This window comes from Lipophrys pholis, assembly GCF_963383615.2.
Source record: "Lipophrys pholis genome assembly, chromosome: 16".
Classification (NCBI taxonomy): Eukaryota; Metazoa; Chordata; class Actinopteri; order Blenniiformes; family Blenniidae; genus Lipophrys; species Lipophrys pholis.
In genome coordinates, this window is record NC_137634.1 from 20,457,474 (window position 1) to 20,527,393 (window position 69,920).

At 41.3% G+C, this 69,920-nt stretch overlaps 3 protein-coding genes across 9 annotated transcripts; all 3 read right to left on the bottom strand.

The window, feature by feature from the left end:
* Positions 1 to 2,409: 2,409 nt before the first annotated feature.
* On the bottom strand, positions 2,410 to 12,431 carry LOC308122258 (septin-5-like). 2 transcript variants are annotated; one of them, XM_080483981.1, is made up of 13 exons: positions 12,319 to 12,431; positions 11,795 to 11,817; positions 9,981 to 10,343; positions 7,091 to 7,187; positions 6,880 to 6,966; positions 6,675 to 6,798; positions 6,425 to 6,559; positions 6,230 to 6,347; positions 6,036 to 6,137; positions 4,819 to 4,915; positions 3,399 to 3,561; positions 3,218 to 3,320; positions 2,410 to 3,146 (listed from the first exon to the last, which is right to left on the bottom strand). In XM_080483981.1, the coding sequence occupies exons 1-13, from the start codon at positions 12,362 to 12,364 to the stop codon at positions 3,075 to 3,077; spliced, it is 1,530 nt and encodes a 509-aa protein (XP_080340107.1). In that variant the 5' UTR covers positions 12,365 to 12,431; the 3' UTR covers positions 2,410 to 3,074. The 2 variants fall into 2 exon arrangements, with proteins under 2 accessions (XP_080340107.1, XP_080340108.1); XM_080483982.1 differs by lacking the exon at positions 11,795 to 11,817 and having other exon boundaries at positions 12,319 to 12,413.
* Positions 12,432 to 13,167: 736 nt separating this feature from the next.
* Positions 13,168 to 20,799, bottom strand: LOC308121389 (LIM domain kinase 1-like). The gene is made up of 15 exons (XM_080482598.1): positions 20,516 to 20,799; positions 18,225 to 18,363; positions 17,207 to 17,316; positions 16,922 to 17,095; positions 16,696 to 16,801; positions 16,348 to 16,619; positions 16,083 to 16,272; positions 15,907 to 15,993; positions 15,647 to 15,778; positions 15,500 to 15,559; positions 15,352 to 15,417; positions 15,041 to 15,227; positions 14,882 to 14,937; positions 14,635 to 14,792; positions 13,168 to 14,268 (listed from the first exon to the last, which is right to left on the bottom strand). Exons 1-15 carry the CDS (start codon positions 20,557 to 20,559, stop codon positions 13,749 to 13,751), a joined length of 2,301 nt encoding a protein of 766 aa, XP_080338724.1. The 5' UTR covers positions 20,560 to 20,799; the 3' UTR covers positions 13,168 to 13,748.
* Positions 20,800 to 23,099: 2,300 nt separating this feature from the next.
* On the bottom strand, positions 23,100 to 45,064 carry LOC308121402 (uncharacterized protein). Of its 6 annotated transcripts, none has more exons than XM_080482619.1 (50): positions 44,958 to 45,064; positions 40,892 to 40,972; positions 40,185 to 40,280; positions 40,039 to 40,059; positions 39,665 to 39,808; positions 38,466 to 38,540; positions 38,207 to 38,278; positions 37,571 to 38,119; positions 37,267 to 37,341; positions 37,140 to 37,187; positions 36,969 to 37,031; positions 36,842 to 36,889; positions 36,668 to 36,727; positions 36,533 to 36,577; positions 36,042 to 36,449; positions 35,881 to 35,916; positions 35,293 to 35,778; positions 35,145 to 35,177; positions 34,605 to 35,051; positions 34,470 to 34,499; positions 34,218 to 34,373; positions 33,772 to 33,804; positions 33,275 to 33,475; positions 33,149 to 33,181; positions 32,999 to 33,052; positions 32,861 to 32,902; positions 32,241 to 32,273; positions 31,963 to 32,136; positions 31,818 to 31,862; positions 31,580 to 31,633; positions 31,260 to 31,334; positions 30,862 to 30,885; positions 30,018 to 30,032; positions 29,740 to 29,799; positions 29,311 to 29,535; positions 28,909 to 29,112; positions 28,778 to 28,816; positions 28,639 to 28,689; positions 28,240 to 28,533; positions 28,095 to 28,151; positions 27,709 to 28,011; positions 27,202 to 27,624; positions 27,033 to 27,059; positions 26,536 to 26,958; positions 26,097 to 26,156; positions 25,864 to 25,938; positions 25,650 to 25,700; positions 25,351 to 25,374; positions 25,014 to 25,079; positions 23,100 to 24,539 (listed from the first exon to the last, which is right to left on the bottom strand). In XM_080482619.1, exons 1-50 carry the CDS (start codon positions 45,031 to 45,033, stop codon positions 24,496 to 24,498), a joined length of 6,258 nt encoding a protein of 2,085 aa, XP_080338745.1. In that variant the 5' UTR covers positions 45,034 to 45,064; the 3' UTR covers positions 23,100 to 24,495. The 6 variants fall into 6 exon arrangements, with proteins under 6 accessions (XP_080338745.1, XP_080338743.1, XP_080338741.1 ...); XM_080482617.1 differs by having other exon boundaries at positions 25,650 to 25,697; positions 26,536 to 26,955; positions 40,185 to 40,346; positions 40,778 to 40,972; XM_080482615.1 differs by having other exon boundaries at positions 25,650 to 25,697; positions 40,185 to 40,346; positions 40,778 to 40,972.
* Between the last annotated feature and the right edge of the window lie 24,856 nt (positions 45,065 to 69,920).

The following is a 69,920-nucleotide window of genomic DNA, read 5'->3' on the forward strand; positions in this document are numbered from 1 at the left end:
ACCGGAGTTCAGGAGGAAACAAACAAGAATTTTTTTGTAATGTTTTATTTTTATTTTTTTTTAATGTTTTTTGTCACTGACTTTCACAAATTGTCACATGAGGTTTTTGCACTCTTTGGGATTAAGTGTGGTAGGTGGTTGGTCGGCCATTTCCAGTGCCGACTGGGTTTGAGTGGGGACTCCGGCTCTGGCCACGACACTCGCAGAGTTCAGCGTTTTTCCAAAGTCCACTCGCACCGTGTCACGGCTGCAGGTTTAAGGCCACTGGTAAACCTTTGTATGAGTCTGAGTCTGGTTTTCATTCAGGACATCGCTGCTCTTTGCTCTGTTCAACTCGCATCCCAACTGCATGATGCTCCCACCACCATGCTTCATGGAAATGGGTGAAGAAGCCAAGCCTGTCTTCAATCAGTTTTTTTTTTATAGTTTATATATATATATATATATATATATATATATATTGAGAAGCTTTGAGAGGATGACTTGTAACTTCATAGTGGGCTTTTCTATGTTAGCCCCTCTGTCGTCATGTCCAAAACTATTTCTTTACTTTTCGACACAGTCCTCTATCAATTCTCTGCACTGATTGGATCGTTGAAGCACTCAGTAAGTCTGCTGTGACTATTCAACAACATCCGCTTTGTTTGCATCACATTGGCTTGTGTAGTGATTTTACATCAACTGGGATCGGCTCCAGCCTCCTCAGTCCTGATCAAAGATGGACATTTCAAACAGCAACCTCTGGACACGCGATGCTGATCGAGACCCGTCTGCACCTCGCAGCCCTTCTGAAACCTGCTCTCAGTCACCCAGCGACGGCTTGGTTTGGCTCCCGATGTTCCCTCCACAGACTTCCGAGAAATAAAACAGGTTTTCATCTTCCTCAGTCTAATGCAACAGCTCCCTCTGCTGCCTCACCCCGGACCTCGTACTGAAGCGCTTCACACACACACACACACACACACACACACACACACACACACACACACACACACACACACACACACACACACACACACACACACACACACACACACACACACACACACACACACACACACACACACACACACACACACACAGATGAAACACTCCAGTGCACAACACACACTTCCTGCAAGGCTTTAGAAATCTGAGAAAACAAACATTCACATACACACACATCAGTTCTGACAAGTTTAGCTGGAGAGAGCTCGGGTGAATAATGTCTAACAAGCAGAGTGAAGTCTTCTGTTTCAGGACAGTGTGTTGTGATACACTCTGTGTGTTTTGTGTGCACATGCTCTCAGCCTTCTTGCCAGCCTACACACACACACACACACACACACACACACACACACACACACACACACACACTGCACCATGAAATATCCCATCAGTCTGTAGTCCGCTCCTCCTCTGCTGTTCCTCTCTTTTCTGTCTGTATATGTGACTGTATTCTGTATGTTTTTTTTATATTCTGTACTATAGTTAATCCTCTTGTACCTGTAGCATGGCTCTGATTTAGTTCTCTTTCTTTGGTTGTACACTTAGCCCTGTGCATGACTGACTGATGGTGTGTGTATGTGTGTGTGTATGAGAGTGTGTGTTTGTGTAGCTTAGCGACAGTATTTTTTTACACAGAGGTGATCTATGGTATGAGCCTGTCTGGGTGCTATCGTGTGTGCCTCTTCTACTCAGTTTTCCTGAACACTGTGACAACTCTGGCAAAACACGTACGCATGGAGCGAATGAGAAGACTCACTGTTCGTTTTTTGTTTCTTTCTTCAGTTTTCCATTTTGTGAGTTGGACTGAAACATGAAGTGGGAAAAGTAAAAAAAAAAAAAACAACAAAAAAAAGCTGTTGCTCTTTTTTTTTTTTTCTTGATAACACAATAATGTCTAATATTAAATTTTGAGTTTTGTAATATTTGTACGTATGAAAGTTTTGTAAATTTGTGATTGTATGCACGTTTTGGCATATGAGTGTATGTATCTTAAAAATTGACAATGCTTGTTTCTTTATCTTTTTTTTTTTTTTTTTGGATTTTGTTTTGCATGTAGATTGCCGTTTTAGTTTGTTTTGTTCAATTTGTTTTATTGTTTATTATTTTGGGACCATGTACAATACTGTATAACGTGGGCAGAATCTTGGACCTCATGCGACATTGATATTATATATGAATATGAAAACATGTTTTCCCTATGGAGAAAGTTTTAAGTTATATATCGCCTGTACACTTTGGGCTGCCTTTTAGATCTAACTGTCCACTGTTTAAGATAACCATGATGATAATGGATTAAAAAAAACATATTAATGATGAAGAATTATGCTGATGAAATAATAAAGATTCTTAATAAATCTTATTACATTTACAGCACGCCTTGGTTCCGTCTTTGAGTACTAATAGAAATGCACGCACTGACAACTGTGTTTCAAAAGTTTTATTTGAGTTTCATTCTTACAAAACTGAAAATTGAGATCAAAAATACAAAATGTAAAAATATTTACAACTTGAAACCACTAGATGGCAGTATTACATTGTCATGGTACTATCAAAGGAAACGACACTATGTTTTAATAATTTTAATGAAGGGATGAATTAGCAGCAAGATCACACTTGACAACATGATCTGATGTCATAAAGGTAAAGATAAATTGTGAGCCTTTAATTGATAATGAGTTTTGTAAAAAAACAAAAAAAATTACATTGTGTTATGCAGATGAATGAAAATGATAAAATAACCACAGTTGCGAACTTGAAAAAAATCTATTTGAAAGCATCTAACTAGCATTAGAAGAGCTTTATATTTTATGTGGAGTTCAACCACTGATAATAAAAATAAACAAAAGCAATACTCAGAAACAGCATGTGAGAGTTGTGAGTGAGGTTCGGGGCACAATGTGGCTGAAGCTCTGTGATTAAAGGGTTCATCCTCACACTGAAAGCCTGTCGTAAACCAGAGGTCGTCAGTCAATCAGCTGCTTGCCGAAAAACCTCCAGCTGACTCCGTAACCATAGCAACGGGTTCATGTTCAATATGGCTGCTGTGGGTCTGACAGAGTCTGTGGTCCTCCGTTACCAAGGAGTCGTCAACATCCGCCTTTCTGACTCTGCTGCATCTGCTCCTGAATCCTCTCCAGCACCTCCTGCATCCGCTTCAGCTGCAAAGGATGAGTGAGTGAGTGAGTGAGTGAGTGAGAGAGAGAGAGTGAGCGAGGGAGGTTAAAGTCACCTCTTCGTCCTTTTCAAAGATGAGTCTTTCCTTCTCGGTGTCGACGGCGGCCAGCGGCAGAGGAAAATCCGCCTCGCTGCCTTCTCTGTGTTTCTCACGTAAACTAAAACACAGAAAAAAATATGTATTTTCAGAATTTTTCTTCTCTCATCATCCTCAGATCAGCTCGTCCTCCACCCACCTGCGTTTCCTCTCCTGCACCACCATGCGAGTCATGTTCTGGATGCACTGCGCCCGGTAGTTCTCGTAGTGAGTTTCCCGCGTCACGTCCTTCAGATCCTGCATGTGAGTCCTCACCAGCATGTTCCTCAGCAGCAGGAAGTCCGAGTGAGTCGGGTTCTCCACTGAACCAGACGGGAGGAACACAATGAAACTCACACAATCACCTGCTCCAACAACATAAAAGTCAACCGAGGCCTTGTGAGTTTAAGGGGTACGACGTTTGTTTTATGTCTTAAAAATAAAGGTGACTCAGCATTTAATCCACTTACGCCACAAAAGTACTAAACTTGAGTGTTAGCATCAAACGTGTCATTTGTTTAGTTACATAAAATATGGCTTCATAGTAGCAACAACTTTTTTTTTGTAAAAATGTGGGTCCTTCACAAAAAGGGCTGGGAGCCTCTGTCCTCGAGGCTAAAGAAGTGGACTTTCTATTGAGAGGTCGCTGGTTCAATTCCCACCGCAGACAGACCACCCTCATTGGTTTGTTAAGGCAAAACAAAGAAGATGCAAAAATAGGAATAAATGCATGTAAAAAGTGATGAATTATGTAACAATAACATTAGGAAAATAAAGATAATAGCAATAATTAAGTGAAAATTATCAAAGATAATTAAAGTTAGAAAACAATAAAATACTAATATGGTAAGATACTGAGAAAGAATAAGCTTTTAATCACGGCATTTGCTGTCTCTGCTCTGTGTCAAAAGTCAAATGTTTACCGTACTTGTCTCTGAAGCCGTGAAATGTTTTCTGGGCCTAAATACAGATCAGATTTACTTTTACAATATGAAACATTATTGGGATTAATATCATATAAGAGGTTTTTAAGATGGAAAGAATAACATTTGCCATAAAACTGCAACAAAATGTGTTCTTGAAAAGAAGGATCAGGTTTGTTAAACCAGTGAGGCCATCTTTTGTATAATGTTAACGAGAACGGTCCCTTTTACATTTCATGTTCAAAGTTTTTTATTTTATTTTTTTTAACAACACCATGGTGCACCCATGTTTCCCTGTTCTCGGGAGATAAGTTATTCAGTGGTAAGAATTTAGTTAGAGTGTGTATTATAATATAGTGGAAAGACCAATCATTCATCTCTGTACTATTTATATGGGTTTGGATGTTTTGTGGAGATTTAACTGTAATGTAGAGATGAATGCCAAAGGCAAAATGTTATGTGGAGAATTTTATGAACCATGAAAATACCAATAAAAAAATAATTGGAAAAAAAAAAAGAGAAAAGGAACATTATTGTGTGCCTTGTAAACCAAAGTGAATGGAGCTATTTAAATAAACTTGCCTTGTCTTTAAATCAAAGAAAAGCTTTCAAACGACACAGGAGTGTGAAAGTCACTGAGCCAGAACATGGACCGACCTTCCACCGCTCCCCACGGATAAACTCGCCCTCTGAACTTGTGGCCTTTACTCTCCAACTGAGCGTTACTCCCGATCACCGCAAACGGGATGCTGTCCTGCAACAACAACAACAAAAATAATTCAAAACAATGAACTGTCTGCCTGCGCAGTAAAGGTAAGATAGATATTTTTTTTTAAATATACAGTATATTTATTCCTTTTCACCAAAAAAAATAGAAAAATGCAAAAACACAAGCCAACCCCTCCTCAAGTAGAACAAAGCACATCAAAGAACCAACAGTACCACAGTCCAGACAGCAATGAAATCAGATACTACGAATCAGTAATCATACATCATTTAAGAGAGAAAAAAAAGGTTAGTCATTCACATCAGTTATTTTGTTGAAGAAATTTAACCACAGGGTCCCATATCCGGTCAAAAACACTGTCTCTGTCGTCTTTAACGCACGTTAGTCTTTCCAATTACAGTGTCTTTGCAAATTCACCCAGCCATAGGTCAAACGTAGGCAACGAATGCTTTTTCCACAATCTCAAGATGAGCCTTTTGGCAATCACCGTACCAAACAGAAGAGCAACTTTCTCATTTTTATTGGCTGATGGTAAAGCACTCGAAGCTCCTATGATGGCGATAAGTGGCTCTGGATCCCAGCGCTTCCCAAAAAGCCTGTGAAAAGCAATTTAAAATACTCTTCCAAAATGAGTTAAGTTTACTGCATGATCAGAAGGAGTGAGTCAAAGTTGCCGATCGCAGATTTGCAGCGATTGCAACTGTGGTAAAAATACTACTTAGCTTCTTCTTTGACTAATACAGTCTGTGTCATGTAATGAACTGTATAAGAGTGTGCCTGACATTGACTGAACCACCATGTACTGTATACTCTCCAGACATTCACCCCAGACCTCATCAGTCAGTTTTACCCACAGCTCCTCCTCCCATGCCCCCCTAATTCCAGTCATGTCCAACACAGTCCCGTCATACAGGATCTTAAAAAAATATGACACTGCCCCCCGATTGACGGGATCAAATTTATTTATTGCCTCCAGGGTCTCATGTCTAGTAAGGACATTAAAGTCAGACACCTTTTTCCTAACGTAGTCCCGGATCTGTAAATATCGAAAAAAAAAAAAAACCCGATGAAGAGCTATTGCAAACAGAAGTTAACTAAGATAGTTTTTTTTTTAACCAAAACAAGTGAACGGATGAGCTGAGCTCACCTTGAGAATCTGCTCCTGCATCTTGTAGTCCTCGTCCTCGTCCGAGTCGCAGTCAGGAAACTGGTAGATGTTTATGCCAAACTGCTTGATTTCCTCTCTGATCTGAGAAAAAAAAAAAAAAGAGGAATTCAAATTCTATTCAGGAGTTTCATTTAACTATGTCATTTTATTCTTATCTGTGTTTAATCTCCCACCCTCATCTTCTTTCTGCAGACTTCTGCTTGCGTCAGGCTGTCGGCTTTGGCCAGCACGGGAATGATGTTGACTTTTTCATGCAGAGCCCTCATGCACTCCACGTCCAGAGGCCGGAGGCTGGAGGGAGAAACCACAGCGACGCTTGAACGAAGCCCAGTTACTCTGCCGAGGAGACGAGTGTTTTCTGAGCGTACCCGTGACCGAACGGAGAGATGAAGTAGAGGCAGCAGTGGACTCGGTTGTCCTGGATGTTTCTTCTGTTCAAGCCGCTCTCGTCCCTGAAGTACTGCTCGAACTGCTGGTCGATGTAGTCCTCTATGTGCTTCCAGCTGAGGAAGAGAACACACACGTCCTCTATCGTTGAGTAACGATAAGGAGGAAACCACATGTTCGCAAATCTCTAAAAAGCAGCGAGGATTTGTCTGACTTGAGCTTTCTGTCAACCTTTCTGTGTTGTTGATGGCGTCTCCGAAACCCGGCGTGTCGACGATGGTGAGCCTCAGTCTGATTCCTTTCTCCTCGATGCCGATGCTGTGTTTGACGATGTCGACTGTTTGACAGATCCGTTCTGCAAACGCGTGCAAAGTTTTACGTCAAGCACGTACGGCTACAACAACACGCTCCATCTGCACACAGGAAGTAGCCTCACCTTCAGCGTTGGGAACTTTTCTGTCCTTGTAGAGGTCCGTGAGGAACAAACTGTTGATCAGTGTTGATTTGCCCAGGCCAGACTCTCCTACAGACACACAAATCACAATCCGGCTGTTTCTAATGCAACTCACTTCACAAAGTTACAAACTGCTTGCACAAGAAAAAAAAATAAAATCCCCTTCCTGAGTGAAAAACGAGCTGAAACTGACCTGCCACCATGAGTGTGAACGTGAAGCCTTTCTTCACTGTCTTCCTGTGAACCTGGTTGGGCAGTGTGGCAAAACCTACATACTCCTTGTCCTGATCCTGCAGAGGGAAAACACAAACAACATAACGTGAACGTCCCTGTTGGAGTCCATGTTTGTGTGACGTTTCTTCTGTTTCCTCCTAAAGTCAGAACACATGCTTTTTTAGGTTACTTAATTACCAAATTTCCCTTTGGTGTGGATGGATGGATGAATGGATGGATGGATGGATGGATGGATGGATTCTTTTGTTTTTTAAACCTGAAAAACATGTTTTTATGTATTTTGTACTTCTGCCTCAACCAGTCATGTTGAAATCAGTCTTGTTGGAAAAGTAGTGTTCTATCTATCATAGATCTTTTATCCTTCTCGCTGTGAGCGCTAACCACTGCTCCACCGCCTCTTTCCTTTCCTGTTTCATTCATTTTGTAGTCCTTTCGTCTGTTGTCCCTTTGGTTTTCACTCCCTGTTTGGGTTTTCCGTCGCCACCATATCTTCAGTCTGTAATCAGCTTGTCTCAGTACCGTGGTTGTGAAGCTTTTTCAGGATCTCTTTTCCTCTAGTTTTTTCCTCGTGTGAGACCTTGATACGGGGCATGTGGGTTTTGACGATCCCTTAACTATTTTCTTCATCCGTTGTACTGTTCTTTTATGTGTTATGTGCATTTTAAGCGTGACTAATGATCTGTCACGGCTCTTTGCAACACTCAGAAGTGTTCACCAATTCACACACACAGTAACAAAGTACTCTATTTTGGAGAAGTTGTGGGTACCTTGCATGTTGACTTGCAAAATTGAGGAGATAAGAAATAAAAATAAGTACTGATAATATCTCTTGTTTTCTCTGTCAGAGAAATACATGTTGAGCTGCTGCTTCATATATCTGACCAAAAGGAAAAACTTTTTCCATAATTTCAGGTTGGGGATATCGGATCCAATCGACCAATCAGTTATCAGGAGTGCTTAATAACACTGTCACACTAACTCAGAAAAAACTTTGCTTTAAGTTACATTAAAGGGGACATATCATGCTAAATCCACTTTTTTAGCCCTTAAATGCATTTTGGTGTATATTTAGAGTGTTTAGAAGTACAGAAAAGTTCAAAGTAGTCTCTTCAGGTGCTCCGTTGATATCTTTATATTCTGTTTTGGTCATATTTTGCGATCGGTTTCGATTTTTCTATTCTCTATTACGTTTTTTGAACAATGACGTCACAGTATTCTCAGCGGAACTGCCAAATTAGGACATCGACGTTTCGAGCAATCCGCCATTTTTGTTTCTCGCTGCGATTTTGTAGTCCAACCGAAGTTACGAGAGGATAAGTCGAAATGTTCGGTTGTTGGATGTAGTAACCCACAAGCTTCGTTACACCGTCTCCCAGCATCAGAACCTTTTCGAAGTGCCTGGTTGAGTTTTATTTTTCACAGAAATGTACCCACATCTGTGGGTAAGGTCATTTTTGTGTGCGCGAATCACTTTAAGGACGACTGCTTCAGCAACCTCCGCCAGTATAAAGAAGGATTTGCCGAAAGACTTCGTCTGATTGAGCGGTCAGTTCCTTCTATCTATGGAGACGACGAACAGAGCACTTCTGTAAGCTGTATATAACGCTAAAAAGTGTGATGATAAGACGTCCCTGTCATTGTTTTGTTAGCATTAGCAGTTGCACCGTCTTCATATGTTAGCGCTGTGTGCTCGTTTTAGATTATAATGTAACTTCTGTGTTAAATAGTCGTTGTAATACAGGCAGTATTGTAGTAGTGGGCATGGATGGAGAAGTTAGTGTAAATATAGTAACACACCATTGCGTTACATCCATATGAAGACGTTGTTCTGAAGGTGCATCATCGTCATTTTCATCTCGCTCCGCCGGGTCCGACTCTGGCTCCAACATGTATGGCTGGATGGACAAATCTTCCGTTGTTGACATTTTGTAAATAATGTGTGAATATAAAGTTTCTGCGCCGCTAGATAATTGTATCTGTTCTATCAAACTACAAAGATGGCCGAACAGGGTGACGTTGAACCGAGTGTGACCTCTGCAACCTGGAGAGGAGGAGGGGTATGAAGTGTGTCATTTGCATTTGAAGAGACCGCCCCAAAACGAGTTGCTCTCAGAAGCGCATCAGAAAAGGGGTTGAAAAGGGGCCTGTGGAGCTCTAATAATGAGGAATTCAGACCCAAGCATTGCAGTTTCGCGTTGTATAGACCACAACTGTATGATTTATATGTAAAAAGGAAGGATTTAAAAGCATGATATGTCTCCTTTAAACCAAATGACAGTCACAGTAACATCCATGATTGTTGATACATTTTAACCTGACGGTCAACTTTATCTTCACCCACATGTGGAATTCAGTGTTTAACTTTGCAAAACTGATTTTAGTCACCCAAATATATCATTTGATATAACAAAACATCCAATTCAAAACTGTATGAAAGCATTTGTGCCACAAACATTATGAAGTTATAAAGCTCTAAAACGATACGGGTCAGGAGTCTGGTGATCTGTTGATTAGTCCCTCATAAAAGAAATGATATTCCTCATCTTTCCATCCTCGTTTGCGCCCTCGGTCCCTGACTGACCTCTCCCTGAACCAAAGGCATCGAGGAAAAGACGGAGCGAGCGGAGGAAAGAGGAAACAATTGTCTCCCTGCTCTACAGACTGAGTGCCAGCCAGTAGCGATAAGATTTCTTCAAAATGACCCGAAGCTCTGCTTGGCGCTTTGTGAGGTCAGAGTCGTTGTCTGAAGTTAAAGACACTGGCAGTGCGTGTAAGGCTCCAGAGATATATGGAGAGTAAAAAAGGACGAGCTTATGGCTTTACGAAGTTGTAACTCTTTAAAAACGCACCTCTGGAGAGTCATAGGGGTCGAAGCGTCCCCAGGGGCTGCGTGGACGCGAGGCCGGGCTGAGCGGAGAGTCCAGAGACACCTGGGAGGCCAGCTGCCTCCTCAGCGGCAGGGGGTGGAACTCTGTGTCTACCTGGGCGTGGTTCCGTCTGGGAGGGACCACAGGTGAACCGGCGGGGTGTGAGGACATGGGAAGGGACGGAGGAGGGGTCGCGGGAAGGCTGTGAAACCTCCCGTTGGTTCCCTCGGGATCACAGTAGCCCGGCGCTGAGTGGTGTTCACCAGGCTGAGAGAGGGGGGGCAGATCCCTCATGGCGTAAGGAATCTGAATGTCCTCCTGGTCATCAATGGACAAGCTGGACAGCTGGGAGAGGACAAAGTATAATTAACACATTATATGCATTAATTGTAATTATTTGCTGCTCTGCTCCTACTTCCTGGAACTCTCTCCCAAAACCCAGCACACAATAATAATCTGACAACGTTCATCTATGTTGAAGTGTCTATCCTGGATTTGCCTGAGGTCCTTCAGTTGAACCGAGTTCACGGACAAGCAGCTTCAGCACTTGTATTTTCTGTAGCTGCTCTGTTCTGCTGTTATCACAAGACTGTCTATAAACTGGAAGTGTGTTATGCAAGGCAGAAAGTCATTGCAACTTCCCCTCCTGCAACCTGGATTCACCAAAACTTAACCTGATGCCCCAGATTAGATGCTGTACTCGCTGTATATTATCCTTGCACTTTATCGTGCTATACTCCATGTGCATATTTTTGCCTGAACAACTGATTGCAAATACAATACAATTAACATAGATTATCTGAATCAGAGGCTGTATGGTGGAGTTGTGTAGCTCATAGACAGAAGGAAGTGGGTTTTATATACAGTTAATTTCTATTGCTACTCTGATTTCCTCTCTCACTAAAAATACCTGCATTTGAGCTTACTGGTGGCCCTAAATTTCCCGTAGGTGGGTATGTGAGTGAGCAACTCTCTGTTTTTGTACTGTGACGGACTGCTGACCACCCAGGGTGTAACCTGCCTTCGCCTAATGTGACCTCGGATCAGCTCCAGCGCCACGCAGCCCTGATTGGATGAAGCAACATAGGCCAGTGATGGATGGTTAAAAATGCTTGTGGGAGGCAGTCAAAAATAACTTAATATCACTTCAAGTATCCAAGCAAACTGCCTGACTGTCTGCTGCTTCTTTCAGCTCTCTGCCCTTTAAAACATCGCCTGATGAGTGCGTCTTCTCCCACAGTTGGTGACTTCACCCTTTCTTCAGTGATTATCTGACTTGTGATCCCATTATGCCATTACAAAGGCCCTCATCCATCTGTTCGGTCAGGATGGAGAGATGGGCAATTGTTTGAAAATGAAGGGACGTACAATCTCAGGTGGAAACGGAAGTGGGATGTCTTATTTTCAAGGAGCTTATCCGACTGTTAAAGCTACAATTAGGCATTAAAATCCATGAGATTACTGAGTGTTTGTGTGTTTGCTCTGGTTCCAGGACTTGCTCTGATAAATTCTCCACACACCTATTTCTCCTCTCTAAGAAACAAACAGAAGGCTCTGTTTACCTGCAGACAGCAGAGCAGAGCGACCCAACCCACTGCTGACCTGTTCACAGTTCATTTGGCATCCTTCTACCTGTCAGCCCTTATTACCCACAAAGCTTTGCAACAGGCTTAACCCAGCTCCTAATGCTCGGGACATGGTGGGGGGTTGGAGATTTAACTGTTAATGACACACACACACACACACAAACTCTAACAAGCACTATGTGTGAAGACTATTCTACCAATGTGCCATACCTCCTTTTCTGAGAGAGTTGCAGCTTTTTAAGCAAAAGGGGCAGCATATAAAAATGATGGGGAGAAAAGGATTTGTTGAAAAATGTTAATATATTAACAGGCTGCCTGCATAATTACCAGAACCGCTCATTGCAACTGGAACAATATATTGGGGAAAAAGAAGTGATAAATCAATAGTTCATTAGTAGAGATTGAGTTGACTGATAAACAATAGATTTAGAATGACACAACATGTAGTTATAAAGTTTAAAGTGGTCAAATTTAAACAAGCAAATGTGAATAAAACACATGTGATATCCTAGTTATTACAAGTGGGTAAAAACACAGTAAATAACATGCAAACACTTGAATCCAAACAAGAATACAAGATGGCACATTCCTGCAAGTAAATGGCACCGAGACGGGATTTTCAATCGGCTGGTGTCTTTTCTTTTCTTTTTTCTTAAACTGTCGACAGTGTCAAACAGTTAAAACCAAGACCCAGTTTTCTATTGCAATGCAGGTGTCTGGTGTCATTAACTTACCTTTTTTATTGTAACGGAATCTGACCGGAGAAGACATGTGCTCCATGGTGCTGCAGGTTTGTAAACTCCCCACCGATCACAGGAAGACACTGTGTGTGTGTGTGTGTGTGTGTGTGTGTGTGTGTGGGTGTGTTTGCGCATTAAGTCTGAGCTCCAGCTCGGCTGCAGTCTGCTCCATGTGGCAACTCTATGTTGGCTTGTTAATAATAATAATAATAATAATAATAATAATAATAATAATAATAATAATAATAATAATAATAATAATAATAATAATAATAATAATAATAATAAATACGTATCATTAGTGTTAATAATTTATAAAACAATTTATTACGTTATAACCAATCACTTGAAGGCTAAACGTGTAACCATGGCCACCAAAGTCCCACCACCTGATAATGGACACCTGTTTTTAACAGCCCTGGTAAGGATGTTTTTCCAATTGTTTTCCCCCACAAAATGCTTATTTTTCTTACATGAGGACAACACAAATTAAGGTTGAGACGATGGTGCTGGAGCTGTTTTGAATTTTTAACATAAGCTCACAAACTTTTACTGATATTGAGCGCGTGCTGCTAGTTAACTGGCAGCTAGCAGCAGGCTAAGCTAATCCATGCAACAGGTGTGTAATCATCAAAAGTTAAGTTAAATTGAGCTCAATTCAGTTAAACATGCATGATAATTAGTGAGTGAGTTTGCAGCATGTGTTAACAGTTGAATGCAGTGGTGCAGTGGTTAGCGCTGTAGCCTCACAACCTTAATGTTATGGGTTGAAACACCTCCTGAGTCTTTGCTTGTCCCCCCCATGTGTGTAGGTTTTTCTATAAAGAATGATTGAAGCATACTCAAATTCATTTTTTTTTTATTACCTACAATTAGGTAGCAGTATTATTGGGGCTCAGTGTATTTGACACGGTTTGAAATTCGACAAAAGAAAAATACATAAGGCAGCCTGATAAATAATGCAATATACTGTAGCTTAAAGTATAAAGTGACATGTGTTTCACAGCTTCTGGACAAAGTTGTAACTAGGGCCCAAGTTGCCAAGCAAATCAGACATGCCTGACTTGTATCTGTTAAAAATGAATACTGATGGACGTAAAACTCACATGCAATTTGCAAGTTTTGCAGAATTGACTGTTTTGCATGTCTTAAACACACTGTGGCACCTTCATTAGGTACACATAAAAGATAAAATTGATATGATCCAGTTTAAGCAAATATTCTGCCTTGACAATGGTTCAGTTTTATTCCAAATATACAGAATTAGCAAATTAAAGTTTGACTGACATTTTTTTTTTGAAGGTGAGTCCTCCACAAACAGATTTGCGACTTGTTTTGTGTCTCCCAGTTCGAAAAGGCACAGATGGCTTCTTAAAATGTCTTTATCCCGCAAATCTCAGCTTTGTGGTCATCATGGTAAGAAGTCAGAGAATTGAGGCGTCCTCTGAAGATCCATTCCACGTTGCTCTGCATATGTTTCTGGGCTTGTTTGACCGGCCTAATAATAAGCTCTTGACCCTCAGTGTTGGCGAGGACTCTTCTTTCACCTTCAGTGGTCTGGTGGGGCTGTTGTGTTCGTAGGTTTCAGATCCTTTCTCGCACATGTCTGTTGTGCATGTAGCCCTGCAACACGACTGGCTTTGTGAGCCAGTCTCCTCTTCACAGTTGTCCTGCATGTGCTGCTCCCCATTCGAATGCTTTGCTGGTGTGCTCTCAGTAAGTTGATCACATTGTGTGTGGTTGGTTGTACTGTCTGAACACTGTTTGGGGCTCTGTCTGTCACGTGAAATGGGAGTCTCATCCTTGCTGCGAATGGGACTTTGGTGATTGTTGTTTTGCCAGAAGGCTCTGCAGAGCTGCTCCAACTCAGAGAGCAGAGGCAAGCCAATGTCCAGGTGCATCAGGAGGTTCTCCAGCCACTCCTCAAGCTTGGAGAATGACGGACTGAAAGGCAAAGAGTTCCAGTCATGAGATGTTGGCGCTTGCTGGATTCTGAAGTTTAGTTGGTTTAAAACATCCTATATAGAGCCTCTGAGTTTTGAATGAATAATTAATGATATTAAGCTTGGTATGTAACAGTAAATGATAACATTGTCACAACATTGTCATCCAGATCACTGATGTTAATGGACTCAGTGTGTACTTTACACCAGTGGGATGCCAAATACTTGACATGACATTTGATTGCTCCGTTTTATGAAACTATAATCTGATGAGCATCATTGCAAAACAATAAACTTACTGTTATTTTTGTTTTATTTTTTTATAAGAAGCCGTTTGAAAATATTGCTCCTGCTGACATAAATTTACCGTTTATCAGCGTCCAGGTCACAGCAGAGTCCAGCCAAGGGCATGAAGGCGGAGGGGCAGTGCAGAGGGTGGTACTGCTGCAGGAAACCAGCTATGTTTAGCCCAAAGTCATTACTCCGAGGAAGGTAGTCCGGGTCGGCACTCACTCTCCCAATTATCTATACAGAAAACAGAGAATGACGACGCCTTAACCTTTGCATTCTTTGAAGTCAAGCTCTCGTCAATACAAGTTTCTGCACGTTCTTACCTCACAGATCATGATGCCAAAGGAAAAGATATCCACCCGTTCATCATAGCTTTTCGCTGGGAGAAGCAGAAAAAATATTGAATGTGATGCAGCCAATATGTTGATTGTTAATCGAAAGCTGGCAAATGTAATACGATTGCCTCCATGTTGTGCCCTTACCATGAATCATCTCTGGGGCCATCCAGTAGGGGTTTCCCACCACGGTATATCGCTTCCTCCGGTCGAGCTTGCGGAGCTCTGACAGCGTCCCCTTCGCAGGCCGTTCTAGTGAAGTTGTTTTGTTCTGGTCCTTCTTCTCCATCACCAGCCTGGCCAGGCCAAAATCTGCCACCACCACTGATTGGTTCTTGACAAAGACAGAGACAGACAAAGCCATGTTAACAAAGGTGCTGTGAACAGTATTAAGTTATTTTATATCAGAGTTTGAGTTAAAATAAGAATTCATTGAAATGATCAAATCTCTTACTTACCTCTTTGACCAGGCAGTTGTGTGAGTTCAAATCTCGATGGATAACATTCATAGAGTGCAGATATGCCTTGGAAGAAGAGTTGTTGCATGCATAAGGCAAAGTTTTAAGATCTCACAAGAAATTTGCAGTGATAATCACAAGTACTCACCATTCCTGCTGCAATGTCTTTGGCGTAGCCAACTCTTATATTCCAGGGAAAATCCTCATCCTATAGCAACAAGATTGTGACATAAAATACTGTTTGTGTATTCTGAGTATTTGTAAAACACTAATGCTTTATAATGATTTAACTCACCATTTTTATGATAGTCTCTCGCAAAGTTCCTCCCTGGATGTATTCAGAGACAAAATGTATCCTCTTGTCTTTATAAAACAATCCAATGAACTTGAGAACGTTGGGATGGTCCAGACAGCGCATCACTTTCACCTGTGCAATGTAAAATTTGAAAACACTTGTTTTTGTAGTGTCTCTGAAACATTTTGTGACCCTCTGATGCTGAATTGATTTAAATGTTCTTTTCTGCCTTTCTTTCTTTAATTAAAGCTTTAGCTTACCTCCTTTAAAAATGTCTTCTGTGTCTCTTCATCAAAACGTATCAACTCCTTCATCACCATCACCTCCCCTGTCTCCTGATGGGTTACCTTAAATGTAACCGTAGTGATTAAAATCAGTCTTCAACAGTACAGGAGTCAATCAGAATGAATAGCAAAGTGATGGCAAACTGCTGCACCTTGACCGCCTGTCCAAAGCAGCCTTTGCCAAGCACCTCTCCATGGATAAGGTCTGAAGGCCTGAAGATGCGATGGGTTCGATCTCCGGGCTCAACACGTAGAGACTCCGATCGGACCATGTCTCGTCTTTGCGATAAGAGCGACAGCGCTCCAGGGGACGCAGGACATTTGTCTATGCTACAGCTACGCCTGAGAACAAAAAGCAAAACTTATCAGAAAGACAGACAGGGCAGTAGTGACTGAACAAAAGCTCGCAGCACTTACAAAATGTTTCTCGATCGCATTCCCGTGGTTGCTTGATGTTGAGGTGGTGAAAGGCTCATCCTGTTTTGCTCGTCCGTCTCCTCCCGAGAACTTGGCTCTTCCTCCAGGCTGGGGAGTTTATGGGTTGAGGAAAGTTTGTCATGACTGCATGATTCTGGACAGCTTATATTATCTGGGGAACCTTCAGAGGGAAGGTGGTCCTGAGGAGATTTGGGGTTGTGTTCGATGGTCAGCTGCAGGGGTCCACTTGTGTCCTTGATCATACGAGTCACCTAGAAAAATCAATATTGTGTTAAATTTGGACTCTCTGTCTTTAGCTAACGAATGTCTGGAAGATTTGAGGTTCACCTCTTCTGAAGAGATATTTCGGATTGGGATCCCATTGACCTCCAGCACTCTGTCTCCAGCGTGGACAGAAGACAGCAAGTCAGGGCTGAGGACAGCTGAGTCTAACCTGAGACAGAGTGATTGAATGAGCTTTTGAAAGATGGAACAAGACATGACAGGAATAGTTCAGGGGTGATGCCCCAGTGAAATCCTCACTCTTGTTCATGCTTTAAGTTCAGAGACTCACTCTGTCACTGTGACAATGGGGCTTTTGTCTTTGCTAAGGTCAGTGGTCAAAGTCAGACCTTGTCGGCCAACTGGCAGCGGGGGGAAGGACACCAGCGCCACCATATGGGGGCTCTTGGTGAGAGGAGAGGTCGGCCTCACTGCTGATGCAGTATCCTGGGAGAAGCAGTGGCCGCTGCAAAGACAAGAAGCAGAAAAGGTGCAATATGTCAACTGAGAGAGAGACTCCTCCTTTTTATCACACTGTCAACCACAAAGCTTCTAATGTGCAAAACTTCTCACTCACCAGTAGAGTTTGGAGCGTTCAATCAGTGTGTATGTATCTCCATATCCAATGACCATTTCACAGTTCATGCAGCTGAAACACTCGGGGTGGTACTTTTGCTCCCCAGCAACCTGTTCGGGCAGGGAGGAAGTGTGGTCAAACACAATGCAGACGTTTTCGACAAGAGGACGTTGGGTCACGTCAGCTTGAGCAGCTCTGAATTAAAGGTGTATTTTCAGTTCATCGCAAAGGATGTTTTCAGAGGATATCCTCTAGTTTGAGAGTAGAAAGGAAGAAAAGTATTTATTTTCATATCAGGACAAGACTGAAGGGCGGGGAGGCTTTGAACAGCGACAGTATACTGCTGAAAAAAATTGGTATTCCTTGTTGCTTCTTTTAACTATGGCCACTTTTTATATCTGTAAATATTATATGATAAATATTTACTGACTACTTGCCATCTGGGACAGTGGATGGGTCTAAATGATCAAGGCAGCTCTTTTAAAATGCACTCGCCATCTATCAATTAGGTATTTTGTGGCAGAAGAGAAAACTGTGAAAACTACTGATGTGTCAAAATTCCTCTTCAATTATATTATATATTTATACTGAAATGTCAGTTAGCTTCATAAAATAAAGACAGAGGAGGGAAACTGGTCAGGAAATGAGGATTTCCTTGTATGTAGGAAAGGGAGCAGTTTTGCTCTACTGGCAGCGTGACGTAGAGGTGGCCAGAGTACATATAAAAGTCACTTATAAATACTGATAGAGGACGGCTGAATAAACTCTTTCACAAAGTACCAATACTGGTTTTGAAATTTAAACAGAGCATATTTACTACAATATATATATATATATATTTAAATTTTTTTTATTTCTTGAAGCGGAAACCTCAAAGATTTTTCTAAATAGAGAAGTCGATGTGGCATGTGCGGTTTCTCACTTTAAAATTTCAATGCATGAACAATGCAAACCTTTGCTTTAAGCTAAAAAGACAGCAAGGAAAAAGCTAAGTTTATTTTTCTTCATATTTCGTCACCATGATGAGTCCTGTTGCAATGGCCTCCCTGCAGCCGTGGCAGTGCTCTCCATACCGGGACCAATAGTGCTTCTTACAGTAGAGCTGTCCCTCTCGTTCATAGTACCAATGAGACAGGATACAGCCGCATTCACAACACCTGCAGAAGAGAGGAAAGCAGAGGGAGGGGGAGGGTTGTATGTGATAGTAAAACAGAGAGAGGAAACAGGAGAAATGCAGATTTAGAGTGGATGTAAGACAATGGACACCAAAGTAACGTGAGCTCGAACACTTGAGACTGCCCAAGAAAGTCGACCCTTTACAGCGTCACAGTCAGCATCACAAACCCAGGTCAGCAGGACCACAAATCATTGTCTCCAGTTTAGTCTATTTTTTTTAACCCTGGGTGTACTATTTCACTGATACCGAGGTCCTGTCCTCTTTTGTGATGGCTGCCATTGAGTTGCTTTCAGCAGATGTGGCGATTAACAGCTGTGGTTTCTCCAACACACACCCAGACGAAATACAGTTTTCTGCTCTCCAGCGGGGTAGTGAAATGATGCATTGAAGAAGTCAAATAACTGGTGTCACTGTGACAGAGACCGCATTCAGCCGGAAGCCAAAATATCAACCGCTGATGACAAAAAGACTACTAATACGGGGTCACTGGTCAGTCACATGTCTTCAACGAAAGCAGTGCAATTTAATGTTGGATCCCTGTGGACACACCCACTCTGGATTTCTCAAGAACAGTACAAATTGTGCAAACCTTACTATCACTGCTGGAACATCTCTTCTTCTTTAGATGCCCATACAAGAAAGAAATAGATCTTGTCCATATTTGTGTGTTTTATTAGTTTCATATCATCATAGACTTCAATTTTGCATTTTCCTGTTGTGTATATTGTGTTTTTTGAAGCTCCCAAGTTTCATATTGGAAAACTTCAGATCAGTAACCATTTTCAGAAAGGATATATAGAAACTGTATAGAATGTGTCTATTTTGCCAATATCTTTCATATATGGGTTGTGCATTTAGTTTGGATTGCAGCCCTTTAAAATCTGCAAACTGAAACTTTCCAGTGAATCTTGCTCAAACAGAATAATACCTGCTTTATGTACAATGAAATAATCCTGCTTCCTTATCTGTTCAGCCTGCCGGCTGCAGTGGGAGGTGACTTCCTGAGCTGAATACTTGCCCATGTTTCCTCTCGCCAATCCTTAACTGTAAATGCCACACTGTTCCTGCTATAGGGGAGAAAAAGGTTAGCATAAATTTAGATTAAAGTAGTTAGGAAAGAAATTGAGTCTGCCTTTGCTGTCCCTGATGTCCCTGATAAAGTGAGAGCAGTAAAAGCAAAGCAGGATTACTATTGCAACAAAACATCATCAGTTGGGTAAAGCTAACCTGTCTCACTCCACTACTTCTCAAGGTCTGTAGAGGCCTGATGCTCATTTTCTGCAGAGGAACTAATTAAGTAATGAAGACCATTAGACAGCTGTATGTTAATTTTTAACCTCATGTCTTTGCTATTGTGCTGCGAGGGACGGATGTGGAAGCTTCCAGCTTCACATCTGCGATTCCTCTTAAACAGCTGCTCATGAGAAAATCCCTGGATCAGCCCCGACATGTGTTTGAAAAGAATCTATACTTCCTATATCTATCTTTCAATCTGGGATCAGCCCTGACAAGTATCACAACAGATTTTAAAGCTACTCCACTTCACCTTCCTTCTGCCATCCGTCTCCTCAGTGGGCATGTGCAGTCTTGACTCTTTCACAACTTTTCTTTTTTTGAGTTGCATTAAGAGCTGAGGACACAACATCACCTGGTGTGCATCCTACAAACACTTTATGATGTCTGGAGCGTAGCCGAGGTCAAATGTTAAGAATCTAATGACGTAATCGTGTGCCGCGGTTTGCTCTCTGTTCTGTCTTTGTCGCCCTATGACACTTCCCTTTTAAAAAAAACCACTTTTTTAAGGACGCACTTGTTTTCAATTGGTTTCTTCTCACGTATGTGTTTTTTAATGTAATCTATTTTGTAGATGAGTGTCAGAGGATAAACAATTGTTGAAGTGCTTAAATGAAATGTGTTGTGCTGCAGGTCTATGTTTCTTGTTGATTTGAAGGTGAAAGCAGTGTTGTGCATCTGTTTTTCATTGTAATTGAGGAAGTACAAATATGCTGATGTTTAGCCTGTGCTGTGTTTTCTTTTGCTTTCACTCCCTCTGTCATACTTTAACTGCTCTCGTTTCTCGTTCCCACAGTTGGACATACATATCTAATTATTTGACAAGTAAAGTGTCTTACCGTCCTTTCATTCCTCTCCGGAACCGCTGATCCCGCCGTGACATTCTGCCTTGTCCGCTGAGCGACAGACGATCACACACACAATCCACCCAGTTTCGGTAATGAGGCTTGGGAGCTGCATGTGTTCACAAGCAGATTGTAAGTGTGCTGGGCTCTGCCCCACAGCAGGCGTTGTCTTGTGTTTTTCTTTTTTTTTTTACTCTCTCTCTCCATGCGTTCAAAGGCTTCCTGTACATACGAGTTCCTCATCTAACATGCAGAAAAGCTGTGTGAGAAAAAAGTCTGACCCACTGACACCAGCCTCCTGGTTTCCCCCTGCTGGCTGCTGAGAAACAGGCCTATCCCAGTATAGATGTTCTGCTCCACCCTCCACCTCTCGTTTCTTCCACTATGTGGATCTCTGCGAGATATAGTTACACTCCTGCACGGTTTACCAAGTGAAGGCTAATGAACGTGAGCCTGGATGAGTGTTGATACATATTTTTTTCCAGAGGCCATGCAGTTGCGAATGGGTTTGTGTATCTAAAAGAAAGAAAGAAAGAAAAAAAAAAAAGAAGAAAACTTGTTCCCATCAGTGCAGTCATAATCTCTTTATGAATGCCCCAATTACCGCACTGTCCGGATCCAACAGTGAAGCAGTCTATTCATTACACATAACGAACAAAGAAGCAGAGCTCAGTTACGGGACAGAAATAGGGAACAGCTCAGACGTGGAAGAACAAAACCATTGATTCTGGAGTTTAGACCCTCAATGTATCTGTGTGGGTGTGACTCCGACACCAGAGTTATGACCAGTCACCTGACAGCACTGCAGATTCCTAATACAGCGTGTTTGGCAGTGCATTTTCTACAATTAGCCCAGCCTCTACATTTATATCTTCAGACTGTAAACCATATCAGCGGTGCTCTATGTCAGCCGATGCATTTTTTTTTAAATTGCAACCCTGCTCTGCAGGCTGAAAGACAGAAAGCAGCAGGTGTGTGTCCTTCTGTCATCAAACCGATGATGCATTAAGATTCAAATCTCTATTGTGACAAACTGTAACGTTACGTGTTTTTTGTGGTTTAGTTGATACTTTGTCCATTATTTTGTTCATATTTATGCCATATTTATGAATTGAGAACTTATCATTATTTTGAGTTTGCAAACACAATTATTTATAAATAAAATGTTCCCTGCGTTGTTCATGTGATGCTCAGACCTTTCGAACGGCACTGTACGGGAGTCTTAGGCTCCTCTGTCAAAAATGTGCTGGACACCATTCTCCAGCCTTGACCTAATGCTCATTTGACCTGACCCAAGATACCTTCAGATCACCTTTAACTCCACATGCAGCGGCTTCACTCAGCCTTGTAGCGATACCATATTTGCTTTGGAAAAAAAATTGTTGCGGCTGGAATAAATAGTTTCGTCTTAGGGTGAGTTTTTGCTAAAAAAAAAAAAAAAACAACAACAACAAAATGACCAGCCTGTCAGCTTCAGGGAAATCTGCAGATGAATGGCAAACGACACTGCCATCTGGCACACAGAAGAAATTATGCTTGCAAAGTGAATACAATCTGTAGCCTTCACCTGTCAGGTCTCTGTGTCTGCCTCTGTGTGTCTCACCTCGTGATTCCAATTTACCAATGTACCACTTGTATCCACCCCTTCCTTGTGTATTTAAACCCCTCTCCCGCTGTTGTCCTTGTTGGATCGTCTCGTCAACATGTCTTGCCTGTTGTTGCGCTGCACATCATTGCCCTTGTGTCTCCTCGTGTTCCCTGGACTTTGTTGCAATAATGTCCCTAATTCTTACTAATGGGTCAAGTGACATTAGAAAGCAGAATTTCTTAGTCTTCTGCTCCATTCAAAAATTTTACTTTTCTAATCGAACATGTTTGCATGTTTATTGCTGCATCACCCATCCACTGTGTTTTTAAGAACTTCAATAAGTAACCTAATTTTAGGACCAAGCCTATTTTGTTGTCCTGACATTCTCCGTGTTAGTAAGGAGGGTCATTTTCTAACCACAAGGTTGGTGGTTTGATCCCTCCCATTTCAATCAAGTGTTCTTTGGCAAGACATTGAGACTACAGGTGCTACAGATGGAGGTTGAGCATCTTTGCATGGCAGCCATTAACGTGGGTGTGTGTGGGTGTTTGTGTGAGTGTGACTAATAGTGTAAAAGGCTTTGAGAGTATTAAAGTGCAGAAAATGTAAGTGAGGTCCTTTTACTATCCATTTCTGATATATACTTATAAGACTCGCGCTATTAAAATGACCATGACTTTCACTAACCACTGTCTCAAAACCACAAGACCTTCCTTGTCTTTGTTTGGTCACGATGCTACATTAATGTTTTCATGCATCGATTTATACGCAGTTTTGAAATGGGTCATTGTGAAGACAGCTCTGTTGTTTCCTTATTCCCTCAGTCGCAACATTTTGGTGTGTCTGTGTGATGTTTCTTTTCACAGTCAATGTTACCGCTGACCTTGCCACTAAATATAACTTCCCTTTCTGATGATGTGGTGGCTTCTCACATGCCATGTGTTCTATAGAAGAGGGTCATTGAAACTCTAAAATGAAAATTCAAAAGAAGACAGCTGTCAATGGTCATCTCTTTACTTTGGAGAGCATTGTCAAAGTGTACAAAAGTGCATACTTCTCTTCATAGGCCACATCAAAAACACAGATGTTTAAAACAGTTTTGAGCCACACGATAAGACACAAAGCTCAATGCAAGATGAGATTCATTTACATTTTTTTTTTAAATCCTAATAAATTCAAGGACATTGTCGAAAACAAAGCACTCATATTTATCATGGTACAAAAGTTTAAAAACTGTTAAAACACCCACACTCATAATAACTGAATCAAACATTTAATACTGCATTGATGCATTGACTTTGTAAATTGAGACTAAATATATTTCTCAGCATAATTTAAAAAGTCTAGTAAACGTGAACAGATTTCCAACAGTGTTGAAGGAGGTACAAAAGAAGAAAAACACAGTAATCAGTGCTCCCCGGATACCATTTCCCATCCTCACATTCAGTTTGAAAGCTTCCCTAAACAGCAAATCTAAAAGTTAGACAGAAGCCAGATACTGGTTCAACAAATACATCCTCTTAATAACTGTCAACTAAAATTGTACACTAAAACTACAAAGTGTTCTGTAGTGATAAAACATTGTCTTTAATGTAATGGAAGCAAATGGCTCTCAAAAAAACCCTCCTCTGCTATGATAGTTGCAACTGAATACAGTTCTAATAATGATCCTTCAAACCAGAGAAAATAACTCCCTGTTGTTGCAGTTGTTCTCTTTCTTAATGTGTGTATACATGCTTAGACGAATAATCCAAATGTTTTAAGTAAATGTCAAAAACAGTGAATTAAAAGCGGACAAGATCATAAAACTCTACAGACGTATGGCAAATCCAGTCTGACTGGGTACAAGTGCTGAATTGGAGATGTGTTTTTCGTGTCGTGTCAGCATGCAGACAGGTCTGAAGGAGCTGCCCTGAGGGAGTCCTCGGTATCAGTCCAAACCCGGAGGATTCATGGCGATACTTGCACAGGAACGCAAATGATCAGCGACAACAAACACAAGCTGTAGTATAGTGCAGCTTTTCCTTGACGATAAAAACAAACTCTGTTCCGTCATTTTAGTGGTTCTCAGCCTCTTGGTCAGGATCCCCAGAGAGTTACAAGGTGATTCATTGAGGACATCAATCAGTGTAATTGCAAATGTGCAAAACAATTACGTACGAGAGCGGCCTATATTTAACCTCTAAATTCAGGATTCTATAGATTTCACCTTGTTTGAAAAAAATCTGCATCCTAACAGGCTGAGAAGCACTTCAGCAAAACTAAATGAAAACATGCGATGTGTGTCGAAGCTTCAGTTTCTTTGGCAGAAGAGACATTTACAATCTGGGATCACGTGATAGCACCACTGTTGTTTTAATGAGGTCATTTCCTTTGTCTTCCTTTTTTACTTCCTTCGCCGGCCACAGTATTTTCCCTGACAGCCTGCACCTAAAGAACCACAACGAAGCACAACATTAATAGTTTGACCACATGCTGTATATGTTAATCATAGCCTATCAAAACTGTTATCAACTGTTGTCGTTGGTCTAACACAAACACACAAATTCTATTATTGCTGAAAATCTACAACCGTTGCGTCATACTTCTCTCAAGCCATCTTTTTTCTTTATGGTGACATTACAGTAGTCAGATGGGACTGTTTTGTCAGTTCCCACACAGCTACACAGTTCATGTAATAGTAGTTGTGAGGCTGTTCTTGCAAGATTTTACCAGTTCTTTCCAGAAAAAAAAATAAAAGTCAAGCTTTGCTTATGTTGATTGTATAATGTTGGCAACGATCTTCAGGAAAGGGTTCTCCTGTTACGTGCTTTGAAAGAGGTCTGAATGCTGATGACAATTAGGGTCATGCTGAATTGTAGTGCTGTGTAAGATTGAGGTTATAGATGTGTGTTTGATTTGTACCTCTGTAGCCTCCAGTGCCAAGCAGGGCTTGCATGGCAGCATATTTGGCTGCTTTCTGTGCCTTGGCTGAAAAACATTCAACAAGACAAAAAGATCATCCATTTCTATATAGTCACTTAACACCTCTGTTTATAAAAGCATACATGATTTCACTTTTTCACAACCTTTTCCAGTTATATTTCTGTTTTTTCTTTGCAATGAAGAGTAGAAAACAATACATCAGAAAAGTGCTTGTTGTCTGAATTGTGTTCATAGATTGTTTTTGAGTGAATGCAGGGTTTTTTTGCTTTAATGGATTGAGGGAACAAGAGCATGCACATTACAGAGGTTTTCTTACATTTTTGTCCAGCCCCTGTGTATCCTAGAGGACAATGACAGGAAAAACAAATGATTATAAACAACTGATAGTCTTCACAAAGGTTTCTGAGCATGAGTGAAAATAAGCCAACACAAATACTCTTTGTGACTCTTGGGATGAAAGCATTCTTTTGGTTTCTTTTCTCATGCGTGAGTCAAGACACGATCAGCTTAGAGGAAACAACAGGGGAACCAACAGCTACTCCATATTTGGGATTTTTGTTTTAGACAGATGCTGTTGAGCAGAAGAGAAACTGCTAAATGTTTCGTCTGTCTTACCTGGATAGCCTCCACCAGCCACCCCTCCAAAGCCAGGGCCTGCACCCCCTGCTGGAACAATGAACATATTACAGCCTGCAGAGAAGTTTTAATCTGACTCCTCGAGGAGGAAATGTACAGTGCAGCACAATGACTTTGGTGCGTTTGGTCATTCGTCCAGTTTAATTTATTTAATGTATTTTAAATGTGTGATTAAACTGATCTGGTAAACCACCTCCTGCTGCTCCTCCTACTCCCTGGCCTGCTCCTCCAGGGCCCCCTACACCTCCCGTTCCTCCTGCTGCACCACCTGAGCAGATGAGTGAGCGTCAACGAGAAATCAGGCAGTGTGAGTGTACAAATTTATTGACACAAACTCACTCGCACTTTGCCACATTCGCATTCATGTGGTGTGTTACATTTTCCACTTTCTGTTTGCTCTATTTGCTATTTCACTAGAAAACTTACCTGGGCCACCTCCGATGATGCCGCCTGCTCCAGAACTGGGAAGCACTCCTACGCCACCTCCTGGAGGACACAGGTGTGATTAGGTTTTATTTGATCACAGTAATGACAAATAGCACATTGTTTCCTGTCGGCTCATAAAGCAATGAGACACAACAAATTAACTAAAGAACAAATCTTTAGTAGTGGTTTATCATGGGGATAAGAAGAGGACAAATTGCAGAGCTGGACTTTACTGCGAGAGCTTAACTTGACTTAACTTCATCTTCTATCTACAAATAAATATATAAAAAAACCAATTCTTTATGAAGAGTGTCCTAGTTTACCTCCATACACAATGTAGATAGAACTCACACTACAGTTTTGAAGCCTATCTGCATTGTCATGACACTGAAGAAGACACAAGGAGGGGCGTTATTATGAAGGTGCGTCAGCGAGTTACCTGGTCCATAGCCAGTTCCACCCAGCGAGGAGCCGTAACCTGATTTAGGCGGCTTCCTTGTTTGGATTCCAGGTCCAAATCCACCAGCCCCACCTGGTCCAAAGCCACCGGGTCCAGCACCACCTGGTCCAAAGCCACCAGCACCACCTGGTCCAAAGCCACCGGGTCCAGCACCACCTGGTCCAAAGCCACCAGCACCACCTGGGCCAAATCCACCAGTACCAGCACCACCTGGACCAAATCCACCAGTACCAGCACCACCTGGTCCAAAGCCACCAGGTCCAGCACCACCTGGTCCAAAACCACCAGGACCAGCACCACCTGGACCAAAGCCACTAGTACCAGCACCACTTGGTCCATAACCACCAGGTCTTGCTCCAGTTCCACCAGGACCAGCTCCTGTTCCACCTCCTAATACTCCTGCTGGAAAACAGATGGTTAGTTGTAGACATGTTTGGAAAAAAGTGACATAATTCTGATCCTAATCTAAACCTTACCTGATCCATAGCCGGTGCCACCATATCCTAGAAATGAGTACAAAACAAGTTTTGTGGATCTGCTACTGCATTACTTATAACAAAATATATCCATTTGGTATTTCAATTGGTGGCTTCAATATATGCATTATTGAATCATCACTATTGTTATAGATTGTAGAGTTCTAACCAGATTTCGAAGGTTTTCGTTTTCCCAGTCCTTGGCCTCCTAGTCCATATGCTGATCCTGTGCCAGCCCCACCCGGTCCAAATCCGGTTCCTGTGCCAGCAGCACCTGGTCCAGATCCGGTTCCTATGCCAGCACCACCTGGTCCAAATCGTCCTGTTCCTGTTCCTGTGCCAGCACTACCCGGTCCAAATCCTGTTCCCCTGCCAGCACCACCCGGTCCAAATCCGGTTCCTGTGCCAGCACCACCCGGTCCAAATCCTGGTCCTGTGCCAGCACCACCCGGTCCAAATCCAGTTCCTGTGGCAGCAGCACCTGGTCCAAATCCGATTCCTGTGCCAGCACCACCTGGTCCAAATCCTCCTGCTCCCGTACCAGCACCGGCTGGTCCATAGCCAGCTCCACCCAAAGAGGAGGATCCATAACCTGTTAGCAGCGTTTCACAGATTGATGCAACTATAAATCACAAAAATTTGGGGGGTTATTTTTTTTAGCATATGATTATTATACCTGATTTCGGAGGTTTTCTCGTGCCCAGTCCTTGACCTCCAGCAGTATAAACACCAGGTACAGCCCCGGCTCCACCAGGTCCATAGCTGCCTGCTCCTGTGCCAGTACCACTCGGTCCAAAGCCTCCTGGCCTAATTCCGGCAGTACCCAGTCCTACACCACTCTGTCCATAAGTGCCAGCACCGGGCCCACCAGGCCCAAAGCCGCTCTGCCCAAAACCCCCAGGACCAAAACCAACACCGCCTCGACCAGTTCCATAGCCCCCAGGCCCCAGTCCGGTTCCAGCAGCTCCAGCTCCATAACCTAAAAACAACAATGTTTCAGTTTCAGTTTGCTCCACAAATTTCTGTATGCTTACTTTGCCTCAGTCTCTATTCTGATCATACTTTTTGGTGGTTTTCCAATGCCAGTACCCAGACCTGGACCCGTGCCATATCTAGAACCTATTTACAAATTGAAATGTTAACTAATTACATACATTAATATTAGTTGTGCGTTGTTTTGTTTTTTGTTTTTTTTCATGCAACTTACCATCAGGCTGTGTGCCACCACCATATCCCCCAAGTCCACCACCAAGTCCACCAGAACCTGCTCCCGTTGTTCCTCCTGCTCCAATTCCACTTCTTGGGATAGTTCCAACTCCGAGGGTCCCAGTTCCCCCAGGACCAAAACCTGTACCTCTGTTTCCATATCCACCCGGGCCGGTACCGTAACCTCCAGGTCCTGTACCATAGCCACCAGGACCAGTACCATAACCACCAGGACCAGCTCCATAACTGCCAGGCCCAAACAGGCCTGGTCCTCCTGCTCCAAATGTCCCATATGCTGATGGAAAAATGATGGCATTGAATGTATTATGTAATTTTCCTGATGGAAGCCAAATTTAGCATAAATGAATATACAGAGACTCAAATCCTCAAAATATTGAACCTTTGCCTGGTTTAGCTGCTCCTACTCCAGCTCCAGTCGGGTAACGTATCCCTGAAAAGAAAAAAAGAAAACGTATGTAGATTGTTTACCCAATTGGCTTGCTTTAAGTCAAATGTTCAGAATACTGTGGTCGTAATACCTCCACCTGGTAACACTCCAGCACCTCCAGCACCATAACCTGTGAAGTGGTTCAAAACATACAAGGTAAAGATTTATTCATCAATGAATTATAAGTCTGTAAAATTAAGTTTAAATGTAGCTTCAGCTCACTTTTTCCAGGTTTGGAGAGTCCTGTTGCTACTCCACCAGGTCCACCAGCCCCAGGTACCAAGGCTCCTCCACCAGGACCTCCACCGACTGCTCCTGGACCTCTTCCGGCTCCTCCGGGACCTATTCCCACCGAACCAGGACCAGTTCCAACACCTCCAGGTCCACCACTTACACCTCCTACTACAGTTCCACCAGGTCCATAGTCTACATTAAAACAATAGATAAAAAATGTTTTAATCTAATTTCCTTTCATTGGCCTTTTTTCCCTACTCAGTCTACATGAGGTTTCGGTGTTAGTATGAAAGAGAAATATAATCTCTTCAGGAGGTCCTGACCAACCCAATACATAAGATGCAAGATTTATAGTTAAATTGGTAGTAAATTCAATTTGCTCACAAGTACCTTTGGGTGGCTTCGGTGTTCCTACTCCACCAGCTGCACCTCCTGGTCCTATTTCAGTTCCGCTGGTGGGACTGTCTCCCCTTCCTCCCGTCACCCCACCTGCAACACTTCCTGCACTTGTAGGACCCCCTGCCACTCCTCCAGGCCCTCCGGCTGTGCCTGCTCTCTCTCCGTCAGGGCCATATTCTCCATCTCCCTCTCCTGGTGTGTCACCTCTGGGGACCCCTGCAGGCAGAGGCCAGAAGATAATTCCATCTGTTCTCAGTTAAGTTTAGAAAATATGCTCTGAATGTAGTGCTTTATTCAGCTTTGACAGTAATAGACCCAATTTTTGTTTTTCTCATTGGAAATCTCGTTTGGTAACATTTTACCACTAAATTAAACTGTAATTTAATTTCTAAATGTAAAATGTTATTGTATTTTATGCACCTGGGGATTTTATTGGTTTGGCTCCAGGCAGAGTTCCACTTGAGAGATCGCCTCCAGACCCTGCAAAAATAGAAAGTGAACGTAATGAATACAAATAGTATATTCCAGCAATAGGATCCCTGCAAAGAAAGAGCTGAAGAAACACAGTGGGGCATTGTAAAGGCATGAGGTAAAACCTTTACAAACTTTATGCCAGCTCAGCAGCTGCTGCTGTGACTCCAGCAATGTTGAACATGTCATGCAAATGTTAAGTGTGTGAGCCACAAAGAGCTACTCACCAACACCGGTCCCAGCTGTTTAAAACAAGAGCAAAACATTGATGAGATAAATCCTCATTGTTATGGATGCTTTACTTAGTTTCCGAATCATTTGAGCAGGTAAATATGTTCAAAATGTGTCCATTACTTTGTATTGTTTAGTTGTTACATTTCTTGGCTCAGAATCATCCAATCCTGGTCTATTGTCCAACACTCCAGGATCTATTGTGTCGTCATCAGTTTGATCACTCCTCACTATCAAACTTGAAGGACAGTGGCCCTTCTGAAGTAAGATTTAGTGAGACTATCTTGTATCATGCTACACTATCCTATGGAGTCCTGGCTGTAATGTGTATGTAAGAACCATATAAATATATACTGAAATTACAAAAGTGATGTCTGAGCGAACTGCACTAATAATACAATAGTATTGTGACGTAAAGAACCCCCACCCAAAAATATGCTATATTCCAAATGTATCGAGAGAGAGTTGTTTTCAGTTGGATGTGGGATGTGAAAAATCATAGAGAGATTTGAGAATGTTCAGTTATATTCTTAACCAAGAATCTTAACAGAATTTTCACAACCCACTTGTAGGAGGATGGAATATGTTACAATTTATTCAGAAACGCCGAATTGTGTTGTGATTTTCTTCAGTGACCACATGATGGCACTGTCTACAATCAAACCCCCCTCCCCAGAGAACTAGTGCAGCTTCTTCCCATTTACATCAAATCTTAAACAGAAAATACAATCATGATTTTGAAGTTTGTTCAGCTGACAAACTGACCAAAGAAGGAGAAAAAAAATCACTTGATGTTTCCTGTTTTCAGATAGAAATTAACAACAGTGCAGGATCCCTTACCTGGAACTGTGGTCCCATTGAGTCCTGTGTAAAATAAACAATCATTGTTTTAATAATGAAGAGGAAGACAAAAGGTTTATTCCAACTTAACACATTTTGCTAATGTTAGTCGTCCTATAACATCCCTAATTTCAAAGGTCTTAAGTCCTGCATGTTTTCAGCATCTCTCTGCTTCTGTACACCTGCTTGTAATAAGAGGCTCAATATCAGGCCATCTGCAGGGGTTGTTAGTGACACAGTCATAAGATTCAGGTGTGTTGGAGCAGCAGGAATACATTAAAAACATACAGAACCTTGCCCGTCAAGGACCAGGGCCTCTCCTGTTGGCAACTTAAGCTGCCTAAATTAGTCCTCATAGATAACGTATATTTCTTTGAATCTGTAGTGAAAAACATTACCTGGCTTTGCACCGATGATGGGGATTCCCGTTCCACTCACGCCATCTCCTGCACCACCTGGTCTGCCAGTGCCACCTGTTTTAATTCACCAGTCACATGTTGACAATTTATAAAGGAGATCCAGCTGGTTTTAATCTTTTGTTCTCTGGTTTTCCTATATGTTTTTCACTGAGTTGGTGTGCTGCTTCTTGGAACAGTCACATTATTACATTACGTCTCCCAAATATTGGTGATAATTGATTTATAAACAGTTAGTGGATTACACTTTGGGTTAAAAAAAAAATTCGGGGGCGGGGGGTCTTCCAGATAGTTTGACTCACCTTCCCCTCCAGAACTGCCAGAACCTTCGATCACACTGCCAGCCCCACCAACACCTGAAATATTGACCAAATATTAAAGAAACTAAGGTTAGAAAGTAGTATGATTGATAAAGTGGAACTATTGTTGCAATTACATCTATTACCAGATAGAATACTCACATAACATAGATTTAAAAATGTTTGAAAAACAACTAAATAAATCAGCTTTCAGTTTTTTACTGTAACTCTGCGAACATACCCTCAGCAGCTGGTGTTGGGGTGCCACCTGTGCCTCCAAGTCCTCCTGGTCCAGCAGACATAGATTATCACAAATATTGAATTAATGATTGTTTGATTGACTAACATATACTGTATATCCTTGATATTCTAAACCAGATGCTCACCACTCGTTCCAGCTGTTGTACCTGCACCTGCTCCGCCCCGTGTGCCATTCACTGAGGTTCCAGTGCTCGTCCCGGTGCCGGTCCCAGCACCTGCTCCTGTAGTGCCCGTCCCGGTTCCTGCTCCTGTAGTACCAGTCCCAGTACCTGCTCCGGGTAGTACTCCACCAGGTTGGCCTTTAAATTGTACACAACAGAATATGTGGTAAGTTCACTTAAAGTTCCTAATCAAAAGTGCACTTGATTACGTTTCTGACAGGTTTTGCAAAACAGCACCTTACCATATTTAGCAGCTTTGGATGCAGGTGTATGGCCTGAGAATGACATTAATGAACATGTGTGGAAAAGATAGTAAAAATAAAATATCTTTAAAAAATGTAGTTACTTTCAGGCTGGCATTTCTTACCTAAAAAAACATATTACATCTACCATAATACAACAGTTTGCAACAGTAAGAATTTAATGTTTGTTCATTTCTACCCATCATTACCTTAAAGTAAAAAGATTGTGATGAAAATTTCTTTGGTGTGTACCAGTTTCACAAATAAACTCAAATAAAAAAATGTCTTGACCGTTTTGGTAGTTTTTCATGAAACAATATGCTTATGGGATATTAGATATTTCTCCTGTTCTCTCACTTCTGTACATTTAGGTTCAAAGATAGAAAATGGTTCTTTAACACTCTTATAAAATAAATTATTACACGGTCAAGTAAATGTTTTGCTATATTCTTGTTGGATATTCAGCTGCACAGCATATCATCTGCTCCCATCTCACACAATCATCTGTCTCCTTTATTATTACACCAACCCACACGTCAATAGAGAAGAATAAATGAATACGTCAAATATAGAAAGTGACATTGGCAAAACTTCGCAATGCTCCATTGTTGAAAACTAACCTGGACCAATGCCAGTTCCGTAGCCTCCAGGTCCATAGGTACCTATAAAATTACATATGGGGGAAAGAGGTTTGAACTACATGTCTATCAGTTCGGGCAATCAGAAAAGCAGCACTGCTGTCAGCGTGTAATACTCACCACCTCGTCCTGCTCCACCCCCAAGAACCCCACCAGCACCTGCTCCACCCGGACCTTTACAAAAATCACATGCAAATAATTTTGGTTTTACGGAACATTAGTTCAAACATGCATCTTGTTTAAAAAAAAAATAAATAAAAAAGTTCATACCATATTTATTAGGCTTCAAACCAGCTCCATAACCTGGATATTACAGAAATATTTTAGGGATCAATGCAAGTTACTGTTAGCTTTGGGTGAATGGGATTTGCACATAATTGAAATGAATCCCTGAACCTGTTCCATATCCAGCCCCAGGTCCTGTACCATAACCTCCACCCGGTCCATAACCCGTCCCAGCCCCTGGTCCATATCCACCAGGTCCATATCCACCAGGTCCATATCCTCCTCCGGTCCCTGGGCCGTAGCTCCCTCCTCCTGGGACTCCAAATCTTCCATCCAGACCAGATCCAGGAGCTCCACCACCACCAGGAAGCCCTGAGGAGGAGAAGGTGAGTGAGTGGTTTATTTTCAACCAAAACTCAAAATACACCCTAAAAAAAGTCTTAAGATCTTTTTTTTTTAAAGTCTGTCTAAAAAAAACTATGAACTCATATTTATTTGCATTATAATTCCAATGTCACTTTGCATTATGATACATTTTATTATTTTATTTACATATTTTGACACAGTCCCAGCTCTCCTTATCATTCATATTGATTCTTCTTGGTATTTTTGACCAAAATTTTGGCAATTTCGCATTTTTTATTCAGGAAGTAATGTGTAATTCGCACCATATTTGAGAGACTTGGGTCCCCCAGGATATCCTGTGGGAGAAACACCGGAGAATTAATTGATGTGCGCACATTGCGCAACACAGAAGAATTCAATATGAATATGAGTTCACTGATTAATTTTATTTGTACAAATCCAGCTTATTTGTCACATTGGAAAGTATGTGGTGATCTGATCTTATATTGAAAATCAAATCGTCACATTGTGAGAAAGAGGAGAGAAGTATAAGCGGCAAACTTGTGTTGGCTTGCAGAGTGCAACTGTTTTGAAACACACCGTATGTACATCCTTTTTGTAAGGCACAGTGCTGTACATATGCACTACGACTGGGGTCAAGATTTTATGTTGTCAAGTATTACATTAATCAAACACAGGAAAAACAGTCATTAAGTAAGACATTTAGAGTTTCAAGGGAACTGTGACAATAGAATGTTTTTGTTTGTACCTCCAGCACCGCCTGGTCCTCCTCCTGTTACGACACCAGAACCAGAAGTCCCAGCAATGCCCAGTCCTGCTCCAGGTCCACCACCAGTAGTTAGCCCAACACCTCGTCCAGGTCCAGAGCCAGGCCCAGCTCCAACCCCCAGCACTCCTCCAACTCCTGCAGGCAGCAGCAGCAATTAATAAAGCAATCCAACCTCACTACGTGACCCTCCACTGACCCTCTACTGGTGTTCTCTTTAGGAATGTGGCTCACCATATTTACGGGCTTTAGCACCAGCATACCCTGCAAAGACACAGACAGTTCTTGTAAGAGGCCACATTTAATGATAAAGTAATGTAAATTCTGACTAACCTCATTCATTTAATGTGGGGTTGTTTTTAATCTTACCTCCTGGTCCATAGCCAGCACCTCCGGGTCCAACACCACCAGGTCCATAGCCAATCCCAGCACCGCCAGGTCCAGCACCTCCAGGTCCATAGCCAGTACCAGCACCACCAGGTCCATAGCCAGTCCCAGCACCACCAGGTCCAGCACCTCCAGGTCCATAGCCAGTACCAGCACCACCAGGTCCATAGCCAGTCCCAGCACCACCAGGTCCAGCACCTCCAGGTCCATAGCCCGTACCAGCACCACCAGGTCCGTACCCAGTCCCAGCACCACCAGGTCCATAGCCAGTCCCAGCACCACCAGGTCCAGCACCTCCAGGTCCATAGCCAGTACCAGCACCACCAGGTCCAAAGCCAGTACCAGCACCACCAGGTCCATAGCCAGCACTGCCGGGCCTTACTCCTCCAGTACCTGCTCCTGTGCCGCCAAGTGCCCCACTTAACATTCCTGAGAGCAGAAAACCAGATTTGGTGATTCAGAAATAAATAATTAAATACAAAATAGTTTTCTACAGTTGTTTAATTATCTAATTAGCCTTACCATATTTACGAGCTTTGGCATTGGCATCATATCCTGAAACACAAATATCGCAATTATGCACTTGCCAATCTCAGGTAATATTGGGGTATTGTTTACATTTTTGGGAAAGTTAATAATAAATATATTATTTTATTTGCTGATTGATTACCACCAGGGGCTGTTCCAGCTCCTCCGGATCCAGTGCCAGCACCACCGGGACCAAGACCACCCATTCCAGTTCCAGCACCACCAGGGCCATATCTAAGACTAAGACCACCTGTCCCAGTGCCAGCACCACCGGGACCATATCCAAGGCCACCTGTCCCAGTGCCAGCACCACCAGGGCCGTATCCAAGACCACCTGCCCCAGTGCCAGCACCACCAGGACCGTATCCAAGACCACCTGCCCCAGTGCCAGCACCACCAGGACCGTATCCAAGACCACCTGTCCCAGTGCCAGCACCACCAGGACCATATCCAAGACCACCGGTTCCAGTGCCAGCACCACCAGGACCGAATCCAAGACCACCGGTTCCCGTCCCAGCACCACCAGGACCGTATCCAAGACCACCGGTTCCAGTGCCAGCACCACCAGGACCATAGCCTCCTGGTCCTCTCCCTCCAAGGCCTCCAGCTGCACCTGCCCCTCCACTGCCTGGTGAGATTAAATGCATTTGGAGAGTGTTATTGAGAGTTAATTACTACGTGTTCACCATGTTATTTCTGGAATTCACTAAAATGTAGAAACATGGCTCACCATATTTGCGTGCTTTTGCTGAACCGGGACCATATCCTAGTACAGAATGTTAAGTAGTTAACAACATTGTATGATGACAAAACTGTATTTGTCAATGAGTGCATGTTTGAGTACGATTTTTCTGCAAAGTAGCAGAAAAGGGAATGTTTATCAAGATTTACCGAGCCCAGATGTGCCGGTGCCTGGTCCAACTCCCCCTCCGGTTCCAGTTCCACCGCCAAATCCTGGACCACCTCCGGTTCCAACTCCACCACCAAATCCTGGACCACCTCCAGTTCCAACTCCACCACCAAATCCTGGACCACCTCCAGTTCCGACTCCACCACCAAATCCTGGACCACCTCCAGTTCCAACTCCACCACCAAATCCTGGACCACCTCCAGTTCCAACTCCACCACCAAATCCTGGACCACCTCCAGTTCCAACTCCACCACCAAATCCTGGGCCACCGCCGGTTCCGAATCCAAGTCCTGTTCCACTTCCTGGTCCGAGTCCGCCTCCAAATCCTGGGCCACCGCCGGTTCCGACTCCACCTGATGTGCCTCCTTGGCCAAGTGCTCCTCCTCCAGCTTCAAAACATCAAATGATTAAGATATAATAAATTAGCCAAGGCATTTTGATGATGTTTATGTTGGTATTGGAGATTCTCTACCGTATTTTGCAGCAGCTTTGGCAGGATTCTTTGATTTTCCTGACCCTTAAAAAAAAAAAAAAAAAATGCAATTTTTATATATATATATATATATATATATATATATATGATTATTGGTTATTGGTTATTATGTACCTGATTTTGGTGTGATGAGAGGATAACCACGAAAAACCCCAGGTAGCGTTTGTCCACGACCTAAAACCAGGAATACCTTTTATACTATGGTACTGATGTCAAAATTACTATTTTGCACTTCTATTTACTCCAAGGTGATATTCTAATTCTAATGATACACACTGTGATACTCACCACCTGCCCCTCCTTGTCCAACACCCCCCTGACCCAGTACTCCAGCCCCTGTAAGAAATAAGGCAACACTTTTTATAACTCTGCCAATTGAAATCCTAGATTCATTAACATTATTGCATTTACATACCGGTCTGTGTTCCAAGTCCAGATCCGGTGGCCACACCAGGAAGAACACCACGGCCTCCAAAACCTGAACAGAGAAAGAGAGAAGACACAGAAAACATCAGTACACCCATAGTTTTAAACACAACAATGTGTTTATGCAGCCATTTATTGTTTATTTACTAATACACAATACCTTGTCCTGGTACAAATCCACCTTGATATAGCCCAGGCACTCCGATGCCTGCAAGACACCACATTTATGTTTTGAGCATCACACAACCCAAAATGTGTTTGACGCTATGCAGGTTGTGAGAGTTTACCTGGAACTTGTTTTGATGCTTTATTCTTGCCTCCAGGTCCAACCCCAGTAGCACCAGTCTGTGGCAGCAATGGAGCTGATGCATGTAAAAGTCACATTTGTGAACAAAACTTTAGCATTCAGAGCTTTAATCATTAAACAATATGTATTATTCAGCAGTTTGCACAGATTTATTGATATTGTGGTGATTTGTTTCTGAAACATAATTTTCTAAATCATTCAGAAAAACTTTATAGGACATTTAAAATATATACAGATATACAGTCCATGCCTTATATTACATATAACAGTATAATATTATCTACCTCCTCCAGGCACAGCAGAACCACCAGGCCCAACTCCTGCTCCGCCAGGCCCATATCCTGCACCACCAGGTCCAGTTCCTGCTCCACCAGGCCCATATCCTGCTCCACCAGGTCCAGTTCCTGCTCCACCAGGACCAAACCCTGCTCCACCAGGCCCAATTCCTGCTCCACCAGGACCAAACCCTGCTCCACCAGGCCCATATCCTGCTCCACCAGGACCAAATCCTGCACCACCAGGTCCAGTTCCTGCTCCACCAGGACCAAATCCTGCTCCACCAGGCCCATATCCTGCTCCACCAGGGCCAAATCCTGCTCCACCAGGCCCATATCCTGCTCCACCAGGTCCAGTTCCTGCTCCACCAGGGCCAAATCCTGCTCCACCAGGGCCAAATCCTGCTCCACCAGGCCCATATCCGGCTCCACCAGGACCAAATCCTGCACTACCAGGTCCAGTTCCTACTGCACCAGGTCCAACTCCTGCACCTCCAGGTCCATACCCTGCTCCACCAGGCCCATATCCTGTTCGTCCTGGCAATGTTCCAGCACTACCTAAGAAAGACAGATGTCAAACATCAATGATGTTTCAATTAGTAATTCTGTATAATAATAAAAATAACAAAAAAAAACTGTAGGTACCTGATTTAGGAGGTTTAGGTCCAGTTCCACCAAATCCTGGATATTGACCAGCACCACCTGGTCCATAACCACCTACATCGAGTTAAAATGTAGTATTTACTACTTTATCTGTCAAGGTAATGAAAAACTCGGTAATTTGATTTTAGATCAATGATGGGACGTTGATCGAAGAGGGGTCAAGTAGTTTTTCATGAATTTTCCAGAAAGGTTTCAAGAACAAATACACAATATAGAGCATAGCTATAGAGCAATCATTGACCTCCAGGTATGAAGCCTGTTCCAGCACCCAGACTTCCTCCGGTCCCAAAGCCTCCTCCTCCAGGGCCTCTATATCCTAGTGAGAAGATAAAAGACAGTGATTTCTAACCTTTGTTCCCTGTGACTACGATGGACTAAACCACACATTAATGAATACGGTATGTCAGAGTGACACTCTGCCCTTTTGTAGTGTTACATGTGTATGATGGCTGCCCAAGAAAAGCCCCTCATGGATTAACTTGCTCTCTATGAGGATCTTTGTTTGAAGTGTGCAGTCGGAACAAAGAGCCTGTTAAAATTCTTAGTTTGGGCTATGGATGAATGAGATGATATGACATATGTAACAGCAAAATTTCACTATGCTTGCATACAAACATCCAAGATCATGCAACAATTGAAAATCTATTTGTAATCATCAGGAGTTTTTTTGGGCCTTTTTTAAATGCATGTTTCTCTTTGCTTGTTCAGGTGAAGTGAGGTATTTACATCTTTTCATTCAAGGTGGAGCAACTAGTGTAATTTATTGTGCAGTGTCTTCAGTTGCAATAATCAGACTTTTGTTATGTTGGAAAGTTTTACATATGTGTCTGTTTCCTATGCTTGCATTGACCGGTTTTCTAGCCACTGGCTTAATGGATGGATTTCAAAAGGTTCACAAAGCCAAGGTTTAACCTCTTGGAATTTCTGGGATATTATCACCAACATTCTTCATCCCGCACAGGGACTCACATGTTGGAGGGATGAAAAACAGAGGCCTGAAATTCCAAAGCAAATCAGTCTTTCTGACTGATGTGATCACTTCCGCCCTTTATCAGGGGCCTGCCATGCCTAATGCATTAGCCTTTATCACTGTAAATGTGCATATGTGTGTGGGTAAGGGTGTGTGCCCCCCCTCAACAATAGCTTATGACCTTGAGGTAATGAGGAAATGAAATAATGGTACATATATGCAGTCCTTATCCTGCTGTATTGAATCGAGCATAGGAAAATATTTACAGTACAGAGACCAAATGTGGATCCATGTGTGCTGAGAACTGAACTTCCACTAATTGTGAAGTGCATATGATGCATGTAAATAGAGCAAGTATTTTAGTACGTTAGTTTGTCACCCTGAAAAATCTGTCGAGTAGTACAGTGAGACACAAATCTCTCAGCTTTAGTATTTCCATCAGTATCACCAGTGAGAAAGAAATGTCATGCCTGTGTCTTGGCCTCCTGCTCCCACTCCTCCAGGTCCTGTTCCATATCCTCCAGGACCAACGCCACCTGGCCCGAGTCCACCCAGTCCCTGTCCTCCTATACCACCAACACCCTGTCCTGCACCGCGGCCACCATAGCCACCGCCTGGAGATAACAAGACATGTGTTCTTCGCAGTTTGCAGAGGCTTCAGTCGTCACAATGGGCTCTGTGTTTGTTTCTACACTCTTATTAAATCCTATTGTACATTGTCAAATGATACATTAATGGAATTACGATTTCAATGGCTCTAAGAAGTTTCTTCTAAATACATGATAACATTGTTCTCCCCCAGAGCAACTCTTGTTCTAACAACAACCAGGCCTCAAGTTCTTACCAGTTTTTGGAGGCTTTCCACCTGCAAGGAGAAAACAATCATGATAATTGAGTGAACAAGAAAATTATGGAAATCCAGTTAGATTTTGCTGGACAGGCCCAACGGTTGATGAAATACAAAACATGTGAATATAACATTTTTCTTACCAACAGCTCCAGATCCGACTCCCAGTCCACCACTGCCTGGACCAAAAGTCCCAGGCCTGAAACCCCCTGGTCCAACTCCTGCAGGTCCTATTCCTCCTGGTCCAACTCCTCCTGGTCCAACTCCTCCTGGTCCAACTCCCCCAGGTCCAACACCGAAGCCACCTATGGAATGAAATGTGAGTTAAAAACACAATTTATATTTTGAGCAGTTGAAGATAAACACGGCTGATGAAGCTGAATGTAGCAAAACTTTGTAAATGAATTTACTGCCAGATTTATTTCTCGTTTTGAAATCAGCGTGAGGACATTATCAGTGAGACATGAAAACACACCTTCTGTTTTGCTTGGCTTGTAAGCTCTGATGTAATTTAAACAAAAGGATGCAAAGTTTAAATACTGTGGGTTTATAAGTGATGACAAAGTCTTTAGGGATTGTTTTTCATGTACACAGCTGCATCTGAAAGGAATGCTGTTCATATACTCGTGGTGGCATAACTACCTAATTTTTCTTGGACATTAGAAACGTCTCGTATTTCTGTATGTCTCTCAAGTGAAGTAATTAGAATTCAGCACAAACGAAGGAAAGGTATCACCTCCACCAGCTCCTTGTCCAAAGCCTCCTACACCAGCTCCCCCTGGTCCACCACCTCCAGATGGCTGGAAACCTGCTCCAGCTCCTCCAGGGCCAAATCCGGTTCCAGTCCCACCTGGTCCAAATCCAGTTCCAGTTCCTGGACCAGCTCCAGCTCCTCCAGTGGCACCAGCACCAGCAGCTGGTACATATATACCTGTTCAAAACAGTTCAGTCCAGTTCATAATGTGCAACGGACAATTTTAGGATGAGTCTCCATCCATCCATTGAATTAATCAATCAATCAATCAATCCATCCATCCATCCATCCATCCATCCATCCATCCATCCATCCATCCACCCATCCATCCAAGGCCAACTATGGTCATTAGGGCAACTAACTAACCACAAACAGGTTTATTTAACTGTAGTATGAAACCAGAATACCAAGACAGACAACCCCCACCACCCCAGCCAGTACTCGATCTGGAGATATTGTGACTGTGAGTATAGAATGCCAACCACCACACCGCAGATCTGTGTTCACTTCAAATTTCTACAATTTGCAGCTTTGTTCTTGTAAAAATATCTTGGCATGTAAACACATTGGTCATTGTGAATAGAAGGGATTTACCAATTATTTTTATAAGAGCAAAGACATTTGCATCAGCTTTATTCACACAACTATTTTATGAATAGTGTTTTCATTGTTTTGGGCTTCTGGCTGATACTGTTTTGTGGGTTTGATGAGTCATCAGTCAAAAGTAATGAGGCATGTTTTTCTCCCCTTTTCCTGCATTTAACCCATTTAAATTGTCTTAATAATCATGGATTACGTTTAACACTGCATCAGATAGCATGCACGCACACACACATGCACACAAAAGAGTGTGCATGTGTGTGTTTGTGTGTGTTAGTGCCTCCCAGCTCTGTGCTGGGGCTTCTCTGCAGCTGATAGCAAACACTGCTTCACCCCAAAGGCATGTTTCTTCGCTCATAATTCTCACACTTTTCCGCACCTATGTTGGATTACACAAATCACAATAGCCAGAAATAGAAGCACAGGAGGCAAACCAACTATAAAAGGAAAGGTTTTTTAGGATCCCACAGTCCAGATGTGAAGAGAACAAATCTGTAGGGATTCCTAAAGAATGTGGGTTACTGAGCTCACAGTAATGACATGTTCAGTGCTCAGCACATTAACAACACATTAAATAACGTAACTACACAGTCATTCAACTCAGGATCCAGCTCTGTGTAGGAATAGGCCAAAAAGCTTTGGGTGTATATATATGTATACACACACACACACACACACACACACACACACACACACACACACACACACACACACACACACACACACACACACACACACACACACACACACACACACACACACACACACACACACACACACACACACATATATATATTGGGATCTGCATTCACGAATCAAACAGACATGTACGTGCCATTGAGACAAAAGTATCTGTATCAAAAACATTTCATTTAGGAATAAAGGATTTTAAGCTGTGTTCATGTTTAACTGGGAAGTGGGAAAACTTCCCAGTGGGAAAATGACAAACTTGTGAGCGATCAGACAAGCGATCATGCTATCACTCAACACAACACCATTTGTACATCAACATGCAAAAAATATTTTTTAATGAGGCAAGCTCTATTTAAACCAACCTGATCACGATTAAGGTGAAAATGGATTCATAAGCAACAAAAAACGTATTTCTTATTCAACTTGTTGGATAATGATCCTTAGATTGTTAGACAAATGGTTTGGCACTTATTAACGCCTATTTTAGCTTTATGATGTCTCCTGTGCTGTTGTTGGTTTAATCCCACTGTCCAATAACATGAAATGCATTTAGAGATAAATGGTGACTCTAAATTGTGTGCTTGGCCTGGGAATCTGTCCAAGGTGGGGCCTGCTTTGTCCAGCGCCCTATTGGCTCAAAGCAGGATCAAGCAGTATAGAAGATGGAAGGAGGGATGGAGGGATGCTGGGCCCTATACTTATTTCTTTTCAAACAAGATTTCTTCTCAAAACTCAAAAATCAAAAGGAATCAAAGGAAGCAGGTTAAGGGATTTCCCCTGAGCCCCACATTCAGCTGCTGCTCCCCCTGAAGTTGTCTGTAATATGCTTTAAAGTTAAGTCTTTAAGTAATATTCACTTTACAACCATCATTTCATCCCTGTGTTGTTTGATAAAAGTGATGAATGTTTGCAGTTCAGGCTGAAATGATAATCACATTGAAGAAATACCAGAATCATTTGTTGCACTATTTGGTTTTGTGAAACAACTTTTACAGAGCTGCTGTGTGGTAAAACTACTTGCATGCACCAGGTCACCACCAATCATGTTAATGATAACCCTGCATGCTGAGATGACACTCAGCATCTGAGAATCTCAACCTGGTGTGAGACCACGTGCAAATGAAATGAGGTTACCGGTAATTCTTTCAGTATGAGTGAGTTGGCTTCCTTCCTTTACTCATACTATAAAAGGAATTTATGCATTTTGTCTGATTTGCTAAAGTATAATAAATCAGTATGATTGGGAGGGTCTATATTGTTATACCCCCACCCAAACAAATAACGCCCTGCTAGTATATGAAATTAAATCAAAAAACTCTTGCACCACTCATGTATAGAGCCATAAAGAAAAGTGTTTCCCAACTTTTTTACCTTAAAGCCCCTCCAGGTAGGCCCCCTACTTTGATTGCTGACTTGCCAAAACATTACAGCATGACCAAACTCTGACTGACACTGTGTAAGCTCCTAAAGCATTCTTGCCTTTGTGGTTGAGGATTTATGTTGTCAGAACAGGCAATAACAACCCAATGAGCAGTGGTCTATTGGTTGGACAAGCAGATTTACAATCAGGAGTTTGCTGGTTTGAATCCCATAGCTGATGTGTCACCCCTGTGGGTTCCTAAGCAAGACCCTTAACCCCCTGGAGCGCCGCAATGTGGCTGCACCTCCTCGTTCTAGAAATAGGATGGTCAATGTGGAGAAAAAAAAGGTATGATTGGATAATTTTTGTTTAGAATTGGATCTTTGGCCTCATTTTGAGAACCAATTATATGATCTGTTGTCGTATGATTCTACAGAGTGTGTTAAGTCCTGAAGTCAGTTAGGTTGAGCATGAAATCGTAACTTTTAGTTTGAAAACAAAGTGCCATGACATCTGGAGTCCAAAACAGTCTGTCACCGAGATCAAACTGGAAGGAGTAATCCAGTCCGCTTCATTAAAGCTAAACACCAAACCACCGACAACAGGTCACTTTACTCTCCAGTGAGAGTCCCGTGGTGGCGTCTGACTTTGAATGAAACAGAATTGCTCAACAACCTGGAAAACCTTTTATAGAGGAGCTCTTTTTTTAACAAGATATGAAAGACAGGTCTAAAGACATCAGCCAACTGAGAGGTCACACAGACAGGACAATGAGAAAAGATTCAGAGACATGAGATCTGCAGCACATGCTCATATTATTTTTTAGCAGACTGCAGTGCTGAAAAAATGGATGATGAAACTGTACCTACAGTATTGTCCAAACACGACATGTCTCAAGTAATCATTTTATTTTTACATGTTTGTGTTTGTCTATGCTCAAAGTTAATCAAACCAACTTGCGATACATGTTACAGGTCTGTGCAAGGCAACACCAGTCAGAATCTGAAGTCATTACCTCATACCAACAAACATTATTGATGAGGGAAACACACATTGCAATGTTAGAGGAGTTGACAATTGTCCTAAGCATTTTGATACTAATGTAAAGCATATTCAAGCTTTATTCAAGATCCCCCACAGTCAGAAAAATCCTCAGAAACTGTGCGATCATGAACAATATTTGCTTTCAGTATTCAATAAACATCATTTGTTGTGTCTGAATTTACGCACATTTATTTTCACCTCTTCCTGAATTTATTCACAGTGTACACAAGTGAGTAAATTACTGTCAGCAACATCAATAAATGCAGAAGCCAATTTCTGCTTTAGTTCCCCCCAAAATCCCATCATCATAAGCAGAATTTGCAAGAGCTCATAAAATCTTCCCAGTAAAACTGATGAACAAGCATCTGCATCAACAGGTATCTGCCAGCGCTGCAACTTAAACTTCATGTGACACCTGATCCGCAGGTGCTGCAGCGCTCCAAGCATTCAGCAGAAGCAACTCACCTCCTTGCAGTGACGGTCTCCACAGAGCCAGGAGAAGGACCCCATGTAGGTACGTGGCCACCGTCCCTCTCGCCATCTTGCTCCAAAATGTCCCTCTCCTCTCCCAAACTCCAGGTTTTATCCCCAGCAAGCCTATCAGAGCTTAACAAGGCCTACAGAAAGAAGGAGGGAAAAATGAGTGACGGCAAAAAAAAGAGGGAAAGGATGCAAAACAGGACACTGTGTAATTGGCTAAGAGACACAGGGAGAGAGAGAGAAGAAGAGGGGAGGGGGAGAGGGCGAGATAAAACACACTGGATCACCTCATTAAACCAAATGGGTTGTTCTAACCCCCCAATGACTGCTAGGCTGCATTTATTTAGTTCTTTTACTGCCAAGGAAATAGAGGATGGAGGGTGGGTGAGTGCAGTGGGAGGCGGGGAGTGTGGGAGAGAGAGAGAGAGAGAGAGAGAGAGAGAGAGAGAGAGAGAGAGAGAGAGAGAGAGAGAGAGAGAGAGAGAGAGAGAGAGAGAGAGAGATAAGTGGATGACAATACAGTCTGTGATGAATAAAAAAACAAGGGGGTCACTGCTTTCCTTTTATCCACAAATCATGGTTTGGTTGTCTCTGAGACACATCTGGCACAGTTCCTCATTTCTTTGTGTTCGAGATAAAGATACACATAAGCTGAAAGCAGTATATGTCTATGACCGTGGTTATTATGAATGAAAGTATGCACATTACTGAAAATCAAAAGAGAGCATGAGCATTTTGGGACTGACATCTAGTTAATGGAGGTTGTTTGTTCCTAAGAGCTGGAAGCCAGGACAGGTTTAAGTCTGTCCCTTCTGTGTGGAGTTTAAATTTATTTTTTTCAGCTAGATTTGACTTATCTTGGTCTTTTCCACTGCTTTAGCAGTCCCTAAAGCACTTTACACTGTTAATCTCATTCACCCGTTCACACACACATACAAACACCAATGGAGGCGGTGTGCTCAATCCATTGGGACCAATTTGGGGTTCAATGTCTTGCTCAAAGACACTCCAACGTTTTGAGGGTGTGTGACCTGTGTTTGATTGGTGACCTTCCCTGGACATGCTTCTGCTCATAGTCAGCTGAGATCGACCTCAGCCCCCCCAACGATTACAACTTGTCTGTTGTTGGTTTGAATTCTTGAACCTGCAAGAGATTTCGATGGGGACGGTAAAACAAGCCACCGCTTGTGCCCATTACTGTCTTTTTCTTCTTCTTTCTTTTTCTTCTTCCTGCATTATTAAGACATGCGTGGACAGATCAAGGACACCAAAGAAGGGCTCAAAGTATAAAAGTCACCAGAAGAGGGAGGGAGGGTGAAAAGAACAAAAAGCAAACAAAGAACAGAAAAGCAAAAATGTAAAGGAAAGTTTGATCATGCATGTAGCGTTCAGGCCTTAGAAGGAATTAGTGGCGTCATCTTAGGAGATGTCGCCTCACTAGCTTGTGTCCTCTGGACTCTTGGTGATTTTCGTTCACCCCTCTGTGTCCAATGGTCCCAGCTGCCATAGAGACACACAAGTCCGGATACCTGGAAACAATCAGTGTTTTTATTTCGACCAGTTGTAACTCTGCGGTTTTTCTCCATGTTTGGGCTGACTGGTCCTGTCCCAGTTCCTTGAGGGCCGATGTATGAGTCTGGCAGGATAGCTGAAACATTTTCTCTTTCTGTTGGTAATGGGCCTGGAAAGAAATGAAGTGACCTAACGGCACCAATGTGCTGAGAGCCCCAGGATGGGAGAAAACATTTGAATCCCTGTACACAGATTTCTGTGCTCATCTTTTGGCAGAAAAACACTGCTCCACAGTGGATATATGATAACTTGACTGACCTCCTGGGGAAGAACGTAAGTATCACGTCCCTATAAGAACCCCTCTCATCTCTGGCCTTGTGACCCTTGGCATAACGCCACCTCGGAAAGCCAAGCAGGATTTTCAGGTAATGCGTGTACAATTAACTAAATTACTGTAACAAATCTATCTTTACGGGCAGTTTTCAGACTTTTAGAAAAGCAAATTCTCCCGTAAAATGATAAATAGCTCATCAAAAGTGGCCTATTGAAGCAGCGGCTGAGAGTAATGTGAGTTACACTGTTTTAAATGTACAAATTCTTCTACAATGTGATCATATAGAAACCTCTGGCTCCGAGTTCTGTCCAGAACAGCTCAATTAGTAAATGGGTGTATACTATATATTTGTCTTTCTGTTCAACTCTATATCAGCATCTGTGTGTGTGTGTGTGTGTGTGTGTGTGTGTGTGTGTGTGTGTGTGTGTGTGTGTGTGTGTGTGTGTGTGTGTGTGTGTGTGTGTGTGTGTGTGTGTGTGTGTGTGTGAGAGAGAGCAGTGCTACCTGAGCACCCATAATTGGTCCTAAAGTGAAGTTTTATTGCTCCGTTTTCAGACTTGGTATGTTTTGTGTTTAGCTTTGATGGAACTACATAGTTATGCAGTGAAATAATACTGCAGCAATAATAATTGAAAAATGAAGTAAAAATGAAAAATACACGCTCAGAGTCATGTGTATTTTTTAGCCCGGGGGTCTCAAATACAGGTGTGAAGTCAAGAGTGAATATAAACATAGAACATGCATTTTAAATTATGACCACAGTCCTGAACATATGGTGTTGTTTGAATTTTAATATTTCACTTGTACAGTGAGTGTATGGATAATCTTATTTTCTCCTGCAACATCTATGCAACTTATTTAATTAATAAATACTTTTTATAGCAAATGAAGACTTTGGCTCACTGTAAAATGGAATAGAATGAGTCCCAATCCACCTCTGACAGTGGAAGTAGTCAGAAGTATGGTGATTATTCAGAATTACAACAATTAGACCTGTTTATTTATTCTGACTACAAGTTTCCATCAGTTCTTCATCTGCATATGTAAACACAGAGAACAACATTAATTCAGTATTTTCATACTTTTCCTGTGTGGGATTTTGCCTGTTTATGTTGGTTTCTGCCCAAGACCAAAAAACATGCAAGTTTGATGAAGTCATGTGTAAAACTGTAGAATTGAGGTTTATTGATGTGTGGTGGATGAAGCAGTGTTCAACAGTTTCAGTGAGAATTGTGCTGCAGCTGAAGCTGTCGGAAACAAAGAAACACCAACATTTATATCAGAGTTTAAAACCTGTTTGGTGTCCAGGAGTTCACTTGTTCTTCATTTTCCCATCACCGTCCAAAGACATGAATGTAGGTGTGCTTATAGGCAGCAGCGTCGGTCAGGTGTTAGAGCCGATCATCACTAGTACTTCAAGTCGATGTGTATGTTACATGGTGGCTGCTGCCACGAGTGGGTGTTTGTTAATGGTCGACTGTTACTGAGCATGCAAAGCTCAGCTTAACTAAAATGTGCTTGATTGGTGAAGTGTTATTAATGGAGTCTTTTTTGTGGCCGTTGTAGATTCTTCTTCTTATTCCTTCTGTGAAGATTCTTTGATAGAAAAAAGCTTGATGGAGGTCACTCTGGGTGTGTCTCTTCTTCCTCCTGTCCCGTGAAACATTCCAGTAGAAAATTCATGGTTGTACTTTAATGGATTAAATGTATAATTCTATGTTTTGCTTCAATTTGAAGCTTTTTGTTGTTGGTTCCACATGATGGGAAAATGTATTTAGTACAACAAAACTACACTTTTCAGCTATACCAGTATACCATAACATCTGTTCAGTGGTACGATATGTTTGCTTGCAAATTAACATTTTCTCCTTAAAGTTGAAGTTGAAGTTAAAGCACGAAATGTATTAAAATGTAAGATTTCGAGCCAGGTTGTTGTGATGGCTTGATGATTGGTTCAGAGCATCTGGGTCAGCTCTTGAGTATTTCCAGTCTGTAGTGACCAGTGTCTTTTAAAAGTGCTCCCTGGAGCCCGTGGCAAAAGTCCCAACAATGGGCAGATGAACATCAGCACTGGAGTAATGGAAGAAGGTGGTTCGTTCTCATGGATCAGGTTCTTTTATAGCAGATGGATGGTTGAAGTTTTTTGCATTGTTCACCTAGGTAACACATGGCACCAGAATGCACCAGTGGAAGAAGGCAATCAGTTCTCGGTGAAGTTCTTTCAAGGAAACTTGGACGTTATTGTGAAACCTACCTACCGCCTACCAAAGCATTATTCCAGACCATGAGCACCATTTTGTGCCATTTTCTCCAGATTTGAATTGAGAATCTATGTTGATGTTCTCCACAGATGCAGTCAGTTCAATCCCACATGATGTGCCATTAACAACCTTGTGCCAAATACAACAGTACATCCTCAGAGGCTATAGTTTGATGTGTTTGAGCTTTTTCAAGCATAAATAGACGGACAGATACCATATATTGCAGGTGGTCTTAATGTTATGGGTGACCTGTGTGTCTCCGAAGGGCATTAATCTGGATTTGTCTGCTTTATGTGATTTCATTGTAATAAAAAAACAACAGTGCTCGGTATATTTGTAGTGTGATAGTGGTATTAGTTCAGCTATCAGCTTCCATTGTAGTTACAGTGTAGACGTGATGTCATGTTGTCTCTATTTGCACGATTGTCCCACGGGAATAGGAAGAAATTACTTCTCGCCAAAAGTGGGCAGAAGGATACGAGTCTTCTTGCCAACAATCTTTCAAACAAAGTGAGAGTGTTATTCCTCAAATAAACATGAGCATTGGTCTGTAAATAGTGTGATTGAAATGAAGTGTGACAGCCATCAACAACACGCGAGGTCCCTTGCATCCACCTGCTGTACAACCTGCAGCTTCGCCCCCCGTCTGCCAGCTCACAAGAGCGTATCAGTGTTACAAATAAAGCAGCTGACTGAGTAGTGCCTGTTTGGAGTTTACCTAACGTCTACCTTGCGTTTACCTAACGTCTGCTGCCTATATAAGGGCGTGTGCGGACTGAAGCACGACGCACCCCCTACCACACTGCTAATTTACCCCTCTGAGTGGGAGAGTGTGCAATAGAGAGGAAAAAGGGGGTGAAGCCAGAAGGCGAGGGAGGGAGGCAGAAAAGGTGGGACTCAGGCGGAAAAACATGAGGCCATGCACGCTTACATGTGCACTCCTTGGTCTTGATAATCTGGCTGCAGTCTGATTAGGACTGACTTTAATGAGTGATCTGTGCCAGACAATTTCACCGTCAAAACTCATGGCAACAGTCAAATTATCTGTGGAATTTACAGCCTGATTTACACCCTTAATAAGCAATAATAATAAAAGAAGATAGATTTTATTATTTTATGGTACAGTGAGCTGCAGCCAAGTGAATTGTAAACTGAACTGCAAATTATTTGGCTTGTAATATGAGCAAATCAGGCACTGCCAGTTTTAATCGGCATTCACAGACGATCAAGTGAGGTTACTGGTCTGTGTGGACGCAGTGATGAATTGTTAGTTCAAACCCTGGTTGTGTTACAGAAAAGATATATGAAAAAAGAGCCTAGTTGGCTGCTCTCCTATACAGAGGTTCACGATTGGCGTAGAAACTAGCCAAGTCTGCAATGCAATTTGCACCAGTGGAAAACCCTGCATAGTTTTTACGACAGATTCTCTTTATGTGGTGAAAGTTCCAAACCCAGGTCATCCATAGTCTGGCTCAACTGGATGCGAGGAGCATCGCAAATGAGCAACATTTATTAGTTCTTTTTAGTGGTGGTTTAATACAGGCCATTAACAGTTGTTTTGTTTTGTTTTTTCAACAAAGTAATACATGGAAAATAATAGTAGAGTCAATATCACACGTGTGCATGTACATCGCTTTAGTTAAAATAATTGACTAAATTTGTTCTTTTTTATTGTTCCCAATTTTGTAAAATTGAATAAGAATCAATACAGTATTTTCTGGACTATATGTGACACTTTTGGGTTTTTTGGGGGGCTGTCTATGCAACTTATATTAAGAAGTGACTTATATACCGTAATATACCGGTACTTACATCTGTGACCAATGGATGGCACTATATGGAAACAGAATGCTGCTCTCACGCCACTATACACCGTCTATATTACTTCGACTCACAGCGCAAGCTAAATGTCGCTCAAAGATAAAGTTACACATTGGAAATTAAAGTAAAAATTGAGAAGTAAATACAGCAGAAAATGGAAAACAAAGTAGCAGAGAGGCCGTTCAGATTGTCTGGGAAATACGTGAGGGATGAGAGAAAAATAATGAAACTGTTACCGTGATAGGTGATAGGTATTGGACTGACTGAAATGTATTCAAAGATACCAAGTGTTTCAAACTGCACTGCTGTAGAAAAAACAAGAGCAATCACAGATTTCTGACATCTGCTAAAAGTTGACCTGGATTCAGAAAAAAAAAAAAAAAAATTCCAGATCACCAAAATTGAATGGAATCTTCCTTGGCCTATTATCTATCTGTGTTTAAAATTTTGACAAAATTTGTGCAGTAGTTTTGCCGTAATCTTCCAAACAGACATACAGACAGACAGAGAAACAAATATATACGGCAATGATTTTATTACATCCTTGGCGGACTAAAAAAATTAGGCCAGGAAGTCACAGGCCTCTTTAATGATGCTTTCCTTATACAGGCCTCTGTCAGCAGAGATCACCTGAGCTGATTTACCTCTGACTTCATCTGCACCAGCTTGTATAATTAGAGATGTTGAACTTTTGAGCGTGAGGAAGCTGACATGGGAATGTCAGAATAATAACGGCACGTTAAGACCTCAGCTGTTGGCTCTGACTTTCACCCCATTCTGTCTGACAAGGTGCTATCTGTCCAGATAGGGTATTGGTGTGAGGAAAAGTAGGTCACACAACATGAACAAAAATAACTACGATATTATTTTTCTTTTGTACTTGTAAAGAATGACAAAACATATTTACCTCATTTCAAAACTGCCATTGGACATCTCCAGTTTCACAAACAATGGAAGAAACTGGGGGCATGCTCCAGTTATTAGTGATACCACATGTGGCCGACTATTTAAAATGAAGACAGAAAGCGTTTGTGCATAAGTGCTTTAATGAAGTAATTGAGGAAGAATTACATCACGATAGCATGCGAACACTTACAATCCCCAAAAGGGTCTTCTCTTCCTATTTTGACATAGTTGAAGAATATTGAAATAATTTATATGTCTACACACAAGAAAAAGGGTAAATTAGCACACAATTTTACAAAGTAAGATGCAGCAGAGGAGTGTCACATCGGATAACTGATGGCAAGCGTTGTCGCACGTTCCTCATAGGCCTTCTTCCCATGACTCACAGCGACCCTCGGCACAGAGGGGAGAGGCTTCTCCTCCCCGGAGGGTTGAAACAACACCAAATCAAGAGCAGTGCCTTACATAAACACGACCGTAGTATAACATATGGAGCAACAATCCATCAGTGCGCAGTGAGGAGAAAAAAACAGACTGAAAGACATGAGGGAAGCAGGAAAAAAAAAAGAGCTGGGTATGGAGGTCATGCACAGACGAGTGAGGGGCCTGAGGAGGTCGGATCACTTTGAGAGTGAGTGAGGGATAAGCAGTGTTAGTCTTGTGTCCACTGTGAAAACTGGAGTTCAAGAAAGGAGAGAGGTTTGGGACTCTTCCGATTGTGCGGGAATGTCAGAGTCACACACGCTGTGTGAGCATAAATCAGAAGGTCATTTCTCTCTGATGTCGGAGATAAGAGTTCTGACGGCCAGGTGCATGTGTGTGTGTGTGTGTGTGTGTGTGTGTGTGTGTGTGTGTGTGTGTGTGTGTGTGTGTGTGTGTGTGTGTTTGTGTGTGTGTGTGTGTGTGTGTGTCACTCTCACATCAGATGTTTTGCATTGGAGCCTGTTTGATGATGTCAGTACTTCTCTTCATTCCAAGGAATTCACTGCCTGCAAACACAAAATATCATCATGACATTCATCAGCTCTAATGCAAAATTACATTTAATATTAGAAATTTGAATCAGTTCATCATTTTTCAAATAAACATGCTTTGTTTCGCAAGTTGTTTTTTGGTTTTTCTTTTTTTTTTACATCATGTGAAGTAAACCTTTTCTGTGGTGGGTTTTGTTCTGTGTACCCAATGTTACCAGGATGTTTTCATTTTATTCAATACAGATCATGGTTGAAAAGATCTTAATTAAACCAGGGTATTTTTTAGATCAGGCCAAACCTAAGGCAGTGTTCTCAGTGTGAGAGGTTTTGGTTTGGACAGGAGTTGAAAACAAAAACAGTTTCGATTTGCACTCACTGACATTCTTTTAACATTAAACTGAAATGAGTGAACAAATCACATACCAGAGAGCTCATATATTTTCTCCCACTTAACTTCCATTCAATCTGGAATTTTTTAACTGTTAATAACTCACCTACAGTCCATAAAATACATGAAATAGTCAAAACATGGGCAGGAATTCCTCTGTTATGCACATCTGAGTATCTAAAGTATATCATGCGTTCATACCTCAGCCAGGCTTTGATCAAACTGTGTCAGTGTGTTTGTGGGCATACAGAGTTCTACTTTTACGTGGACTCACTGTGTTTGTTGTGTTGTTGGTGTGCACCATGGTGAGAATCGCAGCAGTCATGCCAGGGTTCAAGCAGATTTGCCACGTGAGTTTTAATTTCAGTTTGCCTCTGAAATGACTTTTTGCATGTTATTGTACCTCGTCAACATTGATACAGACTTCAACCTAAAAGGATGAAACATCAGGTCATTCCTGCGGTCAGGACAAGAGAGAGGGAGGCATGACCATCAGAAAGAGATTTGTATTGAGTCTCAGCTTTATGATAGGGATTGTTGTAAGTGAACCAAGTTACACTGATTATGGAGCAGATTCAGATCAATAACACATCATCCATGGTCTCATGTACGAGAATTATACGATGGGGTTGACCTGAAGAGGAAAAATCAGTCTCTAGAATTGTTCACGAATAAGATATTTTTTGCTTTAATAGCTTACTTACTTTTAACTTTGAACCTTCTATCCCTTTTCTTTGATTTTCACTACTATCAGTGGCAGACAGTCACATATAAGATAGAGCCAGTACCAACACTGTGATCCATCCAGAGTCATGCAGGGGTCAGGCCTAAGGCGAGGATGAAGTCCCAGCTGATTGAAACTCAATGCAATAGTGACCGCCAACATGCAATCTGATGTCATTCAGCTCCCCGTTTAGCAGACAATCGCCCGACCGAGCCCTTGAAGACGAGTCGCTCTCTGTCATCACTGCGACATCAAGATTGAGGCGAACAGATGGAGGCAATTATGACGCGGAAATCATCTCACTCTCCCGTTGACATCATGGGAGGACTCCAATTAGCCAGCAGGCTCATCTATCATCTCGCCTGATCAGATAGTGGTTTGCACTTCTGTATGTGCACGCGAAAAAAAAAAAGGCTGTCGCTGATAGGGTTCCCATCCATCAGGTGTCTCGCATGGCGTTCTGCAGTTCTCTGTGATTGGTCAGCGTCTGAGAGACAGTGATGAGTTGGGTGATGTTACGATGATGAGGAGGGTGGCCAGCAATTCAATATTCAGTCAGTGCTTGTGTGTGACCTGTGTGAGCTGTTTGTATGAGGCTCTCCCCTGGCTCTGTTCATTCTGTGTCAAGGTGCTAAAAGTGCCAATCAGTCTGTAGCCACGCCACCTGGAAACACAGCTTTAGGTCCCTTTCCAAGTGAACTGTGCTGCGGTTCACCAGGACTGAGAGCATAATTGTACCAGATACAGGAAATTGCCCTCAAACACACCGTTTTACAGTCTTAAGGAGGCAGACGCTGACATCTGATAGCTGGTAATTACTCACTCTGGAAAGTTTAGTCCAAAAATGATTCACGATGGTGTATTAATCTTCTTTTTTCATGAAGACGTCCGAGAGGTCCATCATACTGAGACACGCTGTCCAATAAACACCTAAGTTCAGGGTTTATCACACTCAGTTTTTCTTGTAATCAGTCAATGAGGCCTCAGTGTATATAGTAACAGAATGAAAAATTGTGCATGCCAAGTATTTTTACATGCAGATGATGCTGAAAGGTGATGGTCGTAGTAGGATAATAATAGTTGACGATGGACACGTTACTCCAGTAAAGGGTCATCTGGCTGCTCTCACCACTTACAGAGTGAACGATGAGTCACACTGACAACACAGAAACCAAATCATTGAAAGAAGAACCAAGCACATGGTGGGTCAAGAAGCATAATATCACACAGATATGGATTAATAATGAATACATCAAAATAATCATCAAATATACCTGAGAAGATGCTGCTCACATTTATCCAGCATGTGCACACAGAATTGATCTAATATTTACAAAGCTGTTATTGAATTCCTGTGAAATTTACTCAACTCTGGAGTTTTGAAGGATTTGAACGTGGTATCGTTAATTTGCAGAATGCAGTATCGTCTCGTCATGAATTTGACAAGACAATATATCCTGATAATGTAACAAGAAATAAGTTAAAATAAGTCAGAAATAAGTTAAAAACATGTTCAAACAGTCAAATTAACACATAATGATAACATATGATGCCTCAAAAAGGACAAAGGGGTAAAGTAGGTAGTAACATAGGGCAGGAACAAACATACCTGAGATGCTCTTTCTTTCTTTCATTCATTCATTCATTCATTCATTCATTCATTCATTCATTCATTCATTCATTCATTCATTCATTCATTCATTGTTGCAGTTAAAGAAGATGAACTATATTCCGAGACTTTCTTTTTAGTTTAATTGGTTTTAAAAGTCAGTAAAACAAATTATGTTTAATGATGTTTGTATATGACAACATGGAAAGTTTAAAAACAGACTGAAGTCACACACAATTTATAGCTTACTTGTTACCACCTTCTTTTTGATAAAAAATACTGTTGTTCCACCAGAAGTGTTAATTGCCAAAAAGCCCCTTAAGTATGACCTACTTAATCAGACCTGTACATTATACAGTGGGTAATTTCCCAGCCGGTACTAGATCTGTATCGGCAAGTATGTGTAAAAATAATCCTATTGTCTTTTTCACTTGCTTTAGGCGCACAGTGCTGATGCTGACTGCCTACCCTGTGAGTGCTGTTGCAGACTCTTTATTCGCCTCTCACTGAAACTGCTGACTGCACAGACTCACACACTAACCACACGGCGTGCCAGCTTCTTATCGCAGTGATTAATGACATCTGAATGCCACTGCAGCGGCGGACAGGTGGCAGGGGCTGGGGGTCCGACGCACATGACGTTCCACAGTCACACAGTCTCATGGTGTATTGGATCCAGTGAACACATTACTCAGGGCATGCTCCGTTTATGTACAACATCCCATTCGGGCTGAGACGTTTTAGTTGGCACAGAAATCTGTTTCGATTTCTGTTTTACTGTTGTTTTAACTACTGTGAGAAAGATCTTACTGGCCTATATTATTGATAGGAACACAGTTAAAATATAGGGAGGAAAGCATTGCTTGTAGACAAATGGAAACACCACAGCTCCCGCTTGCAGTCTCAGCAGATGGAGCAGGAAACTATAATGTGCCTGCACAGAGTGACTGGCTTTATTACTTACCTACAAATTAGATGATCTACATGTGTCACCTCACTTGACATGTATTATGGACACAAAGAAATCTAATTAAATATTATGTTAATTACTTTCAAAAAATCTAGTCTGTTTCTTAAACATGCCATACATTTTACCATATACATACAGTGTTCTCGTGTAAAATCAACATTGAGCTCGCCTTTTTATTTTTCCCTTTCCCCTTTGGCCACTTGGCGGCAATATTGTATTCTATCCACGGTAATTTCTTCCACGGAAGAAGTCGGACTCAGAGACAGAAAGTGAAGCCATGCCGGCCTCGTGTTGTCAGACCTGGCTAACAGGCAACCGAGCTGGATGGGAAAACAGTCAATTACAAGATATACAACAAAATCCATGATCCAGATATCATTCGATAATTTGTTCAAAAGCTTAATGTATAGTCTGCTACAAGGGATGTAACTCTAACAAGAGGAGAGAGAATGCACATAGCAGGGCTTAAAGAGTGATGTCTTCAAAGATTGATTATTTCTTGTGTAAATTTGAAACCAAATGGAGCTAGATTTGTTGTCTGGGTGAATCTCAGTTCTTGTTCACTTGTACGGGGAGAGAAACCATTTTTAGTTTTATCAGACTGCAGAAAACCTAATAACAAGGAATTCATTGCAATCAGTTGTCTTTCTTGTAAACCGCATCCACCTTAAGTAATTGCAAATGTGGAAAAAGTAGTTCATTAGATAATAGCCTGTTACAATTTAACAGATAACCAAATGACACATTCAAATGATTATTTTTAGCATTTACCAACAGTTGACACTCAGGGAGCTATCGATCCATCCATCCTTTATACTAGCCAGGGGAGTTGGTACAAATGCAACCCGGACTTGAACCAGGGACATTACCACTGAGCTGAGAGAGCTAACCACTCCACAACTGTGGAAATAATTAATCTTTAATATTTCAAGTGTTTGGACCAGTTAAGATTAATATGTTACCTGACAGCCTCATAATTGAATGACAATCATCTGATAGTCCGTCCCTGAGACTACATGCATACATTCTTACTCACTTGTCTTCTGTGTGCTGAGCTGTGTATGTTAGATGTGTGTGGGTGTTGCCAGAGCATGCCACAGGCATGACTGTAGCGTGTCCCATCTCTGAATCCTGTCCAAAATGTGATCGGGAGAATTCAAACCGAGACAGAGGGAGAATTGGGGAGAGAAACAGCGAGCGGAGTGAGAGACATGAGACAACTGGACCGAGCTGCCACTCAAACCCTGGCAGCAGAACGTATACGAGCTCTTCTTGTGGTGCATACCTGCGATAGGTCCTCGCCTCCTGACCATACATAGAATCAGTCTGCAATCACGCAGCCGTGATATAAATATTGAGCTGAGATGTGTTGGCAACTCAAGCTGTGACCTAAATGCTGAAACTATGAAGAGCGCTGATGGCCGTTTCTTAGAAGCAAGAGGGAAAATAATACTAATGAAGTTGCTGTAATCTTTTTATAGACTATCCTAGCAGTCTGCTCCGCTGTGCCATTAATCAGAGGGTGATAGAATGCCTCCAAAGGCTGGAAACTGTAGTTCGATATACAATCTTGATACATGCTGTACAGTGAAAGCTATTGTTACAAGGATCTTATGATGGGCGACTATACAGACCTGTTACTGTTCGGGATTTTTTTTCATGTGATTTCACCCTTCTTAGAGATGTTCTTTGACTTTATTGGGGTCTTAAGGTCCCAGTTGAGGTCTTGTTTCAAATTCAATCGTGTGGTTGTTGAGTGGATGGCTCCGCTCATGTGTTTTATTCCTTTACACTCACAGGGGTTTTGGTAACAAGCTCAGCTTCTGTGTTATGAATGAATTATTAAAGAAGAGCTTAAAACCAGATGTGAATAAGCGAATAAATGATAGAGACTAAGCAGTGGTTGTTTCCTTAATGTTATTACTATTAGTATTCCTTAGATGTTTCGTCTAGTTAAATGTTTGGAATGATTTGAATTAGACTTACAGTGTTTGCAAACATAAACTTAAGCAAAATATAGTTTACAGAGTGGAGTGAAATTGTAATTTCATCGCATTAAGCTTGCTACAATACAGGATTGTATGGATTATGTCGTCTCCATGTAATAATTACTTAATTCCTTGAAACAAAGCCTATTTTTAGATTGGTTTTAAGTTTATATTTACAATCTGTGAACTTTCTTTCATTAATTGTTGAATACTTTGTGTTTCATTGCATGTCAGATCGCTGCCATCCGAATTGTGGCAAGTAGATTGACAAACATACATAATATGGACTTTAGTATTTGGTAATTTATTCGGTTTGGAGTTGTGTCTGGATTGTGTAAAAACGTCTAATATAATGCTTGTGTAACATCCCATTATATGTACATGTTTAGTTTGTGAGCTTTTCAAGAGTTTTCAAAATTTTTATATACTTAATATGTTGTTGTTTTTTGTGTTCTTGTTGATGAATGACGGCCTGAAATATCTTAGTTTATTGATCATAAGGTCATAAAACTGACTTGTGAAGTAATGGGAAGTTACATCAACTTAGTTGGGTATCAAACGTGAACAAAACTACAATTTGATATCAATATGGAATTATAAACACTAAAGCAAACATCATTTATTTAAAAGAATGATGTTTTCCTTTATAACAAATCTTAGATTGTATTTTCAGTATGTTGTACAGGAGATACCCCTGATGAACTTTTATGAAAAGTCTCTTCATTAAACGGCCAATTCAAAGTTTCTTCATCCAAACACCGAAACAGGTTTAGGCTTTTATGTTAAATCACACTTCAAGCACAGCAGCCAATAAGGTACATACAGGAAAACCTTTGAAAATGAAAAACTTTTCAATCTGCCTAAACTGCCAAGAGTTACCAGTTACCAGTTACCAGTTACCAGCACTGCACACAGGGATCTTTGCCTATCTTAAGAAAGATAAATCAATCTTTTTTTAATAGTAGAAACATATTCAGAGCAAACTGGTGGATATTTGTAGTGGATTTGATATGCTCAATCACACTGACAAAGGTATAATGTATATAAAAAGCTCAATACAACCCAGCTGTTGGCACTTCTTTAAAACATTTCCCAAAAAGCAATCATCGCTCATGTGTGTCCAACATCTTTACAAATGTGCTCCATATTTACTGCATGACTAATTTTTTTTTTCGACTGGTATTTGGAGACAAATCAGTAGAGACTTGGAGTTGTCTTTTCTGTGTGTGTGTGTCTGTGTATGTGTGTGTGTGTGTGTGTGTGTGTGTGTGTGTGTGTGTGTGTTCAGAGATAGCTTTTCATTATCTGCTGAGGTCTCAGCGCACTTCAAGCCAAAACCATGACCTCACTGCACTGTGGGAAATGTCCGTGATGTACTACCTCCATCACTGTTTAATTCAATCATGTTTTCCCTCTGTCGGTGGGATTATATAGATTAATGCGGAGGTCGCTGGGATTCCCATCAACTCTTAAAGGAACACAACATCAAATGTGTTAAAAGTGGGGCTGAAATCTCTGCGTGTTGTGAACTAGTCACAGAGGAATCTTAAAGGGGAAATCTGTGACTTCAGAAGGCTTTAGAATGAACTTCAGATTATTGTTGCACCAGCTGCCTGCAAATCTTCTCTGTCGGTTCATTCTTGCTGCTCTCGAGTCCTTTTTATGTATAGAGAGCAGCTGTGGGAAGAAAAGCTATTGAACTGAATTGGGCAACACCAAAATGTGAACAACAAAATAACTAGCCTTAAGACAAGAGTGAAAAAGGTCACTCACAATTGTTTTGGTAGTACTTTGGGGTTTTAAGCTGACATTAAAGTTACACTGACCAACTTGTGAATGGGCTGCAACACTATTACTTGTATTATTATATTAGTAACTAATATAATATCAAATCCCTAAACTAATTTTACTGGTATTATTAGTTCCATGAACATCGCTCTCTCTTGGTAATGAGCCCAGATTATCATGCAAATCAGGCTGAAGACTTCAGACAAAATCAGTTAATGAAGATGCATTACATCTTATATCGGGGGCGGTGGCGATATGACAAAGACTAAAGTCACACGACATTAAAGCAATAGAGGGACCAGCGAATACTTTTGACGGAGTGTAAAAATGGAGGGATTTCAATTGTGCTGTTTTTTATTATGCTTATTGAAACAATAGTTGAAAGATTCTTTTTTTTTTGTCACATATGCAGTGAATGTGCAGTGAAATTTGTTCCCTAAATATAATCCATCCCTAAAGAATAGTGACCGCTGTGCACGCTTCCCCCGTTTATGATATTTAACTCAGTCCTCCTGACACCAACATGAGTGTGTCATGAACATTAACATATAAGCACAGTACCTGTGATGTACTAAAAGCCTAAAATAACCATTACATTACCGTTGTAAGACATGTCTTTGGTTCATCTAAGCTTTTTTTTTCTCAGCATCCTCTCGTCATTAGTTCATAATTCTGTTTCCTTCCGGAGCCACTAATATCCAAGTTTGAGAGTATTTTTTATCCAACTTACACTGAACTTGAGTGAATCACACTTCAGACTGACCGATGTCGTACCGGCAACTCAGCTGATGTGTCACAACAATATTAAAGCAATACGACTGTGTGCACACTGATTGACGGCCTAACTAAAAGACACAATGAAAGCAACTAACTTTAACAGGCAATAAGCAAGTAACTGCACTTTTTAAAAAGGGCAAAAAAAGTAGCTATAATTAATATGTTAATAACAAATGAATAGAAAAAGTTTTGAACTGTGAAGGAAGCTTGTCGGATCCTTGACGTGTTACAATAACATGGCTGCTTTGCTCACTCTGCCCGCCTCAGGAGGACGCACAGCTCAGCCGGGAAATCTCTCCTCTCTGCCACAGGTACTGACAAGAATATTACCTACGTCAAAGCACAGAGTCCCATTAAGCAGCCTGCAGAGGGCCAGCTGCTTGACACTCCATTTAGAGGGAGTATTCACTTACAGCGAGCACTGTGGAAGGTCAGAGGGCTGGCAGGGGAGACAGGAAGAGGTGAGGTCATTAGCCGGGGAATATCTCCGAATCCCTCCCGACTATGGATGTTTAATTTACAGCACATTAGCCAAAGTGATACCATATTGTTACCTATGACCTACTATAATGCTTAATGTGTGCTCGTGGTTGAACACATGGCACTGAACATGTCTGGTGCCTCTGAAAGCAAGGTGACATAACTCAGCTGCCTCTTGGTGTCAGACCCTCCGCTCAACTCTTATTTTGTTGGGGAATGTTTTTGGAACATTTATACTCGCAAACTGTGAATTAGACATAAAACATGCGTACCTATACTGAGAGAGTCTGAAACACAAGCACAGACATATTATACTTCTAAAGAGGTAACAATTTGCTTTCCTGACATAGGACATCGCAGAGGCATTCCAAAATTACATAAAGTTGTAGTGTATATTTATAAAAGCGTTATCTGTTGTTCCTGGATGGCAACGAAAAATGGCAACCTGAAAATAAAAGTGTAATTATATAGATATAAACGCATATTGTAAAAGAAATACTTAGACAGAGCCTTCTTTTGCAAAATTCCGTTATTCGCTGTTGGCTGAGTCTTTCAGCTTTTCTGTTTATTTCTTTGGCAATTCATTTGTTTTCTGCACAATTTTGGATTGTTTTGAGCTGTTTTTCAACGTGACGCTACATTACACTGAAGGAACTTTTTTTTATATTGCAACTCTTGGTTTTGTTACATTTAGCATGTTTACTTTGAGGTACTTTGCGTATTATGTGAGTGACTTGTAATTCATATATGATGTGTTAATTGACCAGGACTTCTGTATTTGCTCCACGTGAATGGGAATGTGTGTGCAGTATTGTGCTGCTTTGTTTCGTGTGTGTTTGATTAGTGTTGTGTTTTTAAGGGGGAGGTTTGAGGAAGAGTTCTTGAAGCTAACAGGTCCAGTGTTTTTTTTTTTTTTTATTATAAATAAGCCTCTGGCTTCTGGCTCTTGAATTGGTCCGAGGGTGGCAAACCAGATACACACAAGTAGCACTCTTTGTATTTTTGTGAGTCTGTGTGTGATCAGTTCTAATTTACAGATACATTTTGTCTGTTTTGTGTTTGGATGGATGGCATTCTGTAATGTTTTCTTCTTTTTTTGTGAATGACTGAACCCTTGTGATATCTTCGTGAGGGTTTCTTTGTTTGTTTAGTTTGTTACTCTGGACGTCCAATTGCGTTGAGTTTTCCAGTTTTTTTATTTATTTTTTTAATAAACGAAAGCACATCAACATTTGGTAACTTAAGGCATTGTGTCCACATCATTCCTTGGACCCTCTTTTTGTGACATCTGAGGACATACCTCATGTTAAGTGAAGACTGGAAGTCATTAGTCCTGTTTGGATATCTAAACATCTTGTAACAACAGAATAAAATCTGCAGCATTAGAAGGAAACGGGACACGTGGTGGTGTAGTGGTTAGCACTCTCGCCTCACAGCAAAAATGCTCCAGTCTAAGGGCATTTATGTACAGAGTTTGCATGTTCTCAATGTGCGTGTGTGGGTTTTCTCCAGGTACTCCCATTTCCATCACTGGAACATGACTGGATGGAAGCCAACACATAATTTACTCAACACAGTCGCTTGTATGTTTCTCTCAGTGTCAAACGTTCAGAAACGTCACAAAGGTGTTTCTCTCGCCACAGACTGTGTGCCACAGTAACGCTGAGAGAAAGCTTGGCTCGCTCCTCTGCATTTAATTCAGGAGAACTGGATATTATTTGCAAAAAATACAAAATGATTTATGTCCCTCTCCCCAATGAGCCAAAGCTCCGCGTTGATGTCATAGATTCACGTCTCGTCTGGGCTCCGAGCGACGTCTGAGCACACCAGCTGACACGGAGCACAGTGACACATCAACTTACCTCCACAATATGGAATAAACAGCAGTTTTACATTATCGTCAATGGCTGTGGCAATGCGTGTTGGTCGAGTTATAAGAGTGAATTTACACTATAACAGCAGTCTGGGTGATGATGGTGGAGTGTGGAGGAGAAGGTGGGAGGTCATGTGTTGTGACAGTGTGACAGGCAAGAAAACCTGAGTGACACTTTGAAGCATAAAGTCTTCAGCCGACAATGAGCCCGTTTGCGTAACCACGATAACCAGATTACTGTAAGTAATCAGATATTTGTAAAAAAAAATCAGATCTGATGTATTTACGGGCATTTCAGAAATACGATAATGGAAAAATTCTGGTTTACATGTTTCAGACTATTTTCCATTTTCATATTTCTCTCAGGGTATCTCCGTTCATAGTGACGCAAGACTTAAAATTTTTATTTATTTTTTTAAACATCTGGTCTTTTCTTGTTAAAGATAGCAGTGCCATTGTGTCAAGGGTTTTAATTTCATTTATTCATCTATTCATTCCAGAAGTGGCTTTTCCTTGACTGCCCACTGTCGCAAGATGTGTGTGTATTGTGTATTTGTCTTCAGCTCATGTAGTGAGACAAAACAACAGAATAAATTAGATAAATGGGTATACATGCACAAACACAATAGAATATGGGGTTGAGGTGTTGTTATTTGATAAAGCATATTGTATTATTGTGTTTTTGTGTTTTCACTGATCTGATCATTCCAGAAATTGGATAATGATCTGATTCTTAGTGTGCATGTTAACAGGCTCACTGACTCAAATGGCTTTATTTAAATTCACTTTGTCTTTTGTTTTGTGTTTTTAATATATTTTTTTAAACTAGAACTAGTGTTTTGCCATTAAAACGTTCCATCAGGAAGTTATGTTTTGCTTTCTGTCCCATCCTTTTCTCTCCAACTAGCCTTCAGCTCCAACTTCTGCAAGCAGAAAAGCATCACCTCTGAGTCTCGTTCTATAGAGGCTTCGTCCTGGTAAAAGCAAGTTTTCTTTCTCCACAGCCATTAATGCCTGATCATGTCAGATTGGTGGGTTTTTTTCAGTATTTTTCAATGTAAAAGTACCAGAAAATGATTATGTTCTTATTAAATGGAATACAGTCACTGTTGAGTTTTTCAATTCTGGACTTTGGCAAAGCTCATTTAAGTGAGCTGTACGTAAACACTGGTCATATGAGGGAGTTCCACCCATCAGCTGAATTAAGCCTAAAGAGGACAGGGCAGGATCACAAATTGGAGCTGGACAAACATGTTGCTCAGGCCGCGCCGCTTCATGAACTCTGTCCAGTCAACATGTTTAATCTGCCACGTGCCGCACTCGTCTCAAGCATGAATCACAGTAACAGAGGTTAAACTAACACTGACAGTAAAGATGAGAGAGCGAGAGCACAGATCGTCAGAGACGGACAAACATTTGAGTATACCAAAAAACCATCTCTGTCTATCCATCACCACCAGCTCTCCTTAATGCTTGGCTTTGGCCCAGAAAGGGGACCATTAACTCTTCAGTCAATCCACCGTGAAAACAAACACATTAGTGCTCCGTTCCATGACTCACTGTCGTTTCACATCCAACCACAAACGTTAGCGCGGCTGAGCTTTTTCCTGTCCGCCGTGCCTCGCCCTTCCTCATTTGTCGCTGCGCTATCTCGCTTTCAACTTTCAACCCCCTGTACTGCAGGCCGAATGACACGGACTGACTTTATCGACTCCACAGTCTGTGCAGGGGGTTGCAATGAAAGGATGTATTAGCCGAATAAAACAAAACAAAACAGAGAAAGCACCATATCAGACCTATCAAATGTGTCTATCTGCTTATTTTAAAGATTACTGTGAATTTATTATTATATTATTATCATATTTGTATTTACCCTAATCTTCAAGCTTTTCCTTCAGCAACCCAAGTGATGCAGCAAAATGACCAGTTGGTCCTGCAGGTTACTGATCAATCTGTGTAGAATGTTTGCCGAGTTCATACAGCAAATATTAAAAACTGCAAAAGTGTGACCATCGTACCTACTTCGCAATACCTAGTGCTAAAAAGAAATGTGACAAAGGCCCTAACCAGGAGCCACATGAAGCCCAATTTCATTTTGAGTGGGACTGACCGGTAAAATAGTGCCATTATAACCTTTAAATTTTAACTATAAAGTTTATTTTTCTTGTGGCTCAGAGTATACGTGATGAAAATGTCTATATTTTTGCAAAACCAAACAATTATTTTTGAAAAATTACTACAATCTCAACGTGAAGCAAATTTCACATATACCATCTGGTGCAAAATACAGTGAAAGGAGACAGAATGGCTTTGAGGCGAGTCTAGCTTTCATGGCAGCATCACTGATATCTCAGCTCGGGTCTCAATGTTGTGGCCGCTACTAACGAAAGTTTTTATTTATTTATTTTTTATTTTTCAATTTTTTTCAATTTACTTGATGGTTTGTTGGGCTGGTTTGTTGGGCTGGTTTGGAGCCTCTTACGGGTCAGTTTTCGTTTGTCCGGCATGGAAAAAGGGCACGAAAAAAATCTTCTTTAACTCCAGAACAATCTTGAAATTAAATATAAAGTTCCCGTATCTGTTTTTCACCTCCAGTTTGTGTGATATTGTGACCTTTTCATAACCACTCAAACAACAAAACACACTCTCATAGCCACATCTTCCCACCGTTTCCAAAAGTAACCCAGCTTTAGAAAGACCCCATGCACGGCTCCTGAGGGCTCATTTTAATTCACCAACAGACTCAGTCAAAATCATACACAAACACTTGGGCTAAATAGTCTAATCTGTTAAACAAATGTCATATCAGGAGACGGATAACTTACACCGAAGGATGTAGGCCAACAAATTTCCAGCGTTTATAATCTGAGAATATGAAACCTGCTGATTAAGAGGTCATTGTGTTATCATAGAAAACATACATGTGCAATCACACGATGTCTATGGGCTCTCAGGCCTCTGTCTTGTGTCACAGCAGCGGTGCTTTCACATGATTCAGAGCTGATAACCAACCACGTCAACTCCCTCCTATGTAAAAACACAGGCTGCATTTGCAATTAGATATGTATGTGACTATCTTAGGGTAAATATTATAATATAGAGGCCATGTGATCAGCGTTTGTCGTCTCACCCTCAGATTTGATAAGAGAGAGATTAAGATTGAAATTCAGCTCTTCTTTCACTTTTTCACACCATAATTATATAATATTTTATAGCCTCGCACCGATATGTGACCGTCTGAGCTTCAAGGTGGCAGGCAGCAAATACAGCATCTTTGGTTTGACACACCCTGCTTAGCATCACCTCAGCCTTACGTTACCACCTGGACAGCACGTCCAACAGGGAACAGTGTGAACAGCAGCTCTAATGTAAATTGTGTCAGTGCTTTTGAATGAAGCAGACTAAAGCTGGCGAATGCTGCAATTCTGGCAGAGTTAAATCAACGCTCCACTGCCTTAAATGGGAAACAGAGACCCAGACTTGTGCTTTACTACAACATGGCTCTGATTAAGACCAGATTGGTCCGCCTGCGGTTGGTTCTGAGCTGCAGCCAAGTCCGACTCAGGGACGGAACTGTTAACGGTGTTGGTTGAATGCATTTATGTTGATTTCTCCCCCCTTTGCAGTCATATATATCATGTTTATTGGACACCCAAAGGGGCTCATATCAGGGCTGCATGACTGCATGGACTATTGTTAAACTTTATCTTACACATTCTGATCTGAAGAATAACAAATCAAAGAAGACTCTAGGATTAAAACATATTCATGTTTAAGGATTACAAATGTGTCCTATTTTTAAGATTACTAGTTGTTACTCTCTGCTATTTGGATAAAAAGGAAAATGGTTTTACAATAACTTAAAAAAATATGTGATTAGATGGTAATTTCATTCAATTATTTAATCTACAGCCAAAATTAACTCACGGAAAGATCCCAAAAGGGAACTATGCATTTGTCTCACATGAATTCTACCTTTGCAAATGTAATGTTCCGTTTTGGTGAATTTTATTGTATGATGAGAAGTTAATATTTTGGCCGGTTCGTTCACATCCATGAGTGATACCGAATAATCACAAAATGTCCCAATATAAAACAATCCAGAGCTGCAACGTAGTAACTCCTAATACTAATAACTATGGGCAGCTGTGGCTCAGGTGGTGGAGGAAGTTGTTTTACAATAGCAAGGTTAGAGTTTCAACCCCCCATCTCAACTTGCATTTTTGTCAAAATGTCCTTGGGCAAGGCATTGAACTCCACATTTCCATCAATGTGAATGTGACATATACTGTAAAGCGCTCTGAGCCTGCTGAGGTGATGAGAAAAATGTGCAATACAACCTAAATCCATTAACCACTTAATTTGTGCGTAAAGGTGGAATTTATGCAATGAATATTATACAGGTGTACCTCAGGAAGTGGCCAGTAAATATAGGTCACTCAACTACTGATAGACACTTCCGACTGGATCTTTCACCGTTTTTTAACCTTTGATTGATCACAGTCTCTGATTGGATTTTCAGTTTGTCGAGTATTTTAGTTTATGACCAAGTGGTGTACTCTGTACAGCAGAAAAAAGAAAAGGACCTGCAGTGTGGTGAGGAGGGCACAACACATCATCAACACCAGCGCTTCATTCAATCATGTTTACACAGGCATTACGAGGGCCGCTCTCTGGACAACCCTTGTTCTACCCGCTGCCTTCTGGAGGAAGATTGTCTTTTCAGGATTTCAACAAACAGACATAAAAGAGCTTCTTTTCTCAAACAGCCAAAGTTTCGCGTTTCCCTCTGAACAACTGGTCCGTTTTATATATTTATTCATCTTTCTTCGTGGAGTTTTCATGTACTCCCTATGGGTTTTCAACATGTACTCTAGTTTTCTTCTCAGTTCATATCAAAGACATACATGTGAGCATACATATGATAGACATTGCTTTTATCTTTATCTTTTATTTGCACAAAATAAGAATGTAATACACATTTAGAAGAAATAAAACCTGACTGTGCAGGAGAGAAAAGAAGTCCAAAGGGCTTGTATGAACTTCTCCCTATAAACATTACTGTAATGAAAATCAAAACAAGGAACAAAAAGCAGAGTAAACTAACAAAGGAGTTAATAACAAAAGTCATATAAACCACACAACATATCAACTCTGAATCAATGGGATACTATTTGGACAAGAGATTATTAAATCATTTAGTCTTAAAAATGGCAAAAGAGGAAAGCAATTCGAATGATTTATCCCAAAACATTCCAGTTTGGGCCCTCAAAATTTGATAGAAAGTATTTTTTTGGAGGCACAACAAAGTGGTAAATGAAAGTCTTCTGAGTTTCTCGTTGGATCGGAGTGACTGTCTGATGATTAGAGGAAAAAGAAAAGCTAAATCGCCATCAGTAGAATACTTTGTACAGCAAAATGCAGCACTAAGTGCTTTACATGTTAAAAACAGAGGCCTTCCCTTCGCCTGTTTAAATAATACACAAAATGATTCCAACTCCAGACTCGCTTTCTTTACCATTTACAGCATAACGGTGCTGAACATTTTATAGGTTGTTTTTTTTTACTTGATGGTCTGTAAGAATGATTTGGTCACTTTTTTGTTCCTCGTATTATACCTTTGCAACACAGTGGGGATATAAAAGTCTCTTCTCTTCTCTTCTCTTCTCTTCTCTTCTCTTCTCTTCTCTTCTCTTCTCTTCTCTTCTCTTCTCTTCTCTTCTCTTCTCTTCTCTTCTCTTCTCTTCTCTTCTCTTCTCTTCTCTTCTCTTCAGTTTAGGAAGAGATGCTGCCATCTTGTGGCCAAAATATAACAGTCCTAGATAATCAGACAGGGAATAAAATGTAAGGCGACAGTTTAGTTCTTTCATATCCACAATCACATTTCAAATTCTACATGAAGTAGCAAAAGTGAATTGAGCAATTTTTGCTGTGTGAAAATAATTTTATCTATCACAATTCTATTCCCTTCCTGAATATGTGTGACTATTTTTTATATATGTATGTGTTTGAATTGTTTTAACTTTAATAATCAACAATTTTTTAAAATATTTTTTGTCTTTTTGTTTTTATTTCTTTTCATTCTGTATTTGTTGTAGAAGCTGAATTGTGATATAAACTTTCTTATCTACCATATGCTTACAAAATGTAAAGTATTTATAGACGTGCTCTGTGATTGTCACTCTATCTGTGTAGGATACACAGATGACCCTGTCTCTATAATGCCAGCCCCAACTCATACAGAAGTTCATATAGGAAGTGGATTTAAAAATAAATAACTAAATGAAGATTGTGTTTAATAAAAGAGGGAAAAAAAACTGCCCTGTTTTTGACATAACAAATATCTTGTAGATTCAATTTTGGACTGTAGGGAAACCATATAAAGTATATAATTTGATCAAATAGTCTCCGGGGTCTCCAATCCTTGACCGAGAGATCCCTTATCCTGTATGTTTTAGGTCTCTTATGTTTTTAATGATCAATAACAAGTGAACAAAAAATCCCATTGACATTCCCAGAATTAACATGTAACAATTTAATACA

Coding starts and splice junctions, on each gene's coding strand:
- LOC308122258 (XM_080483981.1), bottom strand. CDS start 12,364: ATGGAGCACATGTCTTCTCCGGTCAGATTCCGTTACAATAAAAAAG. Junction 6,967..7,090: donor GTTCACACTCATGGTGGCAG/GTCAGTTTCAGC, acceptor GTGTGTCTGTAG/GAGAGTCTGGCCTGGGCAAA. Junction 3,562..4,818: donor TCCGTGGGGAGCGGTGGAAG/GTCGGTCCATGT, acceptor CGTCTGGTTCAG/TGGAGAACCCGACTCACTCG.
- LOC308121389 (XM_080482598.1), bottom strand. CDS start 20,559: ATGTCACGGCGGGATCAGCGGTTCCGGAGAGGAATGAAAGGACG. Junction 17,317..18,224: donor TTGCAACAGGACTCATCATG/GTGACGAAATAT, acceptor CTGCCCGAACAG/GTTGCTGGGGAGCAAAAGTA. Junction 14,793..14,881: donor TTGGCATCATGATCTGTGAG/GTAAGAACGTGC, acceptor TTTTCTGTATAG/ATAATTGGGAGAGTGAGTGC.
- LOC308121402 (XM_080482614.1), bottom strand. CDS start 45,033: ATGGCGAGAGGGACGGTGGCCACGTACCTACATGGGGTCCTTCTCCTG. Junction 35,779..35,880: donor AGCAAAAGCACGCAAATATG/GTGAGCCATGTT, acceptor TAATCTCACCAG/GCAGTGGAGGGGCAGGTGCA. Junction 25,080..25,350: donor CACAGGGGCTGGACAAAAAT/GTAAGAAAACCT, acceptor AATGTTTTTCAG/CCAAGGCACAGAAAGCAGCC.